Genomic DNA, 69,567 nt, shown 5'->3' with positions numbered 1-69,567 from the left:
ATCACGATCAATTGAGATTGTGATGGCTTCATATTGTTCTAAGTATAAATGAGCTCCAACAGCAAGAATAAAAGAGTTCAGTATCAATTAAATTCAATTACTTGTGGTTATTCTCACCCTAAGAGAAATCTATTTTAATTAGCTTTGACTGGGACCGCATCAAGTAACTATAAAGAGAAGACATATTACAGCAATCATAGGAAGACTTTAATAATTATCAGCTGAATGGAAGACAAATAACTTATTATCAAAATCCTGTTCACATCTTTTCTCAATATCTTTCTGGCTACCAGACCAACCAAGGATGAGCATTTTATGAGATGAGGCCACAGCCTGTAATTATAAAGTGCGTGATGTAGAACATGACCTTCGTGCCTTGTCAGGTTTGTTACTTACGCTACAGGTGTCTGACCTTTCCAAGTCTATAAGTACATGACATTTGTACTTTTTTAAAATTTTAACTTGGGCTATATGTGACTGTTTTGGGGGTATGATATACTGGAAGATATTAGAATTTTATTTTTTAATTAATTTGGCTCCTTTTGATGATTTTGCATTATATGTAAAAGGTAAGAAACCCTAGTTTGTCAACAATTTTCATCAATAATCAGATTTCACTTCAGAACTTTGCTCTTTTATTGTTTCTGCTTCGTCAGAGGGATAAAAATATATGACGGGCACAACAATGCAAATCTATACAGCATATTTGTTGAATATCTCACTTTCTTGCACAAACCAACCTTCGAAGGTTTCTGGTTATTGTCAAGCACACTTGTTAAAACCTACAAAACAAGTCAAGCATGCATTGATGGTTTCAAGTTAATGCAGATATGCATACTAGTTAAAACCTGAAAAATAAAGACGCAAGGGGGCCTCAGCCAAGTTGTTCTTAAACAAGGCCTCCAAGGGACTAATAAATTGTGTATTAAATGATATTGCAAAACGGATTGGCTAGAGAAATGTTACCAAATGAACCTACCCGGCCGCCTGTACGAGTAGCAAATAATGTCCTGCATGATCTCCTTCCTATACTGAACTTCAGGAGCTTGACAATATACAGTTCCACCCAATTCAAATAAATAAATAAATAAATGTATAAATATATTATGTAAAAAAATTGAATTAATACTTAACTGAAATATGATGCATTAAGCATATTCTCGCTTATTTATCAGCCCAAAACTGTTGTGTACTCTCTTGTATCTCACTTGATATTTAGCAATTTTCCTTCCTGTCTTTACTTGGGGTTGTAGTTCTTCAAAGTTCTTATTGTGTCACTTTTAACATAACATATTTCTATTTTTCCAAAAACCCTTAGATTACTTTAGTTTTATGCAGCGAAAACAACTTGCACCTTATGCCATAAACCCATAACAGAAATCAATAAACGTCGCCTCTATAGTGAAAAATATACCAGTCGTCTCAGGTGTGGGTGCGCATACGATTTAAGAGCATGTCCGCATAAAAAAAAATAAGGGTGTCTATATTATATATATTTTTGTGTGTGTGTGTGTTCCAATCAAGAATTCATAACTATATTAAAACCAGAGACAAACAAAAAAAAACATAAATTTCAATGCACTGTTTTATATCTTGTAGTGTATTAAAATTTGTGTTTTTTAATTTTTATCTTATCTTTTATTTTAATAAAGCGCAGATCCCTGGTTGGAAACTCTCTCTCTAAATAATAATAATAATAATAATAATAATAATTCTCTAGTGAAGGCATTCTCATTTTAACAAAATGAAGATGCCACTAATAGACAAAAAAACACAGTCTCCAATGTATTGAAATATGTATTTCTTTTTCTTATTTTAGTATCCATCCTTACTTTAATATAGTGAAGGTGCCCACCACTAGAGAAAAATTATATATATGTGTGTGTTAGGGATTTCTAATCATATTACATATAGAGATAACTAAAAGACAAAAAATAATAGACTCCAATGCAATGTATTTTGTCCTATATTGAAATCTTTATTTTATTATATTTAGTTTATCATTAACTTTAATATAGTTAGCTTAACACTATATAGTGTTATGGTAATGATGATAAAATACTATAACTCCATATGGTGTTAAGTTAATTATGCATTTAATAAAAAAACGTTCGCATTTGCACTAAAGAGAGAGAGAGAGTGTGTGTGTGTGTATAAAGAAAATAACCAAAATAGGACAAGCAGATTTTATTATACAGAGAGAATACAATCAGATGTCTTCAGATCGATGATCAACACACTAGTAGAGAGTCCTTTTTATAAGCACCAAGGGAATCTCCTTTTATAGAATACATCATTACACTTTATTTCTAAGGAATCTTACTTTACAACTAATTACACCCTTTATGGCACATCATATTATTCATACAAATGACTCACTAGACATTATATGTGACTTTACACACTTGTCACTTATTTATTAGTAATTATTCACCATTGCTTCTGCTGTTAGGGTCCATTACTACTTCCATTCAGTTTGTGCTACTTCCATGAAGGGTTCCTGTTGTGCATGTGTTCCTCTTCTTATTTAGTAAATTTTTGTACAAATATGTCTTTTTAATCTATAAGTTTGGCGAAGGTACAACTTGTAATGGCTGAGGGTCTTCTTGGGTCTAGCCTGGTCCTTAATCATAATTTTCTTGTGAGGTACAATTTTCACACTTAAATATAATAAAATTTATTTTAAGTTAATAAGCTCCCTTAAGTATTAAAATAATAATAATATAAAATATTTAATTCTAAATAATGATGACATAAGCAATGACATAAGTAATGATGACATAAGCAATGACATAAGTAATGACATAAGTGATGATGTAAAAGAAGTATGTAAAGAAAGTTAAAAATTCTAGAATTTAGTAAGTTTTTATCAATGTTAATCTCAACAATTGATCAAGATTTATGGTGACAAAATCCTAGCCATCCATTAGCTTTAAGAAATCCTATAAATACCCCTTACCCCCTTTAATTTTCAATTCAACCTAGAAATTTCATTCTCTTCTAATTCATAATATCAAGAGTAGAAAAATTCTTAATTTAGAAAGGTCTAGAGAAGTCAAATCAAGAAGTAAGTAACATTTCAACTGCAATGTAGGGACAAAAATTTTTTCATACTTAACTTTAATTTTAACCATTCCTTTATGTTGTGATGGCTATTATGATGTAATTAGTTATAATCTAAATTCTTATATGGTCGGCTCTGCCGCCTAATCTATGATACTTAATCACGTTATGGTTGGCTCTGCCGCCTAAGTTATGTTATAGTCAACTCTGCCACCTAATCTACGATACTTAGTTATGTTATGATCGACTCTGCCGCATAATCTGTGATACTTATACTTAATTATACTATGGTAGGCTATACCGCATGTATTAAAGAATCTTGTTCTTAAATAGTTTTGTGTGTTAATTCTGTTATGCATCTAGGAACTTCAAATGTTATGACATAAGTTGCATTGAATACATGCATATCATGGATTACATTATGAAGAAGATGTTTCAGAAAATGAATTTATAAAAAATAAGTGGTTGTACTACCAAGTGGCAAAGTTTCTAAGGAGGGTAAGCCCTCAAAGCTAAGTAAAAAGAAATCTTTTAGGGACGGCGATACGTAACACCCAAAAGATCAACTAATGAGGCCCAAGTACATATTGTTTAAAGAGTAAAAGTACCAGCCTTGTAATGCAACGTACCTAGGGTCCTAATAAAGTTGTTTTGTAAGTTTCTTTTAAAAACTTAATATGATCATCCATATGCATAATAAGTTATACATGCATCCAAGTGTTATCTTACTAGACATTAGCTAATAAAGTCCTTACATTTCAGGTAACGATGAGCAGGGTAAGTTGGCACCAAGTCCTAACCAAGACGAAGTGCATATATGCATAACCGACCTTGAGATTTTTTGATAGGTTCAGCTTTGTTTTAATCAAAAATAAGTATTTCAGCGTTGTGTAATAATAAAAGTTTTGAAATATACTAAGAAATCTCTGTATGCCTTCTACTAAGAAAGTTTTTGTTGTTTTGTAAACTACTTTTAGAATTCATATTTATATTAAAAGTACAATATTTTTTTTAAATTTTTAAATAAATATTTTAGTGGAGTGTTATATTTTTGCCGAGCCATAACAATCTAGCCATCTTTCCCTCTATTTTGGTAGTCTTAGAGGTCGCTATAATAGTGTTATTTCTCACGTTCTTCCTTGTGTTCGTAGCTAATTATCATATAATCCTCTCATTTCCAATTCATAATGATCATTACTGTGAAACTGTCCTTTCGTATCTCTTCTCTGTAGAAGAGATCTAGGGTTACTTGTACATTTGGAGAAAGAAGACTGTGAATGTTATACATGGGTTCCATACCATAGATTTCTGCCAAAGCTCTTCTAGCATGTAAACATCCACCTCACATAATCTGTGTGTCATCACGTGTGTGATTATGGTCTATCATTTTAACTAATGGTAATTTATTTATTCCCTTTATGTATTTGAACTGTACTATGACAATAGTACTATGAGTTAACTAGTATCCATTGATTAATTTGAGTGTAAGGATGTCTTTAAATATAAGAGCAAAGAGTCTGCCAAACCACCTTCCTTTAGCATATCTTCGGCTTCTGTGGATAAAATGTAGTTCAAATACTATAGCTACAGGATATAGATTTATCTATAACTAGAAGACATAATATGACAATGATGATGCTTCAATACAACAAAATGTTCCTAATTGCTATCTTTATCAATAACATGATGAAATATTGTGCAGACTCTGTATACCACTTTATTCATCTAATCCTTCTTAGGAAATGGTTCAAAAAGTCTAAGACTTCCTTTTCCTATCTTGATTAGCTTGTATTCAAACTTTTGTAAGAGTGACCATAAGCGCCAAATTGTATCGTCAGAGCTCTCAAGATATTCATGATAGTGAACAACCTTTTCAAAGATTTGTTATTTGATTTTTTCAGTAAGTGCTACTATGAATCCTAGTATGTTATAGATAAAAAGGGATTTCTCCATGTCCTATTCTTTAGGTAATATCGTGTTGCTTGAAGCCATCGACAATGCTGTTATTGGTCTGGAAATAAAGTCTGCAATAGTATTGGATTATTCTTTTATGTGTTTTACCTCGAATATGAACCTTGAAAGGGATTTAGACCACCTTGCTAACTATAAGGTCTGGAATTTCTCCTTCTTTTCTCGAGTAACTTTTGAAGATACTTTTAATCTATTTCGATCACAAATAGAGTGAGAGAAAAAAAGAATTGGAATTTTTTTATGCCTTGATGACTTCTAGGACTTCTTTCTTCGATGATGGGTAGTGGTGTTGAGCTTTAGTGAATTGCCTAATTTATAGCCACAAATTCTCTTGTTTTCTTTGAATTCCTCAATTAGTATTGTACCCCAGTAATTGTTACTGGAATCTATTTTGAGAATGAGGTGTCCTTTGTCAAAAATCTTTAAAAGTGGAAGTGATTGACATTTCAACTTTAATTCCTTTAAAGCTTTTGTTACTTCTACCGACCATGGTAAAGATTTTTTTTTAGGTGCTTTGAAATTTGGCTCATCAGCTTTGTGAGATTCGAAGTGTGATATATTGCATAATTATAATTCCCAAGAATTATTAAATCTATTTTCTACTTGACAATTCATTAGGGAATTGTGATATTTTTTCTGCAATGTGTGGTTATGAGATGATGTGTCCATTCGTGATGTGAAGTCCCAAAAAATCAATTTCTTCAAATCCAATCTTCATCTGTGATTCAGATAACGCGAAATCATGACTGTATGTCAAGTCAAAAGATGCTTAGTATGTTCTTCCTCACTACAGCTAAAAATTGGGCCATCATCAATGTATACCAAGCAAAAGTCTTATATAGGCTTGTATACCTCATCCATCCTTTGTTGAAGTTCTAATGGAACAATTTTTAATTTAAATGGCATGACATTTCATTTATAATGTTCATGTGGTATCACAAATGTTGTCTTGTGCTTATCTTTATCCTTTATGCTAATCTGCCAAAATCCTGATTTCATGTTGAATTTGGAGTATACTTTGCAGATATTATTCTTTCCAAAAGATGAGTCCTTCTAGGTATAGATACCTAATATCTTGTAGGCACTTATTTATTTTCTTGTAATCAATGACCAATCTCTTTTTCCCTCATAATTGTTCTAAATGTTTGTTTACATAAAACACTAAGCTAGCCTAATGAGACATGGATGACCTGATAAGCTTGAGGTCCGAGAATGATTAGATCTCTTGTTTGCATAATTTCTCATCATGGGGCATTCTTGGATGAAAAGTTGTCTGATGTGACATAACCTATCCTTCTTTGTATGGCAATTAAATAAAAAAAATTTCTCTAGACTAGAACTTATTTGGTATATCTGTACAACACTATCAGAGTTCTCTGTGTTGAAGTTCAAATTTCTAGACTGGAGTGGATTGAATTTTGACTTTATCACCCTTCCCAAAGATGGGTTGTTGCTGAACCCATGGTAACATGAAGAGATGAGGTTTGTGGTCAATAAGATTTATTAATGTGTAGCCAAATCCTTCTGAGTGCAAAGTGAACAGGGCAAAGAGACTAAAGAAGTCTATTCCAAGCAGTAAATCTTCTCCTGTTTGGTTATAACTGAAGAAATTATGTCTTTCACCAAATGGTAAAATTTTAATTGGCTTTGTGTACTTATGACTGTAGAATTAGTCTCCACTTACTGTTGCAAAACTGACTTATGTAGGGACATGATAACTTTTGGGCAAGCACTTTCCATAGATAATTGATGAGACTGCTCCAATGTCAATTAAGGCAGTGAGAGCAATCTGTTTATCACTTAAAAGTTGGAGGATGATCTTTCTATAAGGTTTGAATAATGGTACACATGTTATTCTAAAGATCAACATAAGGTTTGAATAATGGTCCACATGTTATTGTAAGATCAACGAGTTGGTCTTTAGAGAGGGTGAATATTGGCTCTTCCTCTGAAAGTTTTTCTGAATCATTATTTGATTCAATAAATACATCGGACTCCTAATTTTGCAAGTCAATTGCTAATAATGCATTTTTAGGTTTAACAAACCATATATAGAAGTCATCATCAAAATCTGGGTCTTCAGTTATCTATAGAAGCTTGGTAGGAATCTTCTTTTTGGATTTGCATTGTTTTGCAAAATATCCTTTCTTGTTACAGATAAAAGATCTTTATGATTTTTTTGGAAATTTTCGCTGTTTGGTAAATCCATGCTTTGAGCCTTGTATGGTTTCTAGATCTTTTTCTTCTTAAGGAATTTCTTTTGGCAAGAACATAAGGCATCAGATTCATAACATCCAAACTTTTGGGGTTTTTCGTCGTAGTGTTCAAATAGAGAAGTTTTCTCTATCTGGTTCATATGTTTCTTTAGCTCTTGATTTCTGTAATATTCTAAATTAATTCTCTTGCCATCTGATATAATTATGCTAGGGTGTAATTTGATAATTCTATGATTCCTTCAGCTTTGAGTTTGGCTTCCAACATTTCTATCACTAGACCAAGTACGTTGAAAATGAACGTCTTTTTATTGTGTCTGTTGGCTTATTAAATATGAAGTAAAGACCTTTTTGTTTTATATAAGAATCTTCAAGCTGTCTGACATCACAACACTTAGTCTGCATGAATTGTTTTCTATCATATCACTTTTTTTTTCTTTTATGGCCATGAAATATGTCACTAACAGCATTATTAAGGAAAGTGATGGGTCATCGTGGTTTAATATGTACTTTTTTTTTATTGAGTATCCAGCAACAAGCGTGAGAGTGACTGCTCGCTTGTTGATGTGGAGAGCTATTTTGCATTCTCTTTCACACCATGCCATTAACTATTCAAAAAATATGCAGGTTTGTCTTTTGGTTTGATATCATCAATATTCTAAAATGTTTTTATTGTTGGAGCATGTAGAATCTGGACTCAGTTCTCTCATTCTTATGTCTGTTCTGCTTAGGGGTTTTGTCGTACTCCAGCTGATGATGACACTCCAAATGCGGATGCATTCGAATGTTCTCTTTCTTGATGTACAAATTGTCTGAACCTTCCTATAGTATCAACATATGTTGGTGTTGTCGCGATGTGAGGTTGGTTTTCCATCATAATCTAATTTGGCAAGGAAGATGGAGATTCTGACTTAGAGATACTGTTTGCATCATCAATTTCCCATCCAATTACTTTTATGGGCCATGGTTGTACTGGTGGCATCTCATATCTTCTCTAGGATGCTTTAGAGTTATTTCCTAAGGAACTTTCTTCCTAAACATGTGCTAGTTTGGAAGGCTTGTCTTTTTTTCAAGACACGTTCTCTTGTTGCCTTTGTAATACTCTCATTATTTTCTAAAATACTCTTGTTGATCTCTCAGTGTCCTCAACCTCATTTCATCAAAAGCTACTCTTGTGATTTTGAACATAGTAATTCTTCTGAGAAGTTTATCCAAATCTGACAGTTGTTTTGTTGTAAGCTTTCGAGACCTTCTGGCTTTTTTAACTTGCCTTTGTAATTCCTATATTTGTCCTGCCATCTATTGTTGTTGATCCATGATTTGCTCCAATGCTTTGTTTTGCTCCAAAGCATTTATAATGCTCCAGCTAATAGCCTTTTCAATTAGTCAAAATCCGCAGAGTTTTTCTGGTGAACTATCCATTTGCCAATTGCATAATCATCATACATTCTTTTGACAAATTCTTCACCAATCTTTAGAGTGCTGATCATCTTAATAGATCCCATAAATCTTGTTGAGCAAGATCTTCGAGGCATATGTGAACAAGATTCTGGATGCTTTCCTTCAATTTGATACTTTTCACATGGATATATGGGCTTTGTTTTTTTAGGAAAAGAAACTGGTATTTTTCCATCTGTCATTCTATCCACTCGTGAGGTCTCATGGATCTGCAAGGGCCTATTATTTTGTTCATACTAATCCATCTTTGTGGAAAGATCAGTTGGTTTTTTTTAAAGGTTTTTGGTTGCATTATTCTTCCTTTTTCGACTATAAATTTGGTTATAAAAAGATTCGAATAGCTCATAAAAAATATATGGGTTTGGACTTTATAGGTCACAATAGGATAAACTACAAGGGCTGATTCATTTAGTTTCATGGTTAATCTATTTAACTGGATTAAGACTTTTATGATTTTTTGGAGAGTAGGTTTATGCAGATCTAAGGTGAAATTTGGTTCCACATGGATGATTATATGCCCTTGATTAAATCATACTCTACTGTAGAGATCAATGCTTTTTCAAAAGTATGCCACCTTGTATCAAGGATTACCAAAAAGCATGTGGCATTCTTGCCTCGAAGGAATAGTGGTTGCGGCCTAATTCTGACAGTACCAAGATGCAGTCCTTTGTAACCTTTATTCTTGTATCTTTTAATATCTTGTGGAGAGAGAATAAAAAAATAGGTTTCTTTGGAACTAAAGGAGAAGGATTGTATAAGAAGTTCAGAGGACTTGTATACAGATTTAAGTTTGGGCTATCTAAAAAAAAACAACAAATCTTATAGAAGAGATTAGGGTATTTGCATCATAGAATTTATGGGGGTTTAGATCTAAAAGATTAGATGGATTTTTGGTTGTTTTCCTCTTAGGTAAGGGTGTAAAAAAAACCCGTCCAAACCGGACCCAGTACTAAAAAAACGGATTCAGGCATGAAATTCTCAAACCCAGACACTTTCGAGTATGGTTCCAGGCTTAATACCAAAAACTCAAAACCCGGACCTGGTTTCTTAATAAAATAAAAAAAGAAAATATAAATACAAAAATCAAAACCCAAATCCCGAAGTACCCAACCCAAATTGCCAAATCTCTAATTCTCTAATCCCTATCGAAAGTTTGAAAAGCATAACCAGCAATGCTGCCATCGGCTGTCGCGCGGCCCGCACCTCCAACACTCCAAGCCAGCAACAACTACCACCCACCGTCACTCATCGGGATCATCTCTTCTTGGTTGCTGACTCGGCCTGGCACGCAGCTTTGCTCAGTTGCTCCATCTCCAATGCAGCTGTGATAGTGAGTCGTTCGTCCCATCATAACCACTGTCTCCAGCTCTCCATCGCCACTTTCTCAACCACCATCACTCTGCCATCACAGTTGGTCAGCCACTCAGCCTCGCCACCAGCCTCGACTATTGAGTTTTTACTTCTTAATTTTGCCTTTCATATAATTTTTCCGTCTTAGTTTTAAAAAAAGTAATGAAATTATTATGACTCTTTTGTGTTATATGTTTTATTTATGCTTTATATTTTTTTTATGCTAATATGTTGTGCTTGAGCTGATTTTTTATAATAATAAACATAAGTAATACAGTAATATTAGCTAATTTTTTGTGATAATAAACATGTATAATACAATAATAGGAATTGATTTTTGAATTTTGATAGTAATAAACATATGTAATAGGTGCTATATTTCATTTAGGAAGTAGAAAGTAAATTGAAATAAATTTTATTTATTATTTGTGTAAAATTTGTATTAACATTAGTATATAGTATGTTATCACATGCGGGCTTAAAAGGCTGGATAAAAAATCCAAGCTCGGGCCCACACGTGAAAAAAATCGGGCTTAAACCCAGGTCCGGACAGCCGTTTCACTCATTTGGTCCGGTCCCGGGCAGCACCAAACCCGCATCAAACCCGGGGTTTTGCCAACGCTACTCTTAGGTTTCAAAGTGAAAGTTTATTATGAAGGAGTGAGTATTTGAAGAAGAAGAGAGAGCTTCCACAGTAGAAGTATGCATGTCAGATTGAGTTATATCTTAGTTATCCATAGTCAAAGACTGCCCTAATCACAAGTCTTAATGTATAGGAGGATATAAAACAAAGTTCTTTCTTGTTGGTGATAAGTCCAAAACACACAACTCTCCTTAGCTTAATAATTGAGCGCCACACCTCCTTAAATGCACTTTTATTGGATATCTCTTGGCCAAATAACCTGATCTAAGAAAATACTTCTTCTAACTTCCTATAATATTTCTAATGTGAAAGATCTGTTTTCAACAGCTACCATAGAGCATACTTTTTTATAGAAAATTTATGATAGACTTCTTTTGGGAGTACTGGGTCTAATACTAAAAAAAAAAACTAACCAAAATAAGACAACTAAATTTTATTACAAAGAGAGAATACAAGCAGATGTCTTGGGAATCGATGATCAACACTACTAGAAAATCCCTTTTATATACACCAAGGGAATCTCTTTTTATAGAATATATCATTGCACCTTATCTCTAGATAATTTTACTTTATAACTAATCACACTCTTTATAACACATCATACTATTCATATAAATGACTCACTAGACATTACATATAACTCCACGCACTTGTCACTTATATATATGAACAATTATTTTTTAGTGTGAAGCCGTCATTTTTTTTTTGTGTAAAAATACTTTTAAATCGTGCATTTTAATAGAATTAGACTACACAATTTTACAGTGTATTAAAAAATAATATTATTAAATAGTATAATTTAATAATACATTTACATTAAAAAAAATTAAAACGCTCACGCTTGAAAATAATTATATATATATATATATTAATTTTATTTACTTGCCGCTGCCACATACTCTCTACAGTAAAGATATTACTGTAACTTCAAATATCATTTGCGTATATTCATATTTTCAAAAATACATATACTATTCTTGTTATTGGTTGTTCAATTAACAAAAACATGTATGTTCTTAACGGCGAATCCGCATTTTAGGATTCAATCCAAATAAGCCAATTCAGATAGAGAGAGAGTTATGGGATCGGAAGCAGCTCTTCCCAAATGGGCTTCAAATCCTTGTATTATGGGCATCGACGAAGCTGGCCGTGGCCCCGTTTTAGGTCGCTTTTATTCTTCATTTCATTTGCTTTTTTTGCTTTTATTCTTCATTTCATTTGCTTTTTTTTTTTTTTCTTCAAGTTTAGTTCTTGTTTTCTGAAAACATTTTCAATTTGTTTCAGGACCCATGGTGTACGGATGCTTGTACTGTCCCTGTTCCTATCAGCAGACTCTTGCTACCTTGAATTTTGCAGGTTTCCTCCTCAACCCCTTTTACTTTTTCTATCTCGGTTTTGTTTAATTTGTTAATATTTTATTTTTTTTTAATATATTTGTTTTGACTGCCTCATTGTCTCAAAACTTATTCGTATAAAGAATTTGGAGAGGAAAAAAAAAGTTTTGATTGTATTTGAGGAGACAAAACAATATAAGAGTTATTAGTTTCCAAATAAACATTTCAATATCTTACATAATAGCTGCTCTTTTGAATTATTAAGTTGAATATAGGATTTAGTATATCAATTGCAAATACTAGATGAAGTGGATTCATACTTAAAAATGTTGAGTGCATTTGGTCATGTATATGACACCATTCGTGTGGGCAGTGAGAATAAGGGATTGCATTATCTTGTATTGCTGGATGGTTACTTTCATCAAATTGTGCCTGTTACAGTTAATTTTTGGTGGGAAAGTTTTGGTAGTATTTTACTTTGATCGAGAGGATAACTGCCTTGTGGTGTAATCAATTTAGTTGCATACAGATATATATTTTCCATCAAAGTTTGTAATTTCACTTATTCTTTGTGTCCTTTCTCCCCTTCCCCCACGAATGGCTTGCTGTTTGCCATGTTTTTTAGTATACTTGGTATAAAAAATGAACTCAATTTAACTTTCTGCACTCACAACAGGTATGCTCAATACAAACTAAATTGGTTATGCGTGTTCTTTTAAAACTATAGATAGGGGCCATGACTGTCTTACTTTGGGGTGTTGTTAGTTGATGGCAAAGTGGCACTGTTGTGCTACAAAGAGCCGCTTGTCTTCTTCTATTCCTTCACCAGATCATTTGTCTTTTAGCGCTTGATTTAATTCAGATTTGATTGCCTGTAGATTCAAAAACACTAAAGGAAGAGAAGCGGGAGGAATTATTTGAGGATTTGAAGGTTAATGACTCTGTTGGGTGGGCTGTAGATATTATAGATCCTAGGGAGCTCTCAGCTAAGATGCTTAATAAGTAAGTATTATAAATGGTAAGATTTTTCAAGATTTTTAACATTTTTCTGTTCTCATTAGATTTCTTTTGTTCGCTTTTCATCAGAAATAAGATAAACCTGAATGAGATTTCACATGACTCAGCAATTGGCCTGATCACAAGGGTACTAAACATAGGAGTTCTTCTAACTGAGGTAAAGTTCTTCATGACTTATATGGATTCTTGGGACTCTTGGTATAGAACCATCATTTAATGCATTCTTTACTCCTAGGAGAAAATCAACTCATGACACCAAAGTTTGGATATGAGCTGTTAGATTAGTTGCTGTTTCATCCTTACACTTGACGTAATGTCTGATTATAAAAATAATCGAATTGTTTTTAGAAGGTAATGTATCAGATAAGATCTCGTTTCTTACCAGTGGAAACCTTTACTAGATGAGCAATAATGTCAAGGGAACAGTAACAAAATTTGAGTGTTTTTTTGCTGAATTTTTTTCTTCGATTTATTGATTAATATATCTTGTGAAACTTGCACAAAGTAGATAATGAGCAAGCATGAAGTGCTGCACACAAATATGAGAAAATTATGAAAATCTCTACTAAGCCTCCTTTGTTGTTGACTAACTACCTTTTGAATTAATATTTTTGCTCATTCTTTCAAATTCATCAATTCTTAATAGTGCACAAACACTTGACAACACTTGTAGCATGAAATTTTGGCAAATTAAAAAGCTTTGATAGATTGCACGGACAAGAGGGGATTAGGCAACCTACTCATGTTTTGAACTCTAATGGGTTCAACACTTCAACTTGACTTTCTTTTGATAGGAGAGAAAAAAAAAAACTGAAAAGAATAAGAGAATGCATGATAGAAGTGGAAAAAATCTACATTTTTTTATATTTCAGGTTTATTTGGATACGGTGGGAGATGCTGAGAAGTACCAAGCAAAACTTTCTCAGAGATTTCCTTCCATCAAATTTGTTGTATCAAAGAAGGCTGACAGTCTCTATCCAGTTGTTAGTGGTGCAAGCATAGTTGCGAAGGTAATGAGAACTCCCTTTCCAAATCTCCTCTGTTTTAAGTTGTCAGATTATTTCTATTTTATTTGAACGTGTAGGTCACTAGAGATCGAACTTTGAGAGGATGGATATTTGAGGAAACAGCTGAAAATATGCATCGGAACTTTGGTTCTGGATATCCTGGAGGTGCAAGATGCTTAAAGCTCTCTATTGTGTGCAATAACTTTCAAAGTTTTGGAGGGTTATTCTAAGATTAGGAATCTGCTAATCTTTTCTTGTCTTTAGATCCTGAAACCAAGGCCTGGTTGACAGATCATAAACACATTATATTTGGATTCCCGAGTTTGGTTCGCTTCAGTTGGGGTACATGCACTTCTCATTTCAAAGACATTGTTGAAGTCTTGTGGTTAGTCCTTATTCTACATTCCTTGGCATTTTTAATTACAGTTTTTGAGGATCATTTCTTATAGCTATATTTCCCTGTTATATGGTCTGTCCATTATATGTCCCATGTGTTGCCAAATAAGACACCATCCTCTGTGAATTTTCCTCTTTGTCATAGGTACTTCACCTGGATTCATGTACTCTGCAGCATTCTTAATAATGACTTTGCATGTTTCTGGTCTTTTACACCATAAAATCTGCTATTCTGATCCCGAAACTTCTAAATCTGTCATTAGTATCTGATAATTCATTTGCTGTGGTGCCACAAAATGAATACTAATCTTATGGAAGTATTGCCAGTGAGCCACTGTTACATGCGTAAGCAAATAAATATATTCCATTTTCTCTTAAAGTTGGGTATCTCTAATTGTGCTCTCCTTGATTGATGTATATATCCTTGTTCCAGATGCTCTTCTCTTACTGTGCTTAAATAGAGACGTGTTTTTTGTTTTGGGGGGGTAGCATTTTGTTCAATCAAAAGACGAAATAAGGGAGATCATTGCTTAAGGTATCGTGGTGATGTAGTTAGTGCCAGTGGAAAGCCATCTGTCGTTATCAGCCCTTGCATTTCCAGCAAGCCAGTACGTTACGAATCCTTTCGCTTGTTGCTTTATATCTATCTACAGCCCGTTTGTTTGTTAGCAGCATCCGTAAGTTTCTGTAATTGCGTTAGTGTCGTTCCACCTCTGTCCTAGTTTCGCGTAAAAGTTCCCGCCCTATGTCAAGATCCCACATCGACTAGGCATGGGACCTTTTGGTAGTTTATTAACCCTAAGGCACCTTCCTCTTACAAGCTGGATTTTAAGAGTGAGTTTTACCTTGTGGGTTCGTAGCAATTAGTATCAGAGCAGTTCAGTCCTCTGAAGTTGGCCCTTGCCACAGTGATCTTGGTTTCGTGACCTTAGGGGTGTCACCTAGTTAGGTTGCGTGAACCTCCATGGACATCGGTTCTAAAGGAGCGTGGAATATTAGAATCCCCATCAACTAGGAATGGGGTCAGTTGATAGTTTATTAACCCCAAAGCACCCTCCTCTTGCAAGCCTCTTTTTAACAGTGAATCTACCTTGTGGGTTTGTAACACCCGAAGTTGCTCATGTCTCAAGTCGGTATAAGCTTTCATAGTTAGTATTGCTTGGATTGACCAGTTTCCTATGTTCTTGTTGCTCAAAAGGTGCAGAATAGGACGTGATGATGTATTCAGTGTATGTAACTTGCCGATTGTGCTTTTTATCTGGAGTAAAAAGGACTATATTGCCAATGCATGCATGTTTCATGTGCTACTGCACATGAGAAGAATTCAATTTGCCCACCCCCCTTCTGATCCCCTTAGCTACTTGCCAACTTTTTGTTGAAAAAACTTTTCCAATATCAATTTAATTTGTATATTAAATTGTGGATGTTTGTTAGGGAATCTGATGAAATGGATGAAGATGTTTCCAGTCGTAGAAGTGGCAAGCGACAATTGAAATTAAGTGATATTGGCTTCAGCTCATCTAAAAGGAGAAGTGAAGAAATTGAATCAAGTGGTAAAGGGCGCTGCAAGTTTCTTGAGGCACGTAAACTTGAGCAACTCACTCATTTCTGAATGAAACCCTTGCTTTTCACGGGTTGTTTATTTTTCTAGTATTGAACCAATGAATGATCAGATCATGCATTCACATGTACCCTAAATCAAGCAGCGTAATTTTACTGAATGTCATTTCATACTGGCACTAGTGCTCAAGTTTTTAGGTTTCTTTACCCAATTTTCAGATGAATCATGAGCTGAGAGGATACACTCACGAGTACTTGCTTCTGTTTTCTTTACATTCAGAAGAGAGGCTAATTCAATAGATTGGCTAGAAATGTCAATAACTGTGTGACCGTTAGTGAAAATTAATTAGAGTTCCACAGAAGTTGAAAGTAGATTATTTTCGCATCAACCGTCTGTATGCATTATGATATACAAGACACATTATTATTAAAGTTTAGAACAAAGACACCTCAAACATCACAATTTCTATGCACATTTCACACACAGCAAACAAACAAACTGTTTTATGCACACCAATATATTTTTCTAGTTTTTCCATCCAATATACAAGTGTACAAGAGAGGCAACTGCGTTCACGATGAAGGTAAGAAGTCCTGCGCAATTCCGGTTGCAGCTGCCGGCACCATGGCGTATGTTGGGGTGGTGGTTAATCTGTGCCCCGCCTTGTGCATAAGGTGTTCCAGGCACACCGTTAGTTCTGTGTTCACCAGAGGCAGTTGATCCTGCGGTATGTGCTCCAAAACCGACACCACGGGCAATTTTGCCCTTGTGTGCTACACCACTTCTTCTGACATTTTTTTCACCATTAGCTTTTCTGATGCCATGTTCATGTTGTAGCATATCTTGATCACCCAAATAATCAGCATGTGTGAGTTTTCAAGTAATGCAAGCTATATGGGCAGGTTTTGATATCAGAACCCTAAATTGACTTAATAACTATAATAAATATTAATAGACAAAAGATAATGTCTTTAACATATTTTATATATGTTGGCTAGAAATTATTATGAATTTGACATTATGGCCAATTAAGATCAAGAGAACAAGCAAAGGATAAAAGGCAAAATTATTTCGTTCAATGATCTTCAATAGAAAGGGAAACTCCTAAATTATAATTGTCATTATTATATCTTAATCGCAACCCATTTTCTTTCTAACCCTCAAGAATAGAGATCGAATCCTAAATCTTTTATTAGTTCATCTTTTATTATTGAACTAATTTGTAGCCACAACTCTAAAATTATTTTGTCTTTTGAGGAAAATAGAGGAAAGTGTCATGTCTTGTCATAAGATTTCAGAATATATAAAAATATAAGTGATGTCCTTCAAACTTTTTTTTCCCTTTGGACTCTCCACTAGAAAGAAAGAAAATCCAACCAGCAAAGTTTATAGAAGCAGCAGTTTTCATGATCGGTTTGATCATCTCTCAGTTTTCACTTCCAATTCGATCCCCCCCTCTCCCCCCCGCCCCCCCTCTCTTTCCTTTAATTTATTTCTAAGCAATTAAATTGAGGATTATCAGTTAAGTTTATACCTATATTTTATGTTATCATAGAACTACTTCTTTTATGGAAATATGAAGCAAATTCAGTTCTATGCCACTGATTGATTTTCTTTGTACACAAATTAACAAAAGACGAATGAGAACAAGCACATGCATTTACAAAAAATCTCCAAGTTTTATTAAAGAAGGTGACAGACATGAGAAATTACCTGAAGGCAAACCCTTTTCAATTGGTGAGGAAGCGGCAAAAATCTGAAAGTACATGATGAAAATCATAAGCAACAATCCCAGCTTCTGGTTTCCCATTTTGCTCCGAGTATGTTGCATGATATAATGAAATCTTCAATAAGGCATATATATGTATATAATACTAAGACAAACTTCAGCCAATAAACATCAGCCATTATAAAGTGATCTATCTAATCAATAAAATTAAGTAAAGCTGTGGCCTGGGAATCATAAAATTAATTGGAACCATGAGTGCAGCCACTGGTTTTTCCTTTAATTAATTATTGAGGTTATTGAAAGTTTTGGCAATTTGCATATCCACCACTCTTTCTGCGTGGGCCACTTAATAATAATGGTTTATTTGCCTATATATATATATATATATATATATATATTCAATTTCTTTTGCTTTTTGCCAAGAGTATAAACTGTTTGTTTAATCTGTTGTGTATATTATTATTAATAATTAGCAAGTGATATAATATTACGCATTTTTTATATAAAAAAAATTACTTAGATTAGTAAGCATTTTTTATATAAAAAACATTACTTAGATTCTTAGAAAAGACCGAACGAATTATAATGGTCTCCTCAGGTGATACGTATACATATATATAGAAAAAACAACTTTAGTGATGAAATTAATCATGACTAAAACATACAATTTTTGTCGCTAAAGGCTACAAAGATATTCATTAATTTATGTGTTGCGCTATGAGTTTTAGCGACGAAGTTTATCGCTAAAAGTATTTATAACGATGAATAATATTTTATCACTAAAAGGCATTTTTAGAAAGGTGTTTTTTGTCACGAATAATACCTTTTAACGATGAATATTATTTTGTTGCTAAAAGGTGTTTTTATGCCACAAATAATATTTCATAGCTAAAAATCTAAAATTTTAGCAGAAAATTAACCCTATAAATCTTTAAACGAATATTTTTAGCTGCAAACTTATGATTTCGCCAGTAAATGTCTAAAATTTTGACGGAAAATTAACCGATTTATATCTTTAAATGAATATTTTTAGTGAGGAAATCTATTCGTTGCTAAAAATATTTTTTGCGACGAAATTGATTTCATCCCTAAAACATTTTTTTTTTACATGTCAAAACAGTTTTAGCGACAAAATATACTCATCACTAAAACTTTTTTCTTTGTTATGAATTGATTTTGTCGCTAAAACATACTTTTTAGCATGTTAAAGAGTTTTAGTGACGAAATATATTCGTTGGTGAAACTTCTTTTTTTGTGTGATGAAATTGACTTCTTCACTAAAATAAAATTTTCAACATGTTAAATAATTTTAGTGACAAAATTTATTTGTTGCTAAAACTTTTTTTTTTTTTGTAATGAAATTGATTTCATCGCTCATCACTATAGAGTGCAATGTTGTCACTAAATGTATACTTTTTGCGATGAAATTATTCGTCTTAATATATCATACATACATACATACATACATACATACATACATACATACATACATACATACATACATACATATATATATATATACACACACACACTTAATTTTTTGGCAACAAACAAAATTTTTAGTTGCAATATGTCCTCTTTAGCGATGAATCTTCCTTGATAAAAATGATAATAATTTTTTTTTTTTTACTATGATTGTGGCAATGAAAGGTTTTTTTCTCCTCCCTAAAAGGTGCTTTAAAGGTTACTAATAAGCCTCCTATACTCTTTTCATTTGTCACGAGTTTATAATAATAATAAAAATAAATTGAAATAGCAAAGATTTATGTAATAAAACAAAAACCACTAACCTGAGGCCTATAAAATTATAGTGTCTTTAAAATAGATTCACCACCTTCACAATGGTACTTGAATTATATTGGCGTCTATCTCTCAGGATTCAACGGATTAAAATAGTATTGGCAATAAAAACTCATTATTCCCCACACTGAAGCCTAAAGTTAGAGAGTATTTGCTTAAGAGAGAATAAAAGAAAGTCGTTTGGATTTTGGCGTATTTTGCAATTGAACATGGAAGCGTGGAAGTTTTTCTCATTTTTTTCACACCAATGGGTGCTCTTTTGAGATCCAATTTCTCATTCACCTAAGCACTAATTTGAGCATTCTATGATTCGTTGCGAAGAGTTCACAGAGAAGATTCTGAATCATTTATGCAAGTATATTTTTTCAATATTTATCTTACTTAAAATTGGCCTCAAAATAGCCACTTTATGCTATTTTTTTAAGAATCCCCACATGAATGAAAATTGGTGGAAGACACAAAAAACGATTGCTTTGATATAAAAATTGATTTGATTTTGGTGATAGAATTAAATGATCAAAACTTGCACAGGATAGGTAAGTCTCAATCTTTGAACCTTCCCTTGAGAAATATATTTAGTTTATTGACTGAATAGTAGATGTGATTTCTTTAAACTCTTATGTCATTAATGTAAACAATAATATATATTCACATGTAAACTTTTCCTAATACTTTGAGTTCTCATAGTTATGTTAATTTCGGCCTTGAATATTTACCTAATTTAACAAGAGTTTCTAAGAATTGAGCCCTTGACAATTCCCGTTGAAACTACCCCACTTCTCTCTCATATATGTGATTTCTTAATCAAAAGTAACTCGCATTACTTTGTTTGAATTCCCAATACATAAGAAACCATTAAAAGCATAGCTAACCCTTTCCTTCATATGGGCATCACTGTTTTCATTATAAGAATGGACAGGAGGGTAACCTCCATAGTGATCCAAGAAGGTATTTTCCAATTAAATTGTCCTTTTGAACTTAGTTCTTAGGATCTCCAGTCTACTGAGTTGGATTTTCCTTCGTAAAATAAGTCTTTTATTCTGTGGGCTTTAGTCCCATTCCCCTCGATAATTTTCTATTAACTCTTTGTTTAACCCTTGAGTAAGTGGATCCGTAATTTTATCCTTTGACTTTATATAGTCAATAGAAATAACTCCAGTAGAAAGTAGTTATCTAATAGAGTTACATAGTGGTGAACCTATAGCTGGGCTAGACCAGGCTGTAGTCTAAAAAAAATCATTTAAACCCGTTATTTTTTTATCAAAGTTTTATAAAAAAAATAGAGTTTTTATTTTATTTTCATATATGTCCCTAACTTAGTTACCCTTATGTTTTCATCAATTTAGTATAACCATAGAGTTTTTATTTTATATTCAAATATTTCCCTAACTCAATTATCTTATGTTTACATCAATTTTATATAACAATAGAGTTTCTATTATATTTTCAAACATGTTTCTAATTCAAGTACATACTTTCAATTGAAATTAGTGACTTAATTTATAAAATGATTAAATTATATATTTATTGAATAGATTGAAAACATTCGGAAGCTAAAATATTATTACTACTTTAATTTATTTTAAAAAACTTCTAATTGAAAAAAAAAAAAGTATGTCAATATGATATAACACCATCACTAGTATTAAAATACTTACAAAAACAACATATGGTAACAATTATCAACATTTTCACAAACCTTTTTATGTGAATTTTTAGATTTTATTTATTAGTTATATTAACTAAGAGGACAAGTTAGAAAATAAAATTTGAGTATTTTGAAGAGCTTTTGATAGAAGAATCATCAACATCTAGTTATTTAAAGAGAGTCGAAGCACTTGGCTGAAAAAATAATGGCACCCAAATACCATTTTATTAAATTGAGTTTAGTTTATTATTGAATCTTTTGACTAATAATACTTTTATCATTTAAAAGGATGAATAAACTCTAATTGTTTAATTTATTTAAGTCTAGTAATTTATTACTTGACTTCACATATAAAAGTTTTACTTGCGATTTTTAATTGATTGTAATTACATGTATTGACCTATTTTGGTTGAAATTCTTAATTGATTTATTAATCTTATATAATTACATATTATTATAAGTTGCAATGTCAGATTTTATAACTGAAAAAATAATATTTTGATATTTGGATTGCCTTTTATTTTCTACTCTTGTTTTACAATTATTTTTGTTTATAGTACATATTTAAAACAATAAAGTTCTTCTTCTCTCCCTTATTTAATGTAGATCTTTTTACTTATAAATTTTTATGTTTACTTCAAAATATAAATTTTAGAATTTAACCCGAGGTAATGTTAAGTTTTGGATCCGCCCTTTGTATTATGTCTAAGACATATATGTGCATACTTACCATTATACATATTGCTCTATTCCCTTCCAATTGCATATTAACTATCACAATCATGTAAATTTGATAAACCAAGAAAGTCTCAACGTGTGCCCATCAAGAATTGCAAGTTCACTGTCTAAAAGGAATGAGTCAAGAATGCATGGAGCCGTTGAGGATTTAGTGGATTTAGTGGAGTGGTCAGCTTAGTCACGTGCAAGTTAAGGCTTAATCAAGTTCTGTTAGCAAGTATTTTGTTATTTTAATAGGTGCCGGCTTTATTTAGATTCAGTTACTGATTTTCAGTAGTTGTGACATTATTTTAGGAGGAGTCTGTTAGTCATTTATGTATTTAAACTCAAGTATTATGCAGAATAAAGGGAAGAGTGAATTCAATAACAAATTCTTGTGGCTGATTCTCGCCCTAAGTAGAATTCTATTTACATACAAAATACAACAGCTTTGACTGGGACCTATCAAAATTATTGACACAGGCTTTGCCCATTTTGAAATACCTTCTAAGAAATCTTATAGCCAATATATATATATGTAAGAAAATATTTAAATTCAGGATCTTAAAGTGCATGAAAGTTTGAGAAAACTTTAAAACATTGTAGTTTTAAAGATTAATTTCACAATTCTATTAAATCCCATAGTTTTAAAGTTTTTCTAAACATTCTTACACTATAAAATCTAGGGATGGCAATGGGGAGGGGAGGGGAGGGGACCAATCTCCCCGTACCTATCCCCGATATTTTGTGTATGTCCCCGTCCCCGTCAGAATTACTTGAGAGAATCCTCATCCCCTCCCCGAATAATAACAGGGGATCCCCGAGGGTCCCCGATCCCCAAATAACTAATATTTTTTTTGAGTTAATCATATTAAAATAAAAAATTCAAATAAAAGTAAAGTTCGAAATATATCTTACATTAATATTCATTACAAAAATCACATACATTAAATTAGTAAGTAACGCAGCATGCAAGGGATACAAACTTCTTTTACAAACTATCATGAACAAATTAATAGTCTAATACAAAATTGTTACAAATAAAATTGAATTTAGATTAAAAATTAACTTTTTCAATGATGGCGTGGACACTTTATAAATGTGGATTATTCCATTTACAACACAATAGTTAAATCGGAGCAAATCAAGAGCAAATATTAGATTAGATTAGATTAGATATTAAAATTGTGATTCGCTGTGGGCAATTATAACATCTAAAAATAAATAAAAAATAGATTTAAGTTTAAAATATTTAAAGAATATTAAAATTAAAAAATTTTGGGCTAATAGAATCTACTCGGTCTTTTTAATGTCCTAAATAAAAATTTAAAACTTTAATTAGTTAATTAGGCCTAAAAGTTTAATAATATAAATATTTTGATATTTTTTATTTTTACCAATATTTACAATTTTATAATTTATTTACTAGTAATTTTAAAAAATTAAAATGGGGAAATGGGTAGGGGATGGAGATTCCACCTCATCTCTGTCCCCTCCCCGAATAAGAAATTGGGTAAAAAAAATTTCCCGTCCCTCCTCGAATAAGAAACTGGGTATTCTCATACCCTCCCCGAATGGGGAAAATCCCCGAGGGTACCCGTCCCTGTGAGAATTTTTGTCATCCCTAATAAAATCCCGAACTATATATATATATATATATATATATATATATATATATATATATATATATATATATATATAGTTTCTTTTTGAATTTTGTTAAAAGTATAAACTGTTTGTTTAACCAAAAATCAATTATACCACTTTTGTGGATACTTTATTTATCAATATCGCTTATGGAGAATGGTTGATTTGTTTACTTCGGTTTTTTTAAGAAATAATTTACTTTCAACATAAACGAGAAGTGTTGAATTGAAAGGACTTAGAGCATCTCCAAAAGGGTCTTTAAATTTTACTCTTCAAATTTCAATTTGCTTACTGATGTGGCAAATAAGTGTATAAAAAAATATAATCCCTTCCAAAAGACTCACCAAATAAGAATAAATTAATATTATTTTAATAAAATCTTTTCCATTATCAAATTGAATTGTTATTATATTTTTTAAAAGAAACATAAATAATAATTATTGCAGTCTTATCTTTTCAATAAATAATAATAAAATATTAATAGAAGAGGGAAAAACTCACTCGGCAATAAGAGTGAGAAACAAATCTTACTTGAAGAATCTAAATTAACGTGTCTTTTGAAGTGTTTAATATTGATATGGCTCTTCAAATAAGAGGTAGAATCTTATTTGAAGAGTCTTTTAGAGATGCTCTTAGAGTTGAGGTCCCCGGTTGCCATTTGCCAACAGGCTGAAATGAAAATTATATCCGTGGGCAATTAAACGTTCTCTAGAAAAAGGGGACATCATATGTAAAAGAAATAAATAAGAAGCAAAAAAAGAAAGGATAGAGATAGCTGGGATAAATTAAAATAAATAAATGAATGAAGAAGTGGTGATAATTTTGGTATGTCACTAAACCTACCTTCAATGAATTTTTTTATTACTAAAGTGTCCCAAAAGTAAATTACAATCATAGACAAGATAATAAAGCTAAATTTGAAAAAAAAATACTCTTCCCATCCTGATCTTCTTTATATTATTATCTCGCTTTGTTCAATGGATATTCGATTAATTGTAATAACAAAGAATAACAACTTAAGGTAGTCCTTTGTTAATAAAAGAAGGAAAGGGCAACCAACAAAGTGTTGACTCCACTGGCAATGGAGTCCCCTTAAATGGCTTGATTAGATTTGCTCCCCAGTTTGAGTCGCAGGAAAGTCGCCTTTGTTGGGAGAACATGTGCCTCACGGTTCGAGCGGAGACTTCTAGTCTGGGTTGTGGTACGGACTTAAAGGTGACTTCCACAGTTGGGGCCCTCCCCAGGATACCTCGTGGTCAAAAAAAAAAAAGGAAGGAAAGTGCAAAAGGAATGAAAGTTTTCTGCTTGCATGCTTTGGCCTTGCTTCTAAGTTTAAAGATGATACAATTTAAATTTTCTTTCTCACATGCTACTTGGAATTAAGATTGAAGGAAGTTGGATTTGGTAATAAGTTCTTCCGAGTCCAATTACTTAGGATTTGCATAGGTTCTTTAATTAAGATTTCTATACTCATGCGTGAGAATATATTACAAATAAATAGTGGAGAGAGATTTTGTTATTTGGTGTGATTTATGAAAATATCTTCAAAGGTTAACGAGTCGAGTAAGTTTGGTAGTTGAGCAATAAGTGAGGTAAGTCAAGTATAAAGTCGGTATCAAGTCGAGTAAGTTTAATGGTAAATTGAATAGTATGCGATCATTGAGGTAATTAGTTGAGTAAGTCTTTTAAATAAATCGAGTAAGAACAAGTCGAGTAAGAGGTGAGTAAGTTTCTGAACAATTAGAGTAAGAGACGAGTAAATCTTTAGAACAAGTCGAGTATAAGTCAAGTAGTGTTGGTTAAATGTTTTGAATAATTCCAGTAAGTATTTTGAATAAGGCAGAAGTCAAGTAAGAATTGATCGAATACAAGTAAATTGTTTGATCAAGTAAGTAAGTCTTTGGCTTAACTTTAAGATATTCGGCCATTTCTGTGAAGATATAACTGAGAGTAATTTTATATTCTTGCAGGTCTTTCTTACTTATACATGTATAATGTTGAAGGCCCTAACTATGGCACATTTTGGGTATTTTTGTGCTGATCGGGGTATATATCCCACGCAATTCCCTCTATTGCAAAATCAAAATCTCTACAACTAACAACTTGAATCGTCGTTCGTCAGCAGAGCTCTCACTGTCATGGTACGCAATGAAACAATTTCATTTTTTTGTTTTGCATTTTAAATGTCAGAATTTTTTTTTTTAATTTTCTAAGTCTAATTTTAATTTCTTTTGGGCGTGCATATATTTGTAGTTGTAAGCACCGAAGAAGGATAAGGCCCCACCATCGTCATCGAAGCCCGCCCAATCTGGTGGAGGCAAACAGAAGAAGAAGGTAACCACATTTGGGCTTAATTTTTCATTTTTCAATTATTGTTTTTATCGCTTTTTTATTCGCAACTTAATGAAGTAATTTATTTGGAAAATTAATTTTTTTTTGGCAACAATGTTTAAAGATAGCATTTTTCTTAAGGTTTCATGTAGTATTAGAGATAAATTGAAATACTTGGGGAAGTGCCTTGCTGGAGAAGTACTTGATAAGTGCTTCCTAGAAATTGCTTTTAAGGCACATAAAAGCTCATTTTTGGGACAAATTTCTATTGTTTGAGTGAAATAGTTGAAAACACTTAAAATATGCATTTCGAGAGGGGCGTAGACAGATTTTTTAGCAAGGGGTTCCAAGTGTTTATGTTAAAAAAAAAAAAAATGCTTCTAGCTACATGAAAGTTGTTTTTGACATCGTTCTATTAGAATATATGGTGAATTTTTGGGGGGGATTTTTGATACTTAGCAGTCTTTGATGTATATAGAAATGAAGCAAAGGAAAGCAAAAGGAGAAAGTGAACAACATGGTCTTATTTGATCAGGGAACTTACGACAAGCATTTCCCAAGTACAGGCTTCTAACTCCTTCAATCTTGTCGGACAGATTGAGAGTATGTTCTCTTTAACCATCTCTTTCTTGCTGATTTTGTTTTGCTCTTATGTTTTCATTGGTTTCTTTTAGTTTTTGCCGTGATGATAGCAATAATCATTTACACACAAATAATTACTAGCAGATTTCAAGTTACTTGACCAATTAATGAGATTACTTGTCGCTGCGTGAGTTACCAGGGAACACAATTATTTGAGGGGGAAAAAAAAAATTCGAATATGCTTGGCTTCTGCAGCGTTGAGAGAATGTCTTTTCTTAGTCCGTTCTTGTGGGAAGGTAAGTCAAGAGGGAACTAAAATGTTTGTGAAGTTATGTTTTACTTCAACTGGGTATGTATTTTGTGGAGCTACTACCATAAGATGGCAACTGAGTTTGATTTCACTGATGTAATTGTTGTATTGATCTATGGTGAAAGTTCTGATAATTACGAATTTTTCGTCAGTTAATTTCCTTTTGATAACTGAAAGTATGAATAAAGGCTGAGGTTTAAGTACACTGAATGAATTTATTCTCAATTGAAATTGAAATCTAATTGCTACAAGAACATTTACAGTTCACGTTCATGAGTGTAATGATTTTTCTAGAAATTGGATGTGTGGATATTAAGCCTGTGAAATTGGCCGTAGGTTTGATGATGTGACTTGGTGGTGATATTGTGGCATTCTGCTTCCTAATTATTTAACTTCCTGAAACAATGGTTTGACCCACAGTAACAGTAAGAACCGCATTTTTTTTATCCTTTTTGGTTGCCTAGTAACGAGGCTGGTTTCAATTGCCTTGTCCACATTAGCGGGTCACTTGCAAGCCGAGCTATTAAGGATCTGGTGGCCAGAGGATCAATTAGAATGATATCTGCATATGCCAGTCAGCAGATTTACACTAGAGTCATCAACACCTAGGCCGCAACTCAGATTGCAGTTACGAAAAATAGTTCCTATCTGTTCTAAAGCGTTTTGGTGAATGATGTTGAAAGGTTACAGATTCTTCAGTTTTGACTATAATTATTCTTTTGATTTTTCTTCAATATCAGAATTTTGTTTCCGTAATTTTAGTCAAAACTGAAGAATCTGTAACCTTTCAAGTGAAAATAACATTGTTGGTTGCATGGGATCATTCAGAAATTTTTTTTTTTTTTTTTAATTTTAACTTTCTTGAAAAAGACTACTCGGTCATGATGCTGCTTATTTGGTTACAAATTTCACATCCATTGTCACAAGTGATAGAATTCTCTCTACCATATGTTGCATATCATAAACATGAAAGACTTAACACCAAATGGTAATGAAAAAGTTCATCGTCACAAGTGAAATGGAAAGCATTTGTTCAGACCGACTCACAATGATCTACTGCTTTAGCACAAATATAGAAAGCACAAAGCAGAAAGCAAAAGCCAAGATCATAACATTATTTAGTTAAGTTCAGATTCCTTGTGTGTATAAATCACACAATCTGATTTTGGATATGCAATGCATGTAAGGACATAACCTTTCTCCATCTGGTTATCATCAAGGAATGATCCATCTGATTGGTCAACAGAGCCTGAAACCATCAGGCCAGCGCAAGTAGAGCAGGCACCAGCGCGGCATGAGTAGGGGAGCTCCATTCCGGCATCTTCAGCAGAGTCGAGGATGTAAGCATCGTCGGGGGCATCAAACTCGTTTTCCTCTCCATCTGGTCCAATTAGTTTCACTTTGTAAACTGCCATTGCAGATACTTTGAATGAAGAAGACTTCAAGCCAAAAGCTTTTGAAACACTCCTGGAAACCAAGGAACCGGGGCTCTTGACTAGAGGAAATTTTATGCGTGTGGGAGCTGTTTGGAATAAGCAAGATGTGGGAAGTCTCACAGTTGACATTTCTATACCTGAACCCAAAACCAAAGGTTGAAATTATTAAAAAAAAAACAAAAAACGCACTAGAAAATAATTCATAGATGGAATCAAGCACACTTCTCCACAGCATCAAAAGAATTGGCCTCAGAGTAAAAGCTAATCAGCTTTCAAAAGAACCAATATATTCATGAGGACTAATCAAACACCCTTTAAGGGCGAGGTTTGAACTCCAAATCTTACTGTACTACCCAAAAAGATTTTACGAGTTAAACCAAGTAGTACGCACCAAAAAACAAATAATGAGAATATTAGAAATATGATTATAATGTCAGTGAACATTCTTCCATCTTTTTTCTCAATGGAAGAAGATTATGCTCTCCATTTCACTAACTACCAGCAGAGATTCTTTGCTTAATCAAGTTCCAATGGACAATTTCACAACTCAATACACATAATAATCATCCTAATAAAATCCAAGAATCAAATGATGTAGTTTTAAGAATCAAGCAAACCAAGGAACAAGTTTTTGATTAGCACATGCATCAACTGACGATAATCATATACCATCAAACAGCGGGGGGGAAAAAAAGCATACAACATAAAAGGGAAAGATCAAAGACTAAACAAGAAAATATTCTTACAGGAAAATAAACGGCAGCTTCAGTTTGTGAGAAGAAAGTCAAATGATGTTTTTTTCTGAACTCAACTCGATGGTACTAGAGATTACCACTACTAGTTCGTTTTATAAGTGACAGTGAAGTGTGTGTGGTGGCAAACTGGCATTGTATTATTGTAGCCGACAAAAGCTTTTGAAATAACCAGCCAAATTATATTATAATTTACAAGTTTTATCATGGAGCTCCATACATAGTGATAGCATGGTCCGAATACGAGGGCCCAAAATAGGCCGATTCACTTTTAAATATTTGAAAGCAAATTAATTTTCACAACACAACGCTGAATTCTTACTCATTCGAATGGGGATTACTGCAGACTTTAGATCCAGTATTGAGTTGAGTTGAGTTTTTACTAACTTTTTAGAAAGATACAATTGATAGTTTGTTTTCTTGGAAACGGTTTTTCCTGGGTCGTGTTTCCAATTTAAAATCACAGAAAATCACAGAAAATGATGGACATAAAACTCACCTGCATAGTTATATCTTTCAAGGAATTATAGATTTACAGCCCAATTTTACGTTATATATATTGAAATATTTTCTTATGTTGAAACATTTTTCAATTATATTGTTTTTGCCTGTGGACAAAACTGACTCTTCTACATAATAATTTGACAACTTATGGACTGTAAATCTATAATTCCTTGAAAGATATAACTATGCAGGTGAGTTTTATGTCCTTCATTTTCTGTGATTTTAAATTGCAAATGCAAGCTCAAAAGACATTAAATTAAAATCAGAATGTTTTTGGCTGCATATATCATCATAACGAGAGAATTTCAATCATATATTGTAATCATAAAATATGAAAGACTCTCAACACAATATCATGATGCTAAAGATGAACACAAGCAAATATCAACAGTTTCTTCCACCGTTCTAGCACAAATGTGGATCCCAGAAAGCAAACGCCAAGCTCGTAACATTATTATTCAGTAAAGTTCAGATTCCTTGTGTGTGTAAATTACACAATCCGATGTAGGATATGCAACGCATGTAAGCACAAAACCTTTCTCCATCTGCTTATCATCAAGGAATGATCCATCTGATTGGTCAACGGAGCCTGAAACCATCTGCCCAGCACAAGTAGAGCAGGCACCAGCCCGACATGAGTAGGGTAGCTCCATTCCGGTATCTTCGGCAGAGTCTATGATGTAAGCATCATCGGGGGCATCAAACTCATTCTCCTCTCCGTTTGGTCCAATCAGTTTCACTTTGTAAACGGCCATTGCAGATGCTTTGAATGAAGAACACTTCAGTCCAAATGCTTTAGAAACACTCCTGGTCGAACCCAGGGAACCCGGGCTCTTGACCAAAGAAAATTTTTTGCTTCGGGGAGCAGCCTGGAATAAGCAAGATGTGGGAAGTCTCACAGTTGACATGTTTATACCTGAAACCATTAAAAAGGGAAAAAATACACAAGTTAATAATTCATAAACGGAATCAACCACACTTCTCTGCAAGAGCAATGCAAATGGTCCTTAGAGTCAGTTAATCATCTTCCAAAAGAACCAGTATGTACGTAACAATTTAAGCAGAATCTTCACTAGCAAGTTACCATTAAACAAATGAAAGCAGCAGAAATGTATTGTAATCACTTGAGCATTCACGTATAATTGCTAGTAGCACATAAAATTAGCACCAAACTAATTATTCCAAATGTAATTACTAATCACCCACTGATATGTCAAAGAAAGATAGAAGACAACTGAAATATCAAAGTTGTGTTTCAAGTATGTACACTAACATGAGAAAGCTGCAGCTATCCAAGTAAGCAGTGAGATGTTATGGAACTGCTAGACTGAATCAACTTGAATATTTGAACATCTATAGGTCTCGGTAACATTCATCTCCTGTGCTATACAGACTATTCCTAAATTGAAAATTGGCTACCTTTTTTTATCTATTAAATTCTATATCATTTGGCAGCTGATATAAGCACAAACACCAAAGCAGCAACCACAAATATATATAGTAATAAGAGTCCAACTTTAGTCAACTTTCTTCCATCTTTTTCTCAAGCAAATAAGATGCTCTTCATTTCAGTAACTAACAGAGCTGTCAAGCATGCAATTCTAGTGATCAATTGGCACAAACAAACTAAAGAGCATCTTATGATGAAATACACTTCGATAGGATAGCTGATTTGCCTCAACTCCCTGGACACTTCTAAACATATATGTTAATGTAGAGAACACACTATCAGCATGAGGCAACAATTTTCACAAGCACCAAAAAAAAAAAAACAATGTCATTTTGCTGAAAATTATACACAGACGCACGCATATATAGAAATTTGCCCAAATAAGTAAAACATAGGAAGTATATACTTTCTGCATTTCAGAACTCTTTCAAAAGGAGCCGTATTTTGTCAATCAAGTTTAAATGACAATTTTATAAAGCTTGGAACCATATCTTGTGCACTTGTCCACCAAAATTAATGTTGTCATGATATATTTGAAGTACCAAATGGATTGTGGTGCTAGTTGGTTCAGTTGATAATGTTCTGGGTACACTAATGCTGTGATTGCGCACACACAGAGGAACAAAAGTTAAACTGGAACCAACGAATTTGATGTTTTATCCAAAAACAAGTTCAAAATCAAGCAATGTAATTAGAATCCATAGAGACAGTATAGCATTTCTTGGGTCTCAAAATAATGAAATTAAGATGAGATATTTACAATTCAAGACATGAAGATTCCCAGAAAGGAAAAGACTATTTAGTTTAAGAAATGAAGCAAACCCACGAGATTAACACAATACATGCATCAACTGATCAAAAGTAAAAGGGAAAGATCAACATATGAATGATTAAACAAGGAAATATTCTTACAGTGAAGAAGCAGTTTGTGAGAACAAAGTCAAATGATGTCTCGTCGCTAACCTTTTAACCCAGGTGGTTCGGTTGTACGAGTGACAGTGTGAATGTGTGATAGTGAAACCGACGCTTGGCCGCCCCACTCTGTAATGCGTTACCTGTGTAACACAAACTGCCAAAAGCTTGTGAAAATTTACTCGTAAATCCAGCCTGATAATCCTCATTATTTTTAATAAATACAAATAAAATTAATAAAAAATTTTAATATTAATCAATTGAATTCTTTTTACAAAAGATTTGCTTGAACTTGAGTTTTGTACGTTCTTATATCTAGTAGTTTATCTATTTAATTTTGAGTCATATAATCTAATAACTTCAAATGAAATTTAATCATTTTCAACACATAGGGAGCTTTTGGCTGCCCGTATAACATAGTATTAGAATAATATTCTACATTAATTTATTATTGTCCCATATTTAACAATTCCTGAAAAATTTTAGCGCATTAACTTTTGCAATACATATAAATTAAAAAATAAATAAATATACATAATATTATTTTCATATAATGCAATACAGTGACAAAGTATTGTACAATGTTAACATAATACAAATAAATAATGGAACTTGCAAATTGAGCTTTGAAATTGGGCCATGAGCCCATGAGCTCATAATATTCCAGACCATATCAAAAATAGGGATGGGCTTGACACTGTTGTTGAAAGAAAAGGACCTGAACGACGACGTTTTGTGGTTTTCTAGAAATTCAAGAACGGCGTCGTTATGACCTGACACAATTTGATTAAATAGCATTTTGTCCATTATAAAACAGGATCTGAAAGAAAATGGGGATTTTGGAGAAAGGAAAAAGATGGCAGCTGCTTCAGGTTCGAAGGTGGGGCCTGCAATCCGACGGCAAGCCCTAACGTTAACGGAGTCGGCGGCGGAGAGATTGCGTCAACTGTTAGAGCGGCGTCAGCGTCCTTTCCTCCGTCTTGGCGTTAAGGCTCGCGGCTGCAACGGCTTATCCTACACCCTCAATTATGCAGGTTCATAAGCTAAGCTATGTCTCTATCTTGTGAATCTTTTTATTTTTCTTGATAAATACGACTGTTAGTTCTGTTTATTCATCTTGAATAAATATGATGAAATTTTGTGAATCAAAAATCATTTCGTTGGTAATATTATGAAACTTAAGGGGTTTCTATGAAATAATGTAGGGAGTATATTTAGTGTTATTTTGGTTATTTTTTTATAAGATTCAAGTGAATTAATTATATTTTTTCACCAACCAATTGATGAATGCTACATCATTTGAGATAGTGTTTTGGGATGTAAAATTTGGGATGTGTAGCACTACTCTTTAACATATACTTTCCTTAACTCGAGTCATTCTTTCCTGTAGAATATCTAAACATTGGTGACTCTGCTATGAGAATGCCTTATTTATATGTTTTCTGACCAAGAAGCTATGCTCATGCATTATGCATATGTGAGTCTCAACATTTTTTTTCCCGGACTTGTCTTTTGATTATTCCATTTTTGGGTTGCAAGTGTTGATTTATGGGAGAAAATTTGGCTAAGGAAATCAAGTTGGTTAATGGTTAGAAGAAGTTAGAAGCAAAGCTGCCGTACTTATTAGAGTGGTTTGTTTTCTTAAAACACAAAAGGGCTTCAGGATGAGAAACTTCTTTCTTTTTCTTGTTATACTGCGTGGCATGAGGATATAAATTTATGTCTTTGTGGTTCAGTTCCATTTTTGAGTATCCAATCGGGATAATTTAAAATAACATAATAAGCTACACTTTGGAATACTTAATGACCTCCCATGCTCTTTTCCGCCTGTGCATGAGTTTACCAGCACATTCTGTAGCTTGTAGGCTGCAACTTGTGTTGCAAGGGTTGTCATCTGCGTTTGCATTTTGATGATTTAAAATACCATAGTAACACATCAAATACTTAATGATCTCCCTTGCTCTTTTCCCTCTGTGCATTAGTTTTCCTGGACGTTCTGTAGCTTATAGGCTGCAAATTTTGTTGCAAGGGTCATCATTTGACTTTGCATTTTGATAATTCCTAATGTTTTTGTCTACTTTCAGAATGTTGTTTTCCCCTTGTTTGCATCACTTGTCATAATGTTTTGTTTTCTATACTAATGGTCAGACGAGAAATCAAAGTTCGATGAGGTGGTTGAGGACAAGGGCGTTAAGATATTAATTGATCCGAAGGCACTGATGCATGTTATAGGAACCAAGATGGATTTCGTAGATGACAAACTCAGGTATAAACATCTATCATGGTTATCTCAGTACTTGTCCATCTGCGTTCATATATGAACTGACTTGTTCATTGTTCACGAAGTAGGAGGTAAATGAGGTCTGCTTCATTTGCTATGATGTATGCACATTGTTATTATATTAGTTCTTGACATGGTGTTTTATGACTTGTTAAGGAAATGTTCGTCTTATATTTGAACCTGATTGAATACCTGCATCTCTTTGGTTGTTTAGATTTGGCAACTGTCGGTTTGTTATTGATTTCTGTTCTGAGTCTCTTAATTCAAACTTTTGGTTTTCCAGCTCTTCTGCGTACTGCTCTGTCTCTCATCTTTATTCATTCATCCATTTCTGCAGATCTGAGTTTGTATTCATCAACCCCAACTCGAAAGGGCAGTGTGGTTGTGGAGAGTCCTTTATGACAACAAGCAGTGCGGAAGCTGCTAAGCGAGGTCGTAGTTAATGATTATCATCTTAACTTCATTTTATCTCGTGGCGATCTTGCATATTTCATGCTGTCCAAGCAACCTTTTGATTCCCACTTACACTGTTACTTATGTACGTAGACTATAACATAGATCAGAATTGTGGCTTACGCTCATGTAAATAATGGTGATAATAGTATGGTAATTCACTGTGGTTTGGTTTAAACATCAAAATCTTGATTCAAGTATTTAGAGTTTGCCTTTTCCAAACTCTATTTGCCATTGTTACATAAAATGTATATACTTCTTGGTTACCAGGAATATGTGCTACTGGGCTTTTTGTTTTTCTTTGCTGAAATGAGTATGAGTTGACACTTAATTTGGTTGTAATATTGAATAGAAATAGTGCACCCTGGTTAACAATATTTCTAGCAGATAAATTTTGTTTAGAATGTTAAGGAATTACTGTCACCCCCCAAAAACGAAAAATATGCAAGACTAATTGGTTTAGCTTTGCTCAAAATCAAAATGAACGAATGATGAACTCATAAAATTAATGTAATAAAATGATGAAACAGAACAGACGTGTATGAAAATTTGATTTCAGATCTGATTCCTCGTTTCATATGGTTCTTTATACAAAGAAAGAAAGCACGGCGGATGTGAATTTAAGAATAAGAATGCATTTCCTACATCTATAATATACTTATTTTGTTTCTGAACCTTTAAAAAAAGAAGAAAAAGAAAAAATTAAGAACAAGAATGCAAGAAAATCTGATTTCTGATTTGATACTTTGTTTCATTTGGTTCTTTATCCAAAGAAGCAAGCGTGCAGAAGGGAAATTAAGAGCAATATCTCATAAGAAAAGAAATTAAACTAGCTCCAAGAGTTGGATTGCAGTAAAGTTTTCCTCTCTCTTTGTTTGTTACCAAACTGCTACGGAGCATGTAGCTGCTAACTTTGAGCATCCAAAAGAATGGCAACATACCCTTACCCAGCGAAAAAAGACAACATAAATGAAAAAAGAAACTACGTTAGTGTAAGGTAACAACTACATATATTCAAGCATCGAAGCAAGATTTGATATCAATTTAGTTCAATGAAGAACATCAAATCCGTAATTCCTTGTCTGATGTGACCAACCAGCAGCACATTTAAAAGCCTATCTATCTACCACGCAAGGCAGTAAACTAACAATAAGCTGAACAAGAAGAAGTATGGCCCTATTTAACTGTTACATTATAAAAGTAATCTAGTTTGACGGTACAACAAAAATTCACAAGGATTTACTATCAAATCAATTAAAATAACAAAAGCAGTTCCGATTCTTTGGCACTGAAGTGCTATGGAATAAGCAGTAACAGCTATCAATATTAATGAATCATGTCAATTATTTTTCCCTTCTAGCAGTAGATAACCGATGTTTTGACCATTCCTCTAGTGCTTTGCGCTGCAGAGCATTCATTTGAATATTAGGTCGCCTTTTTTTTATGAGCTTCTCAGCCTCTCTCCAATCCTCTACAATGCTTAAAGCCACTAGCAATGCACACGCCACAGCAACACTTCTTCCATGACCTAGAGGGACGCATTACACATTTTCCATCACAAATTTGTTTGTTTCCAAACACACAAAAAAACAAGAAGATAGCAAGACATATGTAAACACAGCAAGAGACAAGTTTTACAAACTATCCATGCAGTTTACTAGTCACAAAGAATTCATCATTACTGTATAAATGATTTTATATCCTTTCAAAAAATCGAATTTTAGTTTCATATATAGAATGTTAAAGTAAAAGTAATTTTACTCTCCCAAATATAACCTTGCCCTATCATGGCCCCAAGTGACTGCCTTGATCAATATTTTCTCCTTAAGAATTCTTGAAAATCTTGGAATATACAAAAAACTAAAAAACATGTGTGATACATAAGGATTTCAAGATTTATTTCCTTAGGGTTAAACCATAACAAACATTACGTGCTCTTTTGTCTTCTCATTACTGTATAAATGATTTTATATCCTTTCAAAAAATCGAATTTTAGTTTCATATATAGAATGTTAAAGTAAAAGTAATTTTACTCTCCCAAATATAACCTTGCCCTATCATGGCCCCAAGTGACTGCCTTGATCAATATTTTCTCCTTAAGAATTCTTGAAAATCTTGGAATATACAAAAAACTAAAAAACATGTGTGATACATAAGGATTTCAAGATTTATTTCCTTAGGGTTAAACCATAACAAACATTACGTGCTCTTTTGTCTTCTCTGATCTCCAATAAATCCCTATCACAGAGTTTCGCTCATAGATGATTAAAACCTACAAATCGGATGGGAGTTTCCCCATTTGGTCTCTTAACCTCCAACAAGTAGCCAAGTGAAAAAGCTGGAAAACTGATTTATTAATGCTATTGTTGCTATACTTATGGAGAAAACTTTCTAACGTCATTTCCCTTTTCCAAACACCATTGAGTGAATTACCTATAACAGTTAAAAGAAATTCTCTGTCTCCATCCTAACCAGTCATCATGCTTTATCCATATCAACTCAGCATTTCGCATAAACTAAAAAAGACATACATAAACAAAATGTTCCATGTCTATTCCTATGGCAAAGCTCAAAAGTTTTAATTGAAAAAAGTTTCTTCTGAAATTTATCAGAAATTGAACCATGCAAAATGAACACTTGCAACCAAGTAGTCGGAGATGGAACAATGGCATGACAAGAAAAATAGGAAAGAAGCTGGATGAGCAAAGAACCAAACCAACTCTGTGAAAAATAAAGCTAACGCATCACCTACAACAAGTTCATCTCACCAAAAAGTAGAAACAATCCTAGTTAGTTACCTAATAGCATTATGGATGTCTGAGGGATACACCAAATGTAAGCATCATACCTAGGCTATCAAATAGATTGAAACCTAACAGTACGACCAACACAAATGCTTGAAAAGCAACTGATAACCACTAAGATAGAACTAAAAATATAGCAAACAAAGCACTTGTATGATTCACCAATGAGACCTCCGATGCATAAAATGATCAGAATAAGTCAATATCATACCATATGCACAGTGGACAAAAACAGGCCTATTCTGGGCTCTCTTTCTACAGCCCCACTTCACAGCAGACTCAATCTCCCCCGGCTGCGGCGACCTCGTATCCCAAGTGGGCACACATAAATATGAATGCCCTTCAAATTCCCTGAGCTTGGGAAACTCACAAGTGCAGTCTATGATAGCAGGATTGCCAGGGGGCAAAGTAGTCATTGAATTAGGCCATCCACCAACATACAAACCTTCACAGACCTCGCTGTAAGGCTCTTCACCACTGTTCAATCTTCTCAAGACTGAAAAGATTCTAACAAAGTAAATGTAAGGACTGAACAGGATGATTGACCAAATGGGGAAACTCCCATCTGATTTCTTGCCCAAAAGCATTGGAAGATTGATTGATGGGTGAGATGCGAGTGCAATTAGCAACGAAACTAATGATGCATACAAGAACGGTAATGATAGCAGTGTAAAACCTAAACTTCTCAAGAATACAAAGACGATGAAGTGAACTGTTGCTTTTAGTGATATCAAGAATGAAATTCCCACACCCATTTTTTTTTTTAATTGGCGCTTCAGCAAGTAGAGGATTGAATGAAAATCAAAAAATTTATATCGATGATTTTTGGTTGATATTTTTCACGGGTACATTTCTTTTGCTTTGTTTCAAAGCAAACTGTATCGGATGCTTGACTAGTAGTAGATTCTTTACTTGTTTGAAAATTAATTATATTGTTAACTTTTGTATTTTTCTTAAAAAAATTATTCGATGGCAAAAATATTTTTTTAAAAGTAAGAAAAATACGAGAGAAACAATTCGTGTGATTTTAATAAAATAATGCAAACAATTTATCGATTTAATATTTATTTTAAATGACAAAATTTTTAATTTTTTAGTACGAAAACATAGGTTACACAAATCAACTTATCAATATCTCAAATTCTTACGACATTTCCATTCATTTTCACATGAGTTGATGCACCTTTAAGTTACTGTCAAATGACAATTAAGCAACTTATTGAACTGATTTTTCGATTTCGAACCTCTGGCAAGAGATAAATGGATAAAAATTAATTTAACTCCACTTTTCCATTTTTTTAAATAAATGATAAAAGTGATAACATGAGCTGATGATGCTGATCCTACAAGATTACAACTTACAAGTTGAGGCACTTGATAGGAACTATGTAGTTGTAAATTGAGACACTTGGTAGGAATTTGTTATGCTCTGGTATTTACAAATCACACAATTATTGAGATTCGGATACGTTCCACTAAAGCAATTATTGAGACTGGAGTACGTTAAATCTACTCAAATACATTTAATTAAAGATAATTATTAAGACTAATCTACATTAAATCTATCTATATACATTCAAACTATTTTGTAATTAAGAAAGGAAACTTAAATCCTCATTTTTAACGGGGAACTCGAAGTGTTATTTTTGCAAACATTGGCTCTTATTTCTTATAACTAAGATTTTTTTTTTAAAAAAAAAAAACTAACTGAGACTTTAGTATGTCTATTAAAAAAAAATCCTAATAGTTCATAAAGATTGAGTATCAATTTGTAAATTGTGTACAGTCATTCTCTTTGACTCCGCAAGTCTATTTTTTTAATTTTTATTGACACACCAAAGCAAAAATAAAATCTAAGTTACAGAACATTCAAAACAATTAACACATACGATTGTGAATATTCAATGTGATCCCTTGATACCATTACGGTTGCTTTCACCATTGGACGGCTGAGTCCGGGAACCGTTATCGGACGGCGAGTAGGGCTTCTGCCCCCTATCTTGATCAAGCACTCTCTGCATGGTAACCACAAGGTTTGTGACCTTATCTGTTTCATTTCCACCTCCTTGACTTCTTCTTAGCATCCCACTCCGGTCATCGGAAAACGTGTCGTCTTGCCGGAGATGACATTTATGAAGCTTCATATACTTATTCCTTGTGAACATTTTTGTAGCATTTTTGAAGTTCTATAGTTTGATTATACCGTTAGAGATTTGGTTAATATTTATAGGGGAGCTAGTTTCATGTTTGTTGAGAATATTTGAGAATACAAACACTAGTTAGGACAACGAACCACCAAAAAAATTTCGAAATTTTTGTTTTTATTTATTGTTGTTTTGAAGTTTTTTAATGAATCAAATGTCACGTTACCGTGACAGAAAAGTTGAGATAGGGTTATAATTATTTAAGTATTATATTTACTTTGTGTTACTCTTATAAAGCTTTTGTTTGGCCACCTAATTAAATTAATAACGCTTGAGAGTTCATTAGAGATAATATTAGTTAATATAAATATCAATAAATACAGTCCAATATGCTGTATGTGAGATTTAAAATCCAGTCTAATATTTATTAGGATCTGTTGACATATCAAAATTAAAGTTCAATCTTAAAAATTAAAAAAAAAAGTAACAAATTTTCTCACTTTTAAGAAACTTGGACCTTATACATTTTTCAATCTTAAAAAAGGAAAATATCCACCGTCCATCAGTTTTTTATATATTTTTCAAAAATACACAATTCCTTCATTTTTTTTGTTGGAATCCACCTAAAGTTACATTTTGTTTCACTTTTCCACTTCCGTTTGGAATCCGTTAAGAAAACTAACGGAAACTTAAAAAAATGACCATTTTACCCCCAAAATGAAAATTACAATTTTACCCTAAAATTGCCAAAAATAATAAGATTTAATGATGAATATCATTATTGGTACGTTAATGAAGTACAAAAAAAAATATTAACTACTAGATATTATAACTCAATGAATAATAAAACTTTACTTATCTTAAATTCAATTGATGGTTTGCAAGATTGAGATATTTTTAATGCTACTGCTATAATTTAGCATTCTAATTACAGACATATTTAAAAAAAAAAAATCTGTATTTGATGGTTGTGGAATTAATTTCTTTATTGACCGATGGGGAAAATAATTAGATTTAATCTGATTATTTTTGGCAATTTTAAGGTAAAATTGTAATTTTTGTTTTGAGGGGTAAAATGATCATTTTTTTTAAGTTTCCGTTAGTTTTCTTAACGGATTTCAAACGGAAGTGGAAGAGTGAAATAAAATGTAACTTTAGGTGGATTCTAGCCAAAAAATGAAAGAATTGTGTATTTTTGAAAAAAAATGTAAAAAACGAGTGGACGGTGGATATTTCTCATCTTAAAAAAAAAAAAATAACAAATTTTCTCACCTTCAAGAAACTCGGACCTTACTCTTCCAAACTCAATCAAAGAGTTTCCCGCAAAGCTACGTATAGTACGTTATAGCTTGGCAGTTGGCACTAGAGCAGGTAAAATTTTGACTCGACCTTATTACTATATACGAATAACACATGAATTAATGTGTATGGGTCCTGAATGATTATTAAAATGATTGGATTTAGATCAACACAATTTTTTTCGATATTCCATTATGGTAAATATGTTTTTTACTCATTTACTCAATCAATGACATAATTATATATATATATATATATATATATATATAATTTTAAATCAACTTGTAAGTTCTTATTATCAAAACTCAAATATTGGACATGATTCTTTATTATTTTGACGACGAACATATTTATAGTATTTTATTTATAAAATTGTACATAAATTTAGAACTTCAGTAGTATAAATATGTAAAATATTGATAAAGATATATATTTTATGATATCGATATATAATATTATTTACATATATATAATTAAAATTTGAATAGTGTAAATATGTAATAATGGAGTGTAAATATTTAATATAAATATTGTTAAATATATAGATATTAAGCAAGTTATTAGGTAACTCATTTATTTTTTGAATCAGGTTAAAATCTCAATATTTTAACATGATTATTAAATAAATCGTGTTTTTGAGTCAATCAAAATTTGACACGATATAAAACTGATAAAAAACATACACAACCCGATCCAACTCTAGTTGGCAAAAATATTGCCAATATTAAGGGATGTTAGTAACTTTACTTAAATTATTAATTTCCATATAATTGAGGCTTCTTCAAAAAGAGTGCTGCTAGGTAGCGAGATAAACGAGAGAATGACGAGAGAAACGGCATTTTCTCCTGTCGTTTCGCTTCTCGTTCCTCTCGCTAAAGAATGAATAAAAAATAATAAAGAAAGACTGCTTTTTTTTTTTTTTTTTTGAGAAGAAAATAGACTTTCCATTAAGCAAAATTTTCAAAAATACAAGCAATCTCATTCGGGAAAGAGTCCATCCAAACACTAGACTTTTCACTCTTGAGGGCATACTTAGCTAATCTATGAGCTAGTTCATTGGTGAATCTAGGGGTGTGTTGAAAGGTAACCTTGTGAAAGTCACCTCTCATATCTTGAGCAGCGGATATCACCCAGCAAATTTCTGTTTTACTCCATTTCTTATGGTTGACCAGATCAACAACTTCCTGGCAGTCTGTCTCAATGATAATTGATGTCAATTGAACATCTTTGGCCACTTGAAGTCCCAGCTCGACAGCCTCTGCTTCTGCAAACTGCACGTCCAAGCTTAGTCTTGATGGTTTAACTGCAGCTGCCACTACTCTTCCTTTATCATCCCTGATAACAGCCCCCAAGCCTACTGATTTAGCTTCAACATTGATAGCAGCATCCACGTTAATTTTGAAACTTCCAGCAGGGGGTGGAGTCCACTGATGATGCTTCTTGTCTTCTCGGTTTGCAGCTTGAGAGCTTCCACCATGCTTCACTCTTCGATAGTCTTCAACTATAGCTTGGGCCTTTACAGCTGAGACATTTGAGTTAATTTTCTCCCCTTTGAAAAGCAGCCGATTTCTAGCATTCCAAGTAATCCACCAGGTAGCACCCAACAATTCCAAATCTGCTTTGCATAGTCTCTTAGACATCTGAAACCACACTTCCAGCATATCCTGCCCTTTATAAACTTCAATGCCTTTATCAGCTAGGATGGACTTCTTCCAAATCTTACCCGCTGCTTTGCACTCGATCAGGGCATGAGAAATAGTTTCCACGCTTCTTCTGCAAATTTGGCATAGAGGGGATGCAGTCACTTTCTTTTTCCATAAATTCTCCACCGTTGGTAGTATGTTTTGAGCAGCTCTCCATAAGAAGATTTTTGTTTTTTCAGGCAGCTCCAATCTCCATATGGCCTTCCAGTAGCAAGAGCAATCCTCCGAGGTGCTGGGGATATCAGGATATTTCAGTCTTAGAGCAATCTGATAGCCGCTCTTAACTGTGTACATGCCTTTCTTGTCAAAATGCCAGCAAACTTCATCCATCTTTGGGCTTTTAGGGAGAGGGATCCTCATTATGGCTGCTGCATCTTCTTTATTAAAGTGCTCCAAAATTAGATCTGCTTTCCACTGGTTTATAAGAGTAATTGGATCCCAAGGCCAAATACTTTTAAAGAAAGACTGCTTTAATCACTTCATGCCGAGGGAAATTTTAGCATTTTGTCTCCAGCCCCCACTCTTCCTCTGTCCCTCACTTTCCTCTCTCCCTCACCAGCTTCTCTCCCTCACGCTTCCAGAAGCTCCGTCACTGATTCCGGCGTGCCTCACGCTTCTAGAAGCTCCGTCACGGATTCCGGCGTGCCTCACGCTTCCAGATCCCTCACGACTTCCTTCCGGCGTGCCTCACGCTTCCAGAAGCTCCCTCACGGCTTCCGTCCTCGGCTAAAGTTCTTGATCCGAATCCGAAAACGAGAATGAGCATAGAGAAGATTATGAACATTTCTTGGTTCCAGAAATCATTGCAACAACAGAGAAAGACGGGACAAGGAAGCAGTCTTTTTGAATTAGGGGTAGCTGATAATAATAAATATATTCTTAAGGAGAAGATATCGGATATGGTATCAATTTTGTAAATCAGATCAGTTTTTTGTTTAGTGGATTTAGTTTGAATGGAATTCTCGGGTGTTTCTTCAGTTGCCTCTTCTGTTCTGCTCTGTTTGTTTATCGCAAACTTTATTTGTTTTTCTAATCCCAAAATGCATACATTTCCAGAGGTAGGAAGAAGCTAAATCTTTATGTTAAATGCTAAATTTTTCAAAAAAAAAAAATGGTTGTCTCAGTGCTTCCTGAAGACGCAGAAGCAGCCTAACCAAAGTATGAACTGTTTAAAAAAAAAAAAAGAAGGAAAAAAGCAGCACTCAGATGTAGCATTTTAGCTATCGGGCTATCTGATATCATTATCATGATTTCTTTATGTTAGTTGCCTAATAAGAATATGTTCATCTGCAGCGCTTCTTTAACAACACACCATCGTCATAAGCCACGAAAGTTCATGATGCAAGTGCTTTACTGAATCTGTTGTTCAAGTGGATGCTGGTATCCAGAAGTGTGGTAGTGACATTCTAATACATAGCAAACCAATCACATAAGCCAACCATGAAAATGCATAGGCAATCGTTTTGAGTCAAAATTTTCTATATCTTTACACAAAATCAGAGACTTGTGTGTACTCAAAAAAATATATTAAGAGAAGATCTAAGCATTGTTGTAATCATCATCACATTCTCCGATCACAGATGACAGGGTCGACATCCATGCCTGCAAACCACTCTGAGCATTCTTCTTCCTTGTTAATTCCAGCTTGTTTACAGCTCGCTTTGGTGATGGTGATTTGCGTGAGAAGAGCGTGAGGGAGAGAGGAAAGCCAGGGCTGGAGATAAGTTGATGATTTCCCTCTGCACGCACTGATAAAGCACTCTTTTTTTTTTATTTTTTATTATTTTAATGTTTTAACGAGCGAGAGGAACGAGAAGCAAAACGGCAGCAACTGCTGCCATTTCTCTCGTCATTCTCTCGTCCCTCTCGCTACCTAGCATTTTCCCTTCAAAAAATAAGTGAGGTGTTTGAAAAGTGAGAATAAGCGAGGTTTCTAGCTTTTCTGTTTCCGCGTCATTCGTTCGATTTCTTTTCAATGCACCCGTAATTGAACAAACAAGAAAACGAAATAGTAGGCGACAAAACAAGGTCAGTTCAACAGTTTGCATATTAGAAAATCAAAGATTGCGTGGTGAATTGTATTAAGATTACTATTAATTATATAAGTTAAAGAATAGGAAAAATGACACAGAGACCCCAAACGTTTGAATAAGAGACATAAAATCTCTTAAAGTTTCAAAAAAGACACTCAGACCCCCATTTGTTAACAGTAAATTATAATTTTAAAGTGTAATTACCATTATACCCTTATAGCATATTAAAAAATAATTGTTCATTGTCCAATTTATTCCTATATTATTAATAAAATTACGAATATAACTTCATTACCCAATTTTTCCATTTAATTTTTATCAAATTTTCTTTTCAAACTAAATAAATTTAATCAATTGCTCAAAAATAAAAATAAATTAAATTGATTATTAATATAATAAAAATAACATATATTTAATATAAAAATAACATATATTAAATTAAAATAAATTTAATTTATATATGGAACATTTTTATTTTGAAGAAATTATCAATTTAATTTATATATAAGAAATTACAAGAAATAACATATGGAGAATTTTTATGTTTATTATATTAATAATCAATTTAATTTATTTTTATTTTTGAGCAATGGATTAAATTTATTTAGTTTGAAGAGAAAATTTGATAAAAATTAAATGGAAAAATTGGGTAATGAAGTTATATTCGTAATTTTATTAATAATATAGGAATAAATTGGACAATGAACAATTTTTTTTAATATGCTATAAGGGTATAATGGTAATTATAATTTAAAATTATAATTTACTGTTAACAAATGGGGGTCTGAGTGTTTTTTTTTAAACTTTAAGAGATTTTATGTCCCTTATTCAAACGTTGGGGGTCTTTGTGTCCTTTTACCTAAAGAATATTAACAATTATAATTGAAGAGACTTATAGTAAAACCAAGTTATATAATTGATCATAATTAAAATTAACAAAAGTTATGCATAATTATCGTAAAATCGTGTTTACCAAAAATCATCATATATTGACAACTCATATTACTGGTGAGCTGACCACCCTCTGTAGTTACAAGATTAACATGTTTGCTATTTGGAGACATATCATAATTGAATGCTGATACTTAAAAGCCAATTAGTTGAATATTACGTGGTAATACAGTCAGTCACTTTTAATTCTCGTCGTAATTCCAATATATTACAATTAAAGAAAATCATTACTATGTCTATCTTATTTGCTTAGTGACTCCTTTAATAATTGAATCCAATTGTCTTTTTCAAATCAGTGGTAGCTAGAGTAGTGTCATAGAGTCATAAGTAATGGACCCAACCCATTAAATCATGACTTTATCCATTATTATGATATTAAAATCATAAATTTAATAGATGTGAAATCCAAACAACAAATCTTTTTTTATTTGATATTTCTTTGGACTCCATATCAATCCATCGATATTTCTAATCCAATCCTTTTTTTTTTTTAAGATTGCTTAGGCATTCCATACTAAGATACTTAAGAAAGGGTGATTCCAAGTTTCAAGACAAAAAATTGTTTCCAATATGTTTCTTTTACTTTGATTCCTGAACGGAACACAAGTATATTTATTTTGATCTCTATTTATTTCTTTTTGGATCTTGTTCATGAGATTGAGAAAAATAAATATTTTTATATACTCTTCAAAATTTGGTTTTTAAATTCAACACAATATTAAATTGAATTCTAAGAGATTGTAATTGAAAGTTTCTTTCTCACACCTACCATCCTAACATTGTTGGAACAAAATAAAACGATCATAGGTCTTGATATAAAAATATTTGATACGTGAAGCTGCAATCTGATTTATATATAAATCTTATATCAAAATAAATTAGATAATCTTATATAACTCAAAAAGTGTCATAACCTCCATTTTTAAAATAGAGCGATGATATCTCCACCCCACATTTTTTTGTAAATCCACCCCATTTTCAAAACATAATTATAAAAGTTGCACATTATTTTTAAAATTTTCAAATCAAGAAAAACTTTGGAGAATTAATTAATTAAATCTATCTTAATTCACTTTTTGTGACTTAATTTTTTTAGTATATTTGATTACAAAGATTGCTTTGATGTAAGTTTAAATTGACTATTTCACCCTTATAAAGTAAAATTATCAACAATTTACTTTAACTTCGATATTTTTCTAATTTGTACCAAACTCATTGTTTATAATGTTACTTTATTAGTATGATTATTATTATTTTAATTAAATTAACATAGTGTCTTTATAGCACAATTCTCATATAAATGATTAGACTGTCAGATTTATGTCATTTACACGTAAGGGTAATGAAATAGTAATTAGGTTTCATTTAAAAATATTAGATTATAAGTCACAAAATTAAATATTTAAATTATTAGATATAATAACTCATGTTTTATAAATGTAATTTTATCTTTTTATATCTTAATAATAAATAGTAGAATAAAATTTTTATTAAAATTTATTATCAAAGATGGTCAAAGAACTTAAGAAAAAAATTAATATAAAGATTTAATTGATTAAATATACAAATTTTTTATTAATTTATATTTTTTAAGAATAATATGAACTCATTATAATTATTTTCTAAAAGTGGGGTGAATTTATAAAAATAATGGGATGAAAATATCCCATTCTTCAAAATATATTTTCTTTATGGTTCATAGAAAAGTCTTTATGGCAATTACTATTACAAAAATTTTCCTAGCGTACACATGATGCATCCCAACTCCAAATTTCTTATCAAAACCTCCATTCTATTGAGAACTAAACACGCAAAAACCTTAGGACAACCAGGTGTATTTGAAAGAAAAAACTAAAACTTTAAGGAATTAAATGGAAATAAACGAAACTATGCTACCCACCACCACAAAAACAAAAAGTTCAAAATCCTTTTGTTCAAGACAAGAAGAAACTGCTGTTACAAAATGACAAGTCGTTTAAGTCATTGAACAAGCCGGACAAATTGGATCCTTTGTAGATGTTCGACTAAATGCCTGAAAGAGGTTCTTGTAAAGTTGGGATGATGTAGAAATGGAAAAGGGAGTTCAACGATGGGTGGTGGATATATCAAAGTGGGACCCAACTCCCCACGACTTCTCTTTTGCTCTCTATCTTCTTCCCCAGCATCACCACTCCTCCATCATCAAGTCAACTTCTCTTTCTTTTATGCCCTGGAAATTTATTAATACCTGTTGAAGTTGATAGATTGCCTGATTGTCAATGTTTGTTTGTTTGCGTTTGTAGATATGTGAAACTTGAAGACAGGAAACGGGCACTTGTAAGCCTTTTGCTTCAGTATGCTCTCGTGCATCAAGTGCTGGGAATCCCATTTGAAGAGATTACCATAAACCGGACAATTGAAGGCAAGCCTTATTTGGTATGCTTGACTGTTAAAATATTCGTACATTGTTTCGGCAGTCTCGTTTAGTTATATTTTATACTTTAGTCCTGCTAGCATGGACTTAGCACATCAAAAAAATTATTTATCGATAGAGCGTAGATTGGTTTTAAGTTTTATTGAGTCCATCAACTTTGGAAATTTATTGATAATCAATAAGAGGTTTAGCAAACATGCAGCTTATATGAAAGATCTATAATACTATATCAGCTTTTGTTATTTTTTATTTTAAAAGACTCTTTGCTTTTAATGGGTTGTTCTTTGAAACTTATTGACAACTGCGAAAGAGGACTATGCTGTTGAGTAACTCTCTGATCCTTTAAGCTGATTACCTTAAATTAACTACAATGTACTTCTCCAATATGCAATAGAGGTTCCAGAAATCAGCTTCTTGAGCTCGAGTAGAGAAGGTAGTCATGGAGTTTCTGGAATTACAAAAACTCTATTTTTATCCTTTTATCATTCTCGTGTCTTCTGTCAGGCATCTGCATTGTTATTTCATTTTTCGGTTACATTTGTTTTGCCCATTCATACCTTTCACATTTTCTTTTGCTACAATGCCATGCACATTGCTACTATTCTTGAACTGCACAAAATCATTCTTCTTTGTTGATGTTTATCCTTATTTCACTTTGTCTGGTAAAGATACTAGTTTCGATTATGCACTTCTTAGAGAAACTAAAAACTACACTGACCCCATTTCAGGCTTGACTTACACCAATCTTCTAGAACAAAGGCTTGACTCAGTTATTTTTGCCATGGCCAAACTTGGCTACTTCGATATCAGCTTAGCTTAGCTATATCAGAAGCAGGATGGCCTATACTGGTGATCTAATGATCTTGATCAAGTAGGAGCTAACATTTACAATGCAGCTACTTTGAACCGAAACCTCATCAAGAAAATGACTGCCACACCTGCATGCTGGCTAGGCTGGTTCAACCTTAGGCCTTAGCCACATTTATATTTTCGTTGTATGATGAGAATCAGAAGACGGGTCCAGGAACAGAGAGACTCTGGGATATGAATAATCATGATTTATGAATGGGGATGGTTTTAGGTTTTATTGAGTCCATCCATTTTGGGGAATTTACAAAAATGCAAGATGACTAATGGTTTACAAACATACAATTAATATGAAAGAAATTCTATAATATATATCAGCTGTAGTAGTTTCTTATTTTAGAAGACTGTGCTTTTAATTTGTCCCATCATGGTGACTAGATGTCTGATCCATCTCTTTGAATTAGCTAAATGTACTTCTCCAATATGCAACTGATATTCTGGACATCAACTTTTGTAGATCCAGTAGATTAGGTAGTCACAGATTTTCAGGAATTAAGTAAACTTTATTTTTATCCTTTTATCATATTCATAACTAATGTCTGTCAGGCATTTGCGTTTCTAAAAAGTTCATAGAAATTTGTTATCTTCATTTTCTGGTCACATTCTTTTGCCCCGTTCTTACCCTGCATATACTTCCAGCATTACAGTCACCTTTGCTGTTGCTACACCAACACCATGCTTACTGTCCATGTATTTCAGGAAAGCGATAAAGCTGGCATGGACTTTCCAAATTTTAATTTCAACGTGTCCCATCATGGTGATTATGTGGCTATAGCATCTGAACCTCTTTGCCTGGTGGGGTTGGACATTGTTTCTTGTACGATTCCCCTCAGAGAGACAATTCCAGAATTTGTTCAAAACTTCTCGTCATACTTTTCAAGTTTTGAATGGGATAACATACTGAATGCAGGCACTTCTGATGAAATTCTGATTGAGTTTTACAGGTATGGTTACTTCATGTAGATTATCATATTTGAAAAACCTTGAGTTTTGACCCACTAGAGCTGCCTTTCGGTTATTTCAGCACTTGATCACTCATAATCAGTTTTCTTCATAATATATGCAGTTTTTCTTCATAATATATGCATGAAGATCCACTGTTTAAAACTAACATAATTTCTAGCACTACTATAAGGAATTCAGCTATCCAATTTCAATCAAGCTAATTCATGGTCCTTCTAGTTGAAAACAAGATTGAAAAGACAAAAAAAGAGAAAGAAGAAATAGATCTTGTTAACATTGGAAATTTGTTAGGTTGCAGTTCTGGAATTAAGTCACCTTTTGGATTGTTTTGGTAACCATGCAGAGTTGCTGATGTTTTATTTTTTTCCAAGATCATGAGCCTAGTGGCTTCCTTGCCAAATTACTACATTCAGTTATTCTGAATATTAGGGGAAACCCCCAAATCCAGGTCAGAGTAGCATCCAAGACAACATCCAAGACAAACAAATAAGCAGTCTATAATCCCTGCTTGGAATAAAGATACATTATCATGAGCCTTTTGTTGATTTTATTAGCTGAAAAATTTTAGAACTTTTGTTGATACCAAGTATACAATTGCTAGTTTTATATAGACATTCCATCCTTACATAGTTCTGGGGTTCACTAGTTGGTGCACAAGCTGCATGATAACCACCCAAACATCGATTGTTGCAATTATATTTTCATACACCAATTAGGTTAAACTCAGAGACCTGGTTATCTACCATTCTTGTCATCTTATAATATAATCATTCTGACAAAAGCATTTTGGTTAGTTCATGTGTGTTAAATATTGGGTGGGCTTGTGAAGTGTAATTTGAATCATTTTTATGCTCATAATCAGAAAAACAATATTCAATTCAATGGATTCAAAGTTCCCCCTTTGCACTCTTATGGATGTTGACTACGTGTTAGTTTATTTTAAACCATATTTCAAGTGTTGATGAATACTTGTTTTGTAGATATTGGTGTCTTAAAGAAGCATACGTCAAAGCCATTGGGATTGGAGTAGCTTATGGGTTGGACAAAGTAGAGTTTCATCACACTGGCTGGGGCAACATATCTGTTAAAATTGATGGAGAGACCATGACAGAGTGGAAGTTTTGGCTTTTTGAGTTGGGAAAAAGACATTGGGTAAATCCGTAACGAACTTTTGTTTATCAAACTCACGGCTCTTGTGTATCATCCTTTTATTCTGCTGAAATTTTGATCTTACATACCACTGCCGCATGGCATGCTGCAATCTTTGCTAATTATCACATGAATATGATGCACATGTTAAGTGGCGTTTAGGAAATAATTAAAAGAAAACCATGTTCTTCAGCCAATAATTAGTCATTAACAACTAATTATTTGACTCCAGATATTTGCCACTAGGTGCTGTAAATTCGATTTGAAAAAATTTGATGTTATTCATAATTGTCAGAATCAAATGATTTGTTTGAAATACAAATTTCATGAATGATATGGTACCCGGCTAATTTTGTGAAGTAAGACTACTACAGCATCGAAAACCAAGTCTGAAGAAAACTAGACAATCTGATTGTAGCTGTGTGATCTCTTCTTTTTCAGATAAAAGTTCATATTGTGTATGCTCGGAAAACTCTGATATCTTCTTGTGAGATAAGAGTTATGTATCGAATTGCAGGCATCTGTTGCAAAAGGTCACCCAAAGTCAGCCACAGAGAGCTACAAGAGAACATTACGGCAATCGGATTTTGATGAAGAGGACTACAACAAGGGTCTCTATCTACCAGATGCACCTTTCCTCTCAAAAACTGTCGAGCAACTCATTTCAATCTTCTGCGAGGCAAAGGGGTAACTGGATGTAAAGCTGAATACATGATACATTGACGGTTCATTCTAATTGGTAACCAAATTTGCTCTTCCTTTTAGCATTCTCTACCATTTCTGAATCACTTTTCATGAAAATTTAAAAGTCAGCTATGCAAGGTCTCCGAACTTTGTAATTCCATGTGGTAACCTTGACTCAGTTGTGCATCCGACATCCATTGTTGTCGTCGCCAGTTCATCCTCTCCACCTCCAGTAGTAAGAATAATTAAGAATTGGTAGACTTTAATTGAAGCAGGGGCCTTTTTTATGCATCTTCTTGGCTTTTCCAAAGGTAAATACTCATTTAGTTAAGGTGCCCGCTTACTCATTATATTTTAAAAAATATTTCAAGACACCTTATAATTAAATATGTTATATTCTTATTCTTACTTTTTTTTAATTTTTATAATAATACCTTTGCAATAATAGTCTTGACATTAATTAATTTATCAATAAAAAAATTAATTAGTAAATTCATCAATAAATATTAGTATGAAAGAACTAATGTTTTCTGTACCATTACAGCAATCTTGCCACTAATTATTTATAAATAATTAATATCAACCAACTTGCGATGATTAAAATCCTTTAAACAAACTTACTAAAAAATTAATTTACCTGATTATTCCTAAAAGTAAAATATTGTATAAAAATTTAACTAATTTTTATTTTAGTTTTAAGTCTAATTTGATAAATTAATATTTTATTCTTTTCATTAATATCTTCAAGAATATTTACAGCAATATTCAAGAATATCTTCAAGTTTTAAGTATAATGTTTTCTGTACCTTTATTGCAATCTTACCACTAATTATTTATACATAATTAATATCAACCAACTTGCGATGATTAAAATCCTTTTAACAAACTTACTGAAAAAACTAATTTACCTAATTAATCCTAAAAGTAAAATAATTGTATAAAAAATTAACTAATTTTTATTTTAGTTTCAAGTTTAATTTGGTAAATTAATATTTTATTCTTTTCATTAATATCTTCAAAAATATTATTGAAAGGATATTATTAAAAAAATAAGGGAAAAATATAATATATTTAATAGTAAAGGTGTCTAAAAATATTTTTTAAAATATAAAAACCAAACAAACTCTTAAATCAAAATATAAGACTGAACAAACATTATATTTTATTGTGTTATTTTTTTCGGTGCCGATATTCTCACAACACTTTGCACAAAACTGTGCGTTTTGTGCAAAGTATAAAAGCCACTTTTTGCTGCAAAAGTTTGACACCAAACACACACACGAGGGGGGAGCAACAAAACTCAGCGTCTCTCTATCCCATCTCCTTTCTCCCTCACGAGACAACTCGGGTCTCTCTCTCTCTCATCCCCATGTCGCTAACAGTCTTAGCTCCGTTCTCCATTGCTGCGTAAATTATGAAAAAAAAAATGTGCTATAAAGGAGGGAGACGCGTAAACTTTAGCATAAGTTCAATGTTTAAGTGCTGTAATTTTTTTTTTTCAATTCTTCTCAAATAATGAGCAATATAATTTATTCAACATAGTAAAATAGTTTGAGGGAGCAAACTATATTTTCCAAGTGCTTCATCAAACAATCAAATCACAATATGAAAAGCTTGAAATAAACATGATTCCCAAAGGGTATCAAGGTTTTGCATAATTTGATTCCAATTTACAACACTCAAGCAGAAGACCACCACCATCATCCATAGGTATTAGGTAATTCAACACAATTAGAGCAATGAATTGAGATGGGTGAGAGAGAGATCTTATAGTTGCTGAGCGGCGAGAGAGAACGAAGCTGAGAATGTTAGTGGCGTGGAGACGGGAGAGAGAGACCCGAGCTGTCTCGTGAGGGAGAAAGGAGGCTGGAGAGAGAGACTCGAGCTCTCTCGTGAGGAACAAAGGAGGCTTGCTGCACGTTAGTTTTGTTGCTCCCCTCTCACGTGCAGTAAAAAGTGACTTTTATACTTTTCACAAAATGAACCGTTTTGATGCAAAATTTTGTAAGAAACATCATTTTCCTATTTTTATTCTAGTTGGCAATCGGCCAACCATATTGACCATAATGAAATGAAATTCAATAAAATAAGAGATATGAAATTCAATAATATAAGAAGCCTTCTTGATATCTCTGGCACTTTGCTATATATCAGTTGTCCAATTTCCATTAAGATATGTAAATTTTTACTTCCCATTTATTCATATGCTTAATAAATTCACATTTTAATCAAAAAGAAATCTAAACTAATTATGTATATATGAATTTTTTTTTTATTTGGTTAGTGATTTTAAAGATTTTAACAATCATCAAAAAGATGAACAATTATTACTTCATTTATTAAAATAAATGACTACTTCAAATGAAATGAGATACAATTCCTAGAATTTACACTCTACTTATATATAGAATTCCAAAACCCAAAAATTATAAACAAAAGACACACATCAATGGAGTAGTAGTATAAAATTTAAAGCTTTTTGGTTTTGGATTTCAACATAATTTGCAGGTGACAAAAGGTGTTGCATTGGCGAAGGAATACCTAGACATCTAAACAATAGAAAACATTACTAATACTCCAATCCAGTCAGGAGGAAAAAAAGAAAAAAAGAAAAAAAAACTGGATTATATATTGTTGTTTAGATTTCATAATGCTCTTAACATTTTGGTCTCCTCTCCTCATTGCAACGCCATTGATCTCCCATTAACGTCCCACACCCTTAAACTTGCGGTTCCAACTGGGTTTCATACCAACACCTGAGAAGTATTGCAAGTTGTTTCGAGCTATGGTCTGGCCTTTGATGTCCAATTTGGCGCTATTGCCAAACCAGGCCTCAGGCCTCATATACCATACCCTCTTACATTCAGATCTTTCGACCAGGCCTCATATACTACACTAAAAAAGAAAAGGTGCGTACAGCGCGGCCGCTATTGCCAAACCACCCACGATTCCCCTTTGGCGCACCAAAATTTGGCGCAACTGAGCATCAAACTGAGATTTGCCAAAAATGAAAATAATATACTCAAGCAACTTGGGTATCAGAAAATTAGTTTTTACTGTTATATCCTGATTGGAGACACCAGGAAATACCCTTTTAACAAGATGATGTTCGTCTCCATAATGCAGATATCAAAGAAGCTCAAGAATGTATTTATAGCCAATAAATTTCTAGTAGGTCATTCGTCATCCAAAGGAAAACAAGAAGTAGAAGTTTAAGGATACAAATAGTAGTAAACAGAAATAAGATTCTATTTTTGTTGCAGAAAATTCATTTCTTTCAGACTAATTAATCTACAGGCGATAGCAACTAACAACTCCAAAGAAGACGCTAGTTAACTATCAGGCGGGCCATGCTGTACCTACAAATCACCGGTAACATGAGCAAAGTCAAAACAATTGCAGCTCTCTCTTCTATATGACCAATGCAAGGCCTTCAACAATGCTGACAACATTAATATTTCAACCACCAAAACAAGAATAAACAAACCCAAGAACAAGATGAAGTGTTGAAGAGGCAAAATACTGGTACAATTAAACAAACTTATGGGTCAATCATATTATTACAGTACATAATAATATTGGTACAAAATGTAACGTATATTCCCAGAAAAGATGTTAAGGGGATCAGTGTGCCCCAGGAAAGATGTTAAGATGAATAACATGGCAGTCAACAAGGCACAGAAAGATGGAAATCATCCTAAAGATGCCAACTGTTTAGGGCATGATAAAGACAGCAGTGGTGAATATGGGTAATATCAGATCAAGCTCAAGAAAAGAAACAGGGTGATTCAAGAATATCTCAAGCACAAACATGCATCCCTCTGATTCCACCAGTGGAGGAACAAATTCTGTTATTATTGAGAAGAAAAATGAAAATTATGTTAATATAAGCAAAAAGATTTGAGATGCAAAAGTGGACTAGATGTCCAGAAACGAAAAAACAAGAGATAGGATACATCTTAAGATACCTATTATGAGCAAGCAAGTGCATCAAATATCCTTCCCTAAACCAATAAAACAAACTAGACAAAATTTTCCCAAAACCTCTTCCTAATTTAAATGTCTACACAGAAAATGAATCTTGGAAATCCTTTAAAACTGAAGCCCAAAGCGAAGCAAAAGGATGAACTCTCTCACGTAAACTACCTCTGTTTTCTTCTACCTTGATAACTTTGTTTTAGCATTTCCTCCCTTCTGAGTCTGGCATGGTAATTGAAGTATTGAAGTATTCCACACAATAAAACACAGATATTTATCACAAAATAGGAAAGATAATATACATGATGAGATTTCTTTCCAAGCCATAGGCATCACTTCAAACAGAGAATCAAAAGAGAACAGGTACAGGCTCCAAGATATATGAGCAGTAGTATGAATCTTAAACATTTGATCTCCCAGATAAAAAGTTATGATGACACAATCCCAACATGGCTCAACAAATAGTGGAGGCAAATTAAGATTAAGATTATGGTACTTCATATTATTTGAGAATTTTTAACAAAGAGCTGGGCCATACAGACATTCATCTACCTACCTGAATGAGTTTACCCAACTTGCATACCAGAATGAGTTTAATACCCAACTTACCAGCAACAGCCGAATTACGAAGAGATCCCATCATAAAAATACAGCTAAGTATCTCCCCAAGCCACAATCAGCATCTACAATGATCATGGTAACATACCAATCAGGCCAACTACCAGGCAGGCATTCTTTCTTTGCTCTAGAAATCAGCAATCAATCAACCCACTGATGAATCAAAATAACATATCCATTTATCGCTTTACTGTAGAAGGAAGAAAGTTAGAGATAAACAGGTACAAAATAAAACATTAATGTAAACTCATGAGTGAACTGGAAAACAATTTAGTACCAAGGCATCATGCTTATTGGAGAAATATAAAAGCCATCCACACCAACAGGTCCAAAAAGAAAGAGATAGAAAGAGAGAAACAAAAATGATCTTTAAGAGAACTGTGATTTGTTACAAGGGAATAAATTGTCACAAACAATTAGGAGTATTTGTGTAACTTCTATAAAGAAGTATACAAAAAGAATGAGAATAATTACAGTTGCCATTTCACCAGAGGCATAATCATATTAGCAGTTTGTCCCCAGGCGAGAGCACTATCCTTCTTATCTAAACAGCTGAATAAACCATGGGAATGTACAGTATACCGTCTCCATCAAAACATATTCAACTCCGAGAGGTCATCCATCGGTATTTGAAGACCCACCAGATCTTGATCTTGCAAGTCATCCTCATTAAAGCTATTGAACAGATTGCTCAGGTCATTGTCTGCACCTAATTCTTCTATGAAGTCAAATGGTTCCTTTACTTCAGAAGAATTTGGAGGAATGTTGTCTTGAGAGATCAATCCAACTTCTCTTTTCTTATTGCTACTGCTATTAACTTCTTTGGAAACATGAGTTGAAGAATACACATTATGACTTGTCTCAGTAAACTTGTCAATAAACCCATTTCCTGAAGTTGATAATTGAGCAGTCTTCTGCTTTGGCTTTGATTTCATTTTTCGCTCACCCTTAAAATTACCCATTGAAGCACGGCCAGATTTTGCATTTCTGATTGAAGTATCCTTGTCCCTTTCTCTTTCACTTCTCTTTCCCTTGGCCCCGCCAGCATTACCAAGAGCTGATGCAGCTCTAAAGGAAGCACTGCCACCAACATCATCAAGCAGCACTTCCTTCTTCCTCCCTCTGTTAAAAATTGGTCCAGTTTTGACAAAGTCTTGGTCTATGGGCTGGGTATGAGCTCCATATGCATCAAATGATCCCCTCTCAATAGTGTCATCATGGAAATCATGCTGCTCAGTACTACCAGGAAAGCTGCCTGCAAAAGCAGAAAATCAATTGATTAAATATTAAATAATTGGAGGCACCTAATTTAATACCAGAACCTTTGGCATCCACAAAATTTGGCAAACCAGAACATAAAATTGCCAAAAATATATGCTTGTAAAAAAATTCAAAGCATGTTAAAATTTGTCAATATATTCCTTGAAATCACAACAGAAATAAATGGCAAACCTGTCGGCAGTGACCGAGACTTAGCCACTTCAGGTTTTATATTTGCAAGAAACCCGAAGCTTTTGGTAGATTCAGCATCATTTCTTCTGGGAGGTGTTGCGAAAATAACATCTCGAAGTGCAGGCTCAGTAAAGCAGCTTTTGCCTGTTTCTTCAAATTTCCGACATCTAGCAAGAGTTCTCCACATAAAAGCAACTTGTTTTGGAATCTTTGTACCACTCTTTGAACCACTGCTTCCACGGTTTGCCTGCCATTTCTATTCAAAGAGGCATCTTACATTTCACACTTTAACAAATAATGGTGAATGAGGAACCCTAACAGCTAAAATGATCAACAAAATATGAATTGGAAATTTCAGGAGGTGGCAAGTGCTTGGGGTATATAAGAAAAGAAAGCATCAATTGTATATAATTTCATATAACATATGACTTTTAAAGCAAATCAATCCTCCAATCATCCCTCCTTCCCCACTCCCCAACCCACCTAAATTCAAACGTGCACATGCGCCCACGTTAACAAGAAATTTGATGTCAAAGCATTGATTAATCTTGAAAAAATAGACATTCACAATCAGTCAGTCACACAGTAGATGAGACAGGAAGTATTACCATCTTCTTGCTTGCCAACTCAACAAGTCTGTCCATTGCAACCTGCTCGAGGCCGCTGCAAAATAACATCATTTTGATCCTCAAAAAGCAGCTAGAAAATTTTCGCTAATTTTCAACTTGAAAGGATAAAATGCTAAATACAAGAAAATTTTCATTAAATACTGAATACCCTACCGCTCTTCCGTTTCCTTGGCTTCCTTGATTGCTTTAAGTATGTTGCTTATATGTTCCTTCTTTTTACCAATCTACAAAATCAACAATAAGAAAATAGGTATGTGTGTGCGTAATTTTTTTTTAAATGCATTTAGAAATATTTTTAAGTGAAAATGACTTGTGAACTGGGATTGCTCAAACCAGATAGCAAAAAAATAAAATAAAATAAAAGTTTCTTCCAGTAGCAGAGTAATTGGAAAACTGAACATTTTAAGTTACACCAGTGCTGAAAAATAAATATATTTTCAAAAATTCTACATAGAAAGAAAAATAACCTGTTGACAAAGTCCCTTTTGTAGTTCAATAATCTCTTGATTAACAGTTTCATCCTCTCCATCTGCTAGATCAGGCTGTAAATAGCAACCATAAATGATGGGAAATTAAAATATGTTTTAAAAAAACGACCAGTTATTTGTGTACGGATAGATTAAAAGAGACCTTTTGTTTGAATTTTCTAATATTATGCCACTCAATTTACATGCAGATATCTAGCTAAATTAACTTTAACTGCATTTTTTTCCCTCTTCTAGTTTTTCCTTTCCTTTTTTGATAAGAAACAAAGATAAACTATAAAAACAGCAGTAAACCTTGGAAACTTAACTGCATTTTCAGACCAGAATCTAAAAAAGAAATATAAAACAATAATAAGAGAACTAATTACAAATCTTTTGACATGATTGAGAAAGAGAACAAGTAATTCCATGCACATAATATTTTTATATATCAAGCTTACCACTGCATCTAGACATAGCCCAATACTCTGCAGCTCCAGCATAAGTTTGTCCCCTAAACAAATTTGCTCATATTTCCATTCAGAGGAACAAATGCCCAAAGCATTTGCATGTAGAGCTTGTGCTCCTTTTGTGCCATTTTCAGAAAAACCAGGGAAAATTCTGTTCTCTGTATGCATGTGTCCACCCCCTCCATTGGAAAAATTGCTGTGATATAATTGATTTTGAATGTTTGCACCCCCATTAATGATAGTGCTCCCATTGCAGGATGGTCTGTCAACAGCCAATTGCCTATGATCTTGATGAACCGCCATGGAGTTGTATTCAAATTCAACTCTGTCCCTCTTTCTGGAATCCGAATCAACAAGGAAACTGGTAGCACCAGGAGAATGATCCCTACTATATTGGAAAGGCATATTTCTCCCTCCACTGTTCTCTTCAAGTCCTTCAGTTTCATCTTCCACAATTAGAGCTGACAGCACTCTTTGATACAGTGGGGTCTCCTCTTTCATTCCTTCTGAGTCCAATGTTCTACAGAAGTCACCATCATCATTAACCTGATCACCAAGCTTGAGAATCCTAGTTGGCTCTTTTGAATGAATTTTCTCTTCCAGGCATCTTTCTTTTTCACCAGCAACAAGAGTCTGAGACCGAAAATCCTGTCCATGGACAAGGTCGCCCTATGAAGAATATACAACTTTAGAACAACCACACAAGAATTAAAATCCATACAAAAATTTAGAACTGTTCTTTGTAAGTGCTTCCATTTTTTCACTAACATATTGGAGTGTGAACAGAACTTTTGGAAAAGATATGAGAAGTAACAGGAGATACAGCAAAGTGCATATAGGAACAGAATCACAGAGGCACTGCAGGTTCAGGGTGTCCAAAAAGGAGACAATTGCAGTAAAAGGAATGGATAGATTGGTATAATGGTTTTGCAACATGATAGTGAATATTAGTCGGCATCACCCGAGCCTTGGGAAGTAACATGAATCAATTACAGTATCATGGTTAAATCAAATTATTCTAGTTTTTCCCACAACGCTAATTTGAAGCTAGAGTTTTATCATAGCATGTTGGCAATAATTTCAAGGACTTGACAAAAAAAATAAAATGACATTATTTCAAGCTTAATCCACCATTTTTATGAAGCACCCACTTTTATATATCAAGTTTACCTCAGAAGATAGACTCTACTTTCAGAAAAATCATAAACGGAAAACTAATTCAATCACTTAGTCATTTTGATCAACATGGCTGCAAGTGGACTGGGTTTATGTGTTTAAACTGACTACGACCAAAGTCGTAGCTACTTCAACCAAAAAAGGGGCGACCCCTATTCAAACCGAAAGAAGTACCTCACCTCACTTACGAAGAAGTAGTTGGAGCTGGGCTCCGAACCCGAACTAAACTATGAGAGTTTGCTTTACATTAAGAAAAAATTACACTAATCAAGGTGGCAAAACCACAATCATAAACTTTTGACATGTTTGACCAACATAATGAATTTTTTCTTTTGGCTTCCAAAATGTTGACTCAAGGCTACACACCTGAGATAGGCTTTCACGATGCTCATCTGTAGATTTCAACTGGTGTCAAAAGACAGCAAAGAAGAAAAGAAAGGGAGTGATCAGTTGCGCATGACAAAAAATTAACTCACAGTGGCCAAAATTATTTGTCTAGACATAAATTCCAGTTCCTACCTGTTGCTTCAGGAAGGATACATCCTCTATGCTGGGGGAAGCAAAAACCGTTTCAATTTTCTTCCAAAATGGACCAGAACAGGCAAGATCTGCAAAAGCAACAATTTTCAGACAATAGGATAAGTTGACTGCAAGCCATTGGGAGACACTTAAAAGCATGCATGCCTCTCCAACACAACTTTCAGCCATTAGTGTATTTTGGACCACTTACCCCAAAAAAAAAGTGCAAATCCAATGTCAAATAAGAGATCTTGATTCGGATATCATATCAGTAAACTACTTGACTTAAAACTATTAGGTAAGTGAAAATTATAAGATACGGGTTCTAGCACCTAATATCAAATTACATAAATTGGAGAAAAACATTGCTGTTTAACTTTAATCTGCATTTATAAAGTCTTGATACATCCTCATAAGAGAATAAACAATTAGGTAGCAACTCAATTGGAGTTTTAATCTTAAATTTTAACAAATAAATAGCATATTACAATTAATAAGGTCACCTTTAAATTAAGGGATGCATATTCCCAAATTAGAGCTGGAATACAAATTAAGTATAGAGTTAAAACTAATCAATAATTTGAACAAGAAAAAAAAAATCATATGTATAAAGAAAAGAAAGAGATAAAGAAAAAGAAGGCAGCCACAAAAAATATGTATAATGAATGTCTGTGCATGAAAGCAACATAAACTAGGATCAGAAACATACAGCTGGAATTACAAGCAAAATTTGCAGCTGCCAAAAGCTCATCACGATCATCATCTGATTCTCCTGGAATATAAAATGTCACAAGTAAAATTAGAGCAATAATTTTTGACAAGGTAAAAGTTTAGAGCAATAATTTTTGAGAGGGTAACCTTTCTTGTTCTCTGCTTCTTTCAGGAATAAGTATTTTTACCACAATCAGTAGTTTTACAACACATTTTGAACTAGGAAACAGTTTAAACTTACTTCAAGTTATGTACACATCCAGTGCATACATATACACATTAACATTTGCAGTGTGTAAAGTACATATATACATACATACAAGAACCATGCAAGTTCTGGTAAATTTACCAGAAAGATTAACAAAGCCACATGATAAACAAATTGCAATGCTCATATCAGAAGCAAGAGATGCATTAACAAGAAGAAATTGAGCTTCTATTACATGTTTATAGAGATATAGAAACTACTACATTAACAAAACAGAGCCATTTTTTAAAAAACCAGGCTTATGCGAGCATTTTATCTTTGATAAATCTCCCAAAAGTTTGACTAAAATTTATTTTTGTTTCCTTTTCTTTACCAACTACTAACCAGTATTAAATCAGCTATATCTCCTGGAATATAGTCTCACAAATTCATACTAATTATTTGGGATAATACCTGAGAAATCAGGGCAACCACCAATTGAGGTATGCCCTAGACGAGAAACCATCTTGCGATCAGAAAATTTTTTCAGCGGGGGGCGCCCAGACTTACTGAAAAAAATTGAAAGGTTAAATATTGGAACAACAAACACCGGTGTCATAATAATAATACCAATAATAACAACAGAAAGCAAAAGGCAGATGTTTTCACCCCACTGCTAAGGAAAAAGCAGAAGTACCTGCAATTCTTGTCAGAACCTGGCCTTGTACTTTTAAGTGGCTTTGAGGAAGGTGGATTCTCCAGCTTCTCTCGCATAGGCAAGATGCTAGCCCTAGAATGTGATGATACCCTACCACTTCTACCCTGTCTACGCACACCATCTCCAATCTCTTCCTTAACCAGTGTTTTGCTCTTCTTTGCAAGCAGCAAGGATGGACCAACACCTTGAACTGCAGTCGTGACTCTTTCCTCTACTTCAGCGCAACCACTTCCCTTTTCCTTTAACCTACCGTCACGATTTTCACCAGCACCAGATTCTTCACTTTCAGATAATCTGGCTGGAGATGAAACAATTTCCTGTTTCACTTTAACATGCTGGGTGCTATTAGACACATTTCTGGAAATAAGCAACCCATTGGTCCCAACAGAAGATACTCTCGCACCTAAATCAGCAGGTGTACACCCTTCTGAAGATATCTGCCCTTCATCCAGGTTTGAGACAGGTGACACTAGATTAGCTCTTCTGCTGCGAGAGATTTTTTGTGGTCTCTGACCAACCCATTGAGCCACTGGGGGAGAGGATGATCCTGCAGACATAGAACGTTTACGATTGTTTGGCAAACCCACAGAATTAACTTTGTTTATACTTGGCGTTTGTTCCCAGTTATCTACTCCAGATGGACGAGGAATATTAGGAGAAGAGTTTGCTGCCACTATAGGAGCAGTTCGAGGTGCTCTTGACGCCTTTCCTTTTGCCAAAGGACCAGGAGTGACTACATGATTATCCTCACATACATTTAACCTGAACATCACAATTACAGATAAATCAAACATTAAAATATGAAGTTGCCCGTGTTGTCAGACAAATCAAAGCAAATGCATCAAAGCATAAGTCTCGTATAAGAAAATCTGGCACCAATAATTAAACGACCAGTTACAGGCATGATCACATACTTATTGTTTCCTTTAATGTGCTCCTTACTTGACCCAGCCATGAAATCTCTTGAAAGAGAAACCTTTTCCAGATCACTCTTAGGAATTGCACGGATAGTTGAACCAGCAGACAGGGAACTACTATCTGACTTATTGACACCATTGGCACTGCTAGAAGATCCAGACCTGTATAAAATGAAGTGCCGTGAACATATTCTGTTTCACTTTCATAGCAGAAAAAAATATATATAAATATTAAAAAAAAAAAGGCATCACAGACTGGCAAACAGAGACAGAGAGAAAACAACCAGACAAACGCAGCCACTTATGGAAAGAACATAAGAAAAAATGCGGTGTCTAAAGATGTCTAATCATTTGAAACTAAGCAATTTCATTCAATTAAATGAATTTCTTAAAGTATAGTGCTTACCTTATAGGTTGGATATCAATAAACCAGCCCACAAGTTAGTTATCACATTCAAAAACTTGTGTTATCTATTTTAGAGGTAAAAGGAACAAAAAAGGAAGAAAATGTGGGGAGTGGTATTTCTTGGCTTATGATCCTTCATTTTAGGGGCATCCTTGTAAAAATATATTGAGAAGAAGGATACAAACATCAGCACACAACCCAGTGGAGAACTCTTCCTATTCTAGCAATCAAATTGTATATGTGCAGTAGCTTTTAAAAGTTATGGTGAGACAGCCATCATAATTGCCTCTACTAATTTCCCTGTTTGTTCATAACGCAAACAAAATGCTTGAACAATTACCATCTTCAAGAATGGCACTGTTATAATTAGAAATTTCCAAAGCTCCCAAAACATATTGCCAGTGTAAAATCAGAGTGAATTTCTTACAATTTAACACAAAGCTGAAGCTGTACGAGACAACTTAATTACCTGAGGCCTTGGGCATCACAGGACGGCAGACCAGATTCATTGTTCAGCTTATGATGCATGACTCGTCTAAGTTCTCCATCGCTGTCCACAGATCTGGTAAAAACAGTGCCAACAGAACGCTTCCTTTTCATTTTCTTATCCCACCCTTCCCCTCCAGCAGGCAGTCTTCGAATCTTTTCTTCAACCAGATCAGAAGTTTCACAGCCATCTTTAAGCATATCTCTATCTTTCATCACAACTAGAGGCTGTCTTCCATGAATATTAGTTCGGCCTTCGGCCTAGTAAATTTTCAAGAAAGGGAATTAATTACTCGTGATACTTGAAAACAAACTAGCAAATCAAGTCATCAAGACAGTATACGAGTATCGGCAAGATGTTAAGCAAGCAGAGACTGTTCAAGATACCCAGCAAGAAAACTTAGGGAGAAAAAAGATTAATATAGAAAATAATTACAGAGTCCAAGTCCGTCAAGCAATAGTTTGAAAGATCACAATCAATCAAGCTTTCTCATTATTTGCGTAAAAATTTCTTCTACTCTTCTAGGAGCTATATAAGGATCTTCTGGTTTAACAAGGAGCAGAAGTTATGGCTAAAAGATGTCTCCACAAGAACAATATTCAGTGGTTATCTCATGCCAATTATTTTTTCTATTGGTGTTTCTTTCTTCGCCTATTATTATCTATCTGTATTTTCCTCCATCCCATTCCTCATTGTAACTTACAATTCTTCTCTACACAGCTCGTCAGATAGAAATGAGTAGAAGCGAAACGACATATTCAAATTCCAATATCAAAACAGTGAAACAGAACCATAATGGCTCGTTCAAATTCCAATATCAAAACAATGAAAGAGAGAGAGCACTCTGTAATGTGTACATAGCAATTTAATTTTCTTTCTTGTACCATATAATAAACCAAACCCCACCTCAACCCTAGGTGAGAAGCATTTAATCCAAACACGAATCCAAGAAAACTCACCAGTTGATATACACCGACAATAATAGAAAAAAGAAAAGAGTCAAATGATTCTCAAAAGACAAACAAGAAGAAAAAGGAAAAATAAAAAAAGAAACAAGGTAGGTGACAATGTTTTATGATGGAAATAAAGAAAAATTTCAAACACTATTTAATCACAAACCCTTGTTTCAGCTACTGAAGAGCGAACTCTCTTGTTCAGAACTGCATTTTTAGTCCTGCCATCTAGTCTTTGAGGCAAAAGGTCTGAAGAGTTCCGTTGTGACAGACTTCCCATCTTTAGCAAATTTGTCCCACCTGATCTCTCATTTGTTAACATCTCATTCCGTTGTTGCTTCTTTGAATTTAAAGCTTCAGCGTACTTGGTCAGTTTGTGCAAGGATTCATCGAACCTTTTTGCTCTACCCCTGATACAAACAATGTTGCATTTTAAGCTAAGCATTCCGTATGTCAGAGTGTATTCATTTGCTTTTCAAAAAGTTACAAACAAATTACAAAAATAAAAGACCAAAATTGTCTGGATCAAGCTTGTGATTCCAAAAGTGCACGATAGATTAAAAATAATAATTAAAAAGAAAAAATGCCCATTAAGATCATGGTAAATTGCATACAGCCAAATACCAAGAAGATCAGAATATTCAGTTTATGCGCACATGTTCATAGGCAAATTTTAATGATATAATCAATCCTAAATGACATATAAAAGCATCTAAGTGTATTGTGCCACACAGCATATAATCAGAAGATGCAGAGCATATGACACGGATAAAGAGAATGTAGAGCCTCAAATAAGACACATATAAGGGTCAAAGGCATTTCACAAACAGAAAGTTGTAATTACCGAGCCTTAATTGAGGCATCTAGTACACTTGCTTTGAACCGTCTAAGTTCCTCTGATGTCACTGGAGGGGGAGGCTTCGAATGAGCAGCTCCAAAAGAATTGTCTTCTGCTGAGGTACCAAAAGAAATGCCCAATAATCTCCTAACTTCTCCTAGCCGTGTATACTTTTGATCACCCATTGTAACAGGATCCAACATCAAACACTGAGATAGTGGCGGAACATCCCCAATTGCTGTTGCCATCCCCCGAGACGTACTGCCGGCAGAACTAAATATCCGGTTCTCACTTCCCTCCCGGAAACTTCCAGATCTATCCAAAGGATAATTCCCTCGCTGCCCATTTGAATAGTTCCCTGAAAAAGCCAAATCTTCTGGACTGGCTGAACTAGAATCAAATCTCCCATTTCCAGCCATAATTGAAATTCAACTCATATCTACAAAACGGATTTAAGCCAAAATATTGTTTTCAGTGACTCAAGTGAGTTTCACTGATACTAGTCTAGGCACATCACACATCCATAAGCAATTTGCAGTTCAACATATTGATCATGTCCACATTCCTGGAATAAGTCTAAAAGCATTGTTTACTGATCTCTCCTTAAACTCAAAGTCTGGGTATATTTTATTTCACAGAACAGAGATCAATATTTGAAAGTACAACAATACAGTAACCAAAATAATTGATAAGTATACTTTCATAATGCTACTAGTAACTTATGACACAATTTGAGCAACAGTTTCCTTCTTTCATGCCAAGTAAGTCAATATAACTGGTAACTTAAATTAACAAACTAAATTAACTCTCATAATGCTAATTCAAAAATTGTCAACAGTAAAAGCAAGTCCCAGTAACGAAACAATGGTTAACATTAACAGAAAACTTATGAAGCCATTGAGAACTAAACCTATAAACATGTAAGCAAATAAAGATACTAAAATTGAAGCCGAATTATCGAGAAAAAAACAAATTGAACAACATATAAAGCCCCAAGAAACGACAACTCCTTTCGAATCCGACTTCATTAAATCAGAGAGAAGTTAAAAAGAATGGATTAGGAAACTTTCGCGAACTTCAAAAACCCAAAATTCGAACAAAAAATTAGGGTTTTATGAAATTTCGCCTGAAACAAAACCCTAAAACTACGCGGAAAAGCGCGACAATTGAGCAATTGAAAGCTTGGGAGAAGCAAAAACGCACCGGCATTGACCGATCGAGCAAGAAACAGGATCGTATTGCAGAGAGAAACAACAAAAAGAGTTTTTTTTTTTTTTTTTTTGAAGAAAGAGAAAGCATACAAGCAGTAGGAGCCTTGAAGCTGGCCTCGTGGAGATTCTTGAGAGAGGGGAACCTGTGGGTCCTCCAAAAATTTAGCGGGGAGAGTCAGGAGAGATCAGAGCCGTGAGATTATTTGGAAGAGACGAATCTGAACCGTTGATCAAGTTCTCTTTGTTCATTTGTTTTGTTTCGTGGGGGTGTGTCTTCAAAATTTGGGACCCTGAATTTCTTGGTGCTTGTACTTTTGAGAATATACCCTTTTTGTGTTACATCACGTAGGTGATTGAATTTTATTTATGGCTTTTTAGTTTCTTTTTCTTTTCTTTTTTTAAGTTTTTTTGGGCATCTTTGGTACATTTTCATTTTCTTTTTTCTTTTTTCTTTATTTGGATTTGCTGGGACCAAAACCAAGGGATGAAAAGGTTACTAAAAATTGACTTTGGTTGACTTATAGTTGAATTCAACGGGGGGATGGGTCTATTTATTTGGTTGGTGAACTATTGCTTTTGTTCATGTTTGGGAAAAGGTCAACTACTTCATTTAAATAGACCATGTGATATAATTGATTAAGTTATGTTTTGATCACATAACATCCTCAGTTAGAGTAATAAAAACTTTTAAGTTCTACCATTTAAGTAATGAAATGTTGAACATTAGACGAATAATTTGTTAAAGTAAGCTTAAAATTCAGAGGTATTGGGTTCGAATCATTTCCAATATAAATTAAATCTTGTAAATTAGAATGAAGTGCTTACTTCAAATTCATGAGATAAGTTCAAATGAATGTTAAAAAAAAAAATTTTAAAATTTTAAGAGGAGTAAAATGTTAAAAAAAATTTAAAAAAAAAAGAGTGGACAAAGTTCAAATGAATATTTTAACTCGTCTTTTCTAAAATTATATTCAGATACCCAATCAAATAAAGTTAATTGAAAACTACTTAGACTTTGTTTGGTATAATGTATTGATAAAGTAAGTTTAAGTACTACTCTTTCTCTATAACATATATTGTTACATATTTAAGGCAATTCATTTGTTGCATTAAGTTAAAAAAAAAAGGGAAAAGCTACTTACTCCGATTTTAAACCCCGAAACTGCGCCCCGAAAATTATCAAAACGGTGCGTTTTTCTTTGATTTCTTTTGTGCTTTGACTGTTTTTCTTTGGCGTTGATTGATTCTTTGCTTTTTTACTTTTTTGCTTTGATTACTTTCCCTTTTTTTTTTTTTTGATAAGGAAGTAAAGCTTTCCATTAACAGAACTTTGACAGTAACAATGAAACATGAACTGGGAAATTTTCCAGCCAAATACACTGATTTTCAACGTCTAAAACTTTCTTTGCTATATGATGAGCAGCTAAATTACAGCCCCTTGGAGCAAATTGGATTGATGCTTGGCTCTGGATCCTAAGCTTTGTCTGGATTTCTGCAATAATCCATTCTATTTCTGTCTTGCTTTCCTTTCTGCAATAATCCACCTGTTGAGCAGTTTCAATTCCAAACAAAACAGCTTCAGCTTCCATACTAGCTACAGTGCTTCGAAATGGAACATTTTGAACTGCTACTGCCACAACCCTTCCCCTGGAGTTTCTTATAACTACTCCCAAGCCAGCAATAATCAATTCTACATTGCTTTCCCATTTAGTTCCATTTGTGCAGCACGTGAACATTTTCTTTCTTCTTCTATTTGCGCAAGCGTGAACCACAACACTTCGCTTTGCAAACTGAAACTGCAAACTGCAAACTGTAAAACTCCAAGTACAGAGCTTCCAAATTGCAAAACGCCAACTGATTCGTGAAAGCTAGAGTGCTGAATTTCTACATTTGTATCAAAACTTGCTCAACCGTGAGCATTTGTATCAAGTTAATCAACATCTGCTATCAAGTTAATCAAAATCACAAGCAACAACTGAATCAACGCACGTAAATTAAACCCATCAAAGCCATCAACGCACGTAATAATCTTTTGTTTTCTTAATCTGTCTCACGATCACAATTTGCTCTTCCGTGTACGCCGGAGAGGACGAAGAAGAAGCTGAAGCAGACGCGCCGTTAGGTTTTGAAGGAAGCAGCAGTGGCAGAGAGCTTGTTCTTGAAGGATGCAGCAGCAGCAGTGAGATAGGATTAAACGAAAAGGAAGCAAAGGTCCGTTTCTGTGGTTTGGCAAAAGAAAGGAAAGGAAACATAGGTTA

At 33.6% G+C, this 69,567-nt stretch overlaps 8 protein-coding genes and 1 long non-coding RNA gene across 15 annotated transcripts; 4 read left to right on the top strand and 5 right to left on the bottom strand.

The window, feature by feature from the left end:
* Positions 1-11,666: 11,666 nt before the first annotated feature.
* Positions 11,667-16,266, top strand: LOC102611600 (ribonuclease H2 subunit A). The gene is made up of 8 exons (XM_006485128.4): positions 11,667-11,862; positions 11,983-12,054; positions 12,911-13,034; positions 13,119-13,206; positions 13,922-14,059; positions 14,134-14,221; positions 14,321-14,441; positions 15,887-16,266. The coding sequence occupies exons 1-8, from the start codon at positions 11,778-11,780 to the stop codon at positions 16,062-16,064; spliced, it is 894 nt and encodes a 297-aa protein (XP_006485191.1). The 5' UTR covers positions 11,667-11,777; the 3' UTR covers positions 16,065-16,266.
* A 98-nt stretch (positions 16,267-16,364) lies between these two features.
* On the bottom strand, positions 16,365-18,062 carry LOC102611309 (uncharacterized). Its single transcript, XM_006485127.4, has 2 exons — positions 17,727-18,062; positions 16,365-16,855 (listed from the first exon to the last, which is right to left on the bottom strand). The coding sequence occupies exons 1-2, from the start codon at positions 17,842-17,844 to the stop codon at positions 16,539-16,541; spliced, it is 435 nt and encodes a 144-aa protein (XP_006485190.1). The 5' UTR covers positions 17,845-18,062; the 3' UTR covers positions 16,365-16,538.
* Positions 18,063-25,226: 7,164 nt separating this feature from the next.
* LOC102611903 (uncharacterized) lies at positions 25,227-26,972 on the top strand. The gene is made up of 5 exons (XR_001508774.3): positions 25,227-25,442; positions 25,525-25,695; positions 25,808-25,888; positions 26,364-26,488; positions 26,667-26,972. It is a non-coding gene; the product is annotated as an uncharacterized LOC102611903 (long non-coding RNA).
* A 722-nt stretch (positions 26,973-27,694) lies between these two features.
* On the bottom strand, positions 27,695-29,125 carry LOC102612085 (ferredoxin, root R-B1-like). 3 transcript variants are annotated; one of them, XM_006485129.4, is made up of 2 exons: positions 28,960-29,125; positions 27,695-28,350 (listed from the first exon to the last, which is right to left on the bottom strand). In XM_006485129.4, exon 2 carries the CDS (start codon positions 28,340-28,342, stop codon positions 27,896-27,898), a length of 447 nt encoding a protein of 148 aa, XP_006485192.1. In that variant the 5' UTR covers positions 28,343-28,350; positions 28,960-29,125; the 3' UTR covers positions 27,695-27,895. The 3 variants fall into 3 exon arrangements, with proteins under 3 accessions (XP_006485192.1, XP_024956180.1, XP_052295305.1); XM_025100412.2 differs by having other exon boundaries at positions 28,883-28,963; XM_052439345.1 differs by lacking the exon at positions 28,960-29,125 and adding an exon at positions 28,914-28,933.
* Positions 29,126-29,725: 600 nt separating this feature from the next.
* Positions 29,726-32,037, bottom strand: LOC102612391 (ferredoxin, root R-B2-like). Of its 2 annotated transcripts, none has more exons than XM_006485131.4 (2): positions 31,883-32,037; positions 29,726-30,385 (listed from the first exon to the last, which is right to left on the bottom strand). In XM_006485131.4, the coding sequence occupies exon 2, from the start codon at positions 30,375-30,377 to the stop codon at positions 29,928-29,930; it is 450 nt and encodes a 149-aa protein (XP_006485194.1). In that variant the 5' UTR covers positions 30,378-30,385; positions 31,883-32,037; the 3' UTR covers positions 29,726-29,927. The 2 variants fall into 2 exon arrangements, with proteins under 2 accessions (XP_006485194.1, XP_006485193.1); XM_006485130.4 differs by having other exon boundaries at positions 31,832-31,998.
* A 603-nt stretch (positions 32,038-32,640) lies between these two features.
* Positions 32,641-34,896, top strand: LOC102612889 (iron-sulfur assembly protein IscA-like 1, mitochondrial). The gene is made up of 3 exons (XM_006485132.4): positions 32,641-32,865; positions 33,980-34,097; positions 34,450-34,896. The coding sequence occupies exons 1-3, from the start codon at positions 32,688-32,690 to the stop codon at positions 34,553-34,555; spliced, it is 402 nt and encodes a 133-aa protein (XP_006485195.1). The 5' UTR covers positions 32,641-32,687; the 3' UTR covers positions 34,556-34,896.
* Positions 34,897-35,552: 656 nt separating this feature from the next.
* Positions 35,553-38,271, bottom strand: LOC102613189 (uncharacterized). The gene is made up of 2 exons (XM_006485133.3): positions 37,581-38,271; positions 35,553-36,093 (listed from the first exon to the last, which is right to left on the bottom strand). The coding sequence occupies exons 1-2, from the start codon at positions 38,122-38,124 to the stop codon at positions 35,909-35,911; spliced, it is 729 nt and encodes a 242-aa protein (XP_006485196.1). The 5' UTR covers positions 38,125-38,271; the 3' UTR covers positions 35,553-35,908.
* Positions 38,272-47,269: 8,998 nt separating this feature from the next.
* LOC102613481 (uncharacterized) lies at positions 47,270-51,885 on the top strand. 2 transcript variants are annotated; one of them, XM_006485135.4, is made up of 5 exons: positions 47,270-47,684; positions 47,782-47,914; positions 49,479-49,723; positions 50,723-50,894; positions 51,333-51,885. In XM_006485135.4, exons 1-5 carry the CDS (start codon positions 47,569-47,571, stop codon positions 51,480-51,482), a joined length of 816 nt encoding a protein of 271 aa, XP_006485198.1. In that variant the 5' UTR covers positions 47,270-47,568; the 3' UTR covers positions 51,483-51,885. The 2 variants fall into 2 exon arrangements, with proteins under 2 accessions (XP_006485198.1, XP_006485197.1); XM_006485134.4 differs by having other exon boundaries at positions 47,282-47,684; positions 51,409-51,885.
* Positions 51,886-56,516: 4,631 nt separating this feature from the next.
* LOC102613986 (uncharacterized) lies at positions 56,517-67,588 on the bottom strand. 3 transcript variants are annotated; one of them, XM_006485137.4, is made up of 16 exons: positions 67,302-67,588; positions 66,105-66,537; positions 65,427-65,670; positions 64,290-64,567; positions 63,412-63,576; positions 62,477-63,259; positions 62,254-62,348; positions 61,591-61,653; positions 60,882-60,970; positions 60,729-60,767; positions 59,178-59,834; positions 58,720-58,794; positions 58,406-58,476; positions 58,232-58,286; positions 57,624-57,879; positions 56,517-57,426 (listed from the first exon to the last, which is right to left on the bottom strand). In XM_006485137.4, the coding sequence occupies exons 2-16, from the start codon at positions 66,515-66,517 to the stop codon at positions 56,762-56,764; spliced, it is 3,948 nt and encodes a 1,315-aa protein (XP_006485200.1). In that variant the 5' UTR covers positions 66,518-66,537; positions 67,302-67,588; the 3' UTR covers positions 56,517-56,761. The 3 variants fall into 3 exon arrangements, with proteins under 3 accessions (XP_006485200.1, XP_052295236.1, XP_006485199.1); XM_052439276.1 differs by having other exon boundaries at positions 59,178-59,855; positions 67,400-67,587; XM_006485136.4 differs by having other exon boundaries at positions 59,178-59,855; positions 67,302-67,586.
* Positions 67,589-69,567: the final 1,979 nt, after the last annotated feature.

This window comes from Citrus sinensis, chromosome 4 (assembly GCF_022201045.2).
Source record: "Citrus sinensis cultivar Valencia sweet orange chromosome 4, DVS_A1.0, whole genome shotgun sequence".
Lineage (NCBI taxonomy): Eukaryota > Viridiplantae > Streptophyta > Magnoliopsida > Sapindales > Rutaceae > Citrus > Citrus sinensis.
This window is presented reverse-complemented; position numbering and strand designations above follow the sequence as displayed.

What these genes read in the sequence shown, in the direction of transcription:
- LOC102613481 (XM_006485134.4), top strand. Translation starts at nt 47,569, where the DNA reads ATGGAAAAGGGAGTTCAACGATGGGTGGTGGATATATCAAAGTGGGAC. An exon ending in ATTCTGATTGAGTTTTACAG is followed by an intron (nt 49,724 to 50,722) that starts GTATGGTTACTT and finishes CTTGTTTTGTAG; the next exon opens with ATATTGGTGTCTTAAAGAAG. An exon ending in AGTTGGGAAAAAGACATTGG is followed by an intron (nt 50,895 to 51,408) that starts GTAAATCCGTAA and finishes ATCGAATTGCAG; the next exon opens with GCATCTGTTGCAAAAGGTCA.
- LOC102612889 (XM_006485132.4), top strand. Translation starts at nt 32,688, where the DNA reads ATGGCAGCTGCTTCAGGTTCGAAGGTGGGGCCTGCAATCCGACGGCAA. An exon ending in CTACACCCTCAATTATGCAG is followed by an intron (nt 32,866 to 33,979) that starts GTTCATAAGCTA and finishes ACTAATGGTCAG; the next exon opens with ACGAGAAATCAAAGTTCGAT. An exon ending in TTCGTAGATGACAAACTCAG is followed by an intron (nt 34,098 to 34,449) that starts GTATAAACATCT and finishes CCATTTCTGCAG; the next exon opens with ATCTGAGTTTGTATTCATCA.
- LOC102613189 (XM_006485133.3), bottom strand. Translation starts at nt 38,124, where the DNA reads ATGGGTGTGGGAATTTCATTCTTGATATCACTAAAAGCAACAGTTCAC. An exon ending in TTTTGTCCACTGTGCATATG is followed by an intron (nt 36,094 to 37,580) that starts GTATGATATTGA and finishes GCGTCCCTCTAG; the next exon opens with GTCATGGAAGAAGTGTTGCT.
- LOC102611309 (XM_006485127.4), bottom strand. Translation starts at nt 17,844, where the DNA reads ATGCAACATACTCGGAGCAAAATGGGAAACCAGAAGCTGGGATTGTTG. An exon ending in TGAAAAGGGTTTGCCTTCAG is followed by an intron (nt 16,856 to 17,726) that starts GTAATTTCTCAT and finishes TGGGTGATCAAG; the next exon opens with ATATGCTACAACATGAACAT.
- LOC102612085 (XM_006485129.4), bottom strand. Translation starts at nt 28,342, where the DNA reads ATGTCAACTGTGAGACTTCCCACATCTTGCTTATTCCAAACAGCTCCC.
- LOC102611600 (XM_006485128.4), top strand. Translation starts at nt 11,778, where the DNA reads ATGGGATCGGAAGCAGCTCTTCCCAAATGGGCTTCAAATCCTTGTATT. An exon ending in TGGCCGTGGCCCCGTTTTAG is followed by an intron (nt 11,863 to 11,982) that starts GTCGCTTTTATT and finishes AATTTGTTTCAG; the next exon opens with GACCCATGGTGTACGGATGC. An exon ending in TGGTTCTGGATATCCTGGAG is followed by an intron (nt 14,222 to 14,320) that starts GTGCAAGATGCT and finishes TCTTGTCTTTAG; the next exon opens with ATCCTGAAACCAAGGCCTGG.
- LOC102612391 (XM_006485131.4), bottom strand. Translation starts at nt 30,377, where the DNA reads ATGTCAACTGTGAGACTTCCCACATCTTGCTTATTCCAGGCTGCTCCC.
- LOC102613986 (XM_052439276.1), bottom strand. Translation starts at nt 66,517, where the DNA reads ATGGCTGGAAATGGGAGATTTGATTCTAGTTCAGCCAGTCCAGAAGAT. An exon ending in TGTGATGCCCAAGGCCTCAG is followed by an intron (nt 63,577 to 64,289) that starts GTAATTAAGTTG and finishes CATTTTATACAG; the next exon opens with GTCTGGATCTTCTAGCAGTG. An exon ending in AGTTGGCAAGCAAGAAGATG is followed by an intron (nt 57,880 to 58,231) that starts GTAATACTTCCT and finishes CTCTTTGAATAG; the next exon opens with AAATGGCAGGCAAACCGTGG.